This window comes from Urocitellus parryii, chromosome 1, assembly GCF_045843805.1.
Source record: "Urocitellus parryii isolate mUroPar1 chromosome 1, mUroPar1.hap1, whole genome shotgun sequence".
In the NCBI taxonomy this organism is placed as follows: domain Eukaryota; kingdom Metazoa; phylum Chordata; class Mammalia; order Rodentia; family Sciuridae; genus Urocitellus; species Urocitellus parryii.
Genome location: NC_135531.1, coordinates 71,826,839 through 71,898,927, shown reverse-complemented (window position 1 = coordinate 71,898,927; position 72,089 = coordinate 71,826,839). Strand labels below are relative to the sequence as shown.

Here is a 72,089-nt window from a genome sequence, read left to right as displayed (position 1 = left end):
ATAGATTGAAAGTGCTAAAAAAAGGAATATGGGAAATATGATTACAGTGGTAAAAATTTTTCAGAAATCTTTTAAACTGATAATAAGTAGAAGTTCATATTTTATAGGACACATTGTTTAAGAGAAGGTATAATTATATAAGACAAAAAATAGAGTGTCAGGCTATTGTGATTAAATATAGCTGGACAGAGAGAGGGAAGAGTGATCTCAAACAGAAAAATATTTGAGATTTTGTAGGTATTTTTAAATACTCTTTAACATTTATTCTGGAAATAACTAGGAGTTTCAAAAATGTAGAGGTATGCCTGGTTAATATACTATTAATAATCCTTTGAATGCAACTAGAATGTCCAAGAACTAGTGTATATAAAGAACTCAAAGAGTTAAACTCCAAAAAAACCAAATAACCCAATCAATAAATGGGCCAACGAACAGAACAGACACTTCTCAGAAGGTGATGTACAATCAACAAATATACGAAAAAATGTTCATCATCTCTAGCAATTGGAGAAATGAAATTCAAAACTACTCTAAAATTTTATCTCACTCCAGTCAGAATGGCAACTGTTAAGAATACAAACAACATTGAATCATCCTGATTCAATTTGGGCAAATCATATGACTGTAGAAATTTGTCAGTGCCTTCAGTATTTTCTATGTTATTGGAGTACAAGTTTTCAAAATAATTTCTAATTATCTTCTTTATTTCTGTAGTGTCTGTTGTAATATTTCCTTTTTAATCACAGATGTTAGTAATTTGAGTTTTCTCCTTCTCTTTGTTAGTATGGCTAAGGGTTTGTCAATTTTTTTCAAAGAACAAACTTATTGTTTTGTCACGTTTTTTAATTGTTTCTTTTATTTCAATTTCATTGATTTCAGCTTTGATTTTAATTATTTCCTGTCTTCTACTGCTTTTGGTGTTGATTTGTTCTTCTAACAAGTATCTTATATCCAGCAAAAATTAAGCTTTTAGGGCTTAATTTCTAGGGCTTTGAGATATAATGTAAAGTCATTTATTTGTTGACTTTTTCTTATTTTAAAGAATGAACTTTCCTCCTAACACTGCCTTCATAATGTCCCAGAGATTTCAATATGTTGTATCTGTGTTCTTATTCACCTCTAAGAATTTTTTCACTGCTCCTTGATGTCTTTTGCAACCCATTGTTCATTTAGTAGCATATTATTTAGTCTCCAGGTGTTGGAGTCGTTTCCATTTTTTATTCTATCATTGATTTCTAATTTCATTCCATTATGATCTGATAGAATGCAGCGTAGTAGCTCTACATTTTTATATTTGCTAAGAGTTGCTTTGTGGCATAATATATGGTCTATTTTAGAGAAGGATCCATGTGCTGCTGAGAAGAAAGTGTATTCACTCATTGAAGGATGAAACATTCTATATATGTCAGTTGAGTCTAAGTTATTGATTGTATTATTGAGTTCTATTTTTTTTCTTTGTTCAGCTTTTGTTTGGAAGATCTATCCAGTGGTGAAAAACGTGTATTAAAGTCACCCAGAATTACTGTGTTGTGGTCTATTTGACTCTTGAACTTGAGAAGAGTTTGTTTGATGAATGTAGATGCTTCATTGTTTGGGGCACATAAATTTATTATTGTTATCTCTTGTTGATGAATGGTTCCCTTAAGCAGTATGAAATATCCTTCTCTATTCCTTTTTATTAACTTTGGATTGAAGTATATTTTATTTGATATGAGGATGGAAACCCTTTCTTGCTTCTGCAGTCCATGTGCATGGTATTATTTTTCCCAACTTTTCGCCTTTAGTCTATCGATATCTTTTCCTATGAGATGAGTCTCTTGATGGCAGCATATTATTGGGTCTTTTTAAATCCAATCTGACAGTGTGTTTCTTTTGATTGGTAAGTTTAGGTGGTTAACATTTAGGGGTATTATTGAGATATGATTTGTATTCCCAGCAATTTTTATTTATCTTTTGTATTTAACTTGACTCAGTTTCTCTTTGATTACTTTTTTCTTTAGTGTAATATCTCCCTTTGCTGATTTTCATTGTTTTTCATTTCCTCATCATGGAATATTTTGCAGAGGGTGTTCTGTGGTTTAGGCTTTCAAGTTGTAAATTCTTTTAACTTTTGTTTATTATGGCAGGGTTTTATTTCATTGTCAAATCTAAAGCTTAATTTTGCTGGATATAAGATTCTTGGTTGGCATCCATTTTTTTTTCAGAGCTTGATATATGTTGTTCCTGGATCTTATAGCTTTCAGGATCTGGGTTGAAAAATCTACACATAATCTAATTGTTTTCCCCCTATATTTAGTCTGATTCTGGTTTTAATATTCTCTCCTTATTCTTCATGTTAGGCATATTCATTATAATATGACTTGCTGTGGATCTAGTGTGATTTTGTACATTTGGCATCCTGTAAGCCTCTTGAATTTGGTTTTCCAATTCATTCTTCATGCATGGAAATTTTCTTATATTATTTCATTGAATATATTATTAATTCCTTTGGTTTGGAACTCTATGCCTTTCTCTATCCCAATCACTCTTAAATTTGGTCTTTTAATGCTATCTCATATTTCTTGAATGTTCTGCTCATGGTTTCTTACCATCTTCCCTGTGTGGTTTACATTCTTTTTTAGATTATATATTTTGTCTTCTTTGTCTGAGTTCCTGTCTTCCAAGTGGTCTAATCTGTTGTTGATGCTATCAGTGAACTTTTAAATTGTTCCTTTCATTTCAAGAATTTCTGTTTGTTTGTTTTTAGAACCTCAATCTCCATATTAAAGTAATCTTTTGATTCCTACATTTATTTATGTAGCTTTTTGTCAAAATGATCTTTAGCTGCATGCATTTGCTCTCTTATATCATGCTTTAATTCACAGAACATTTTAATCATGTACATCCTGAACTCCTTCTTTGTACTTTCTTCTGCTGTGCTGGCCATGGATTCTAATAATGTGGTATCTTGATTTGTTTAGGGTGCTTTGTTCCCTTGGCGTTCATATTTCTTGTGTGTCTTTCCTTCTAGAACTATGGATCCTAAACATTACCATTTTTACCCTATAGGCTTAGAGTGACTCTGTAGGGATCCAATACCTCTCCTTTGAAGTGAAGGACAATGTTAACAGATTCCAGTATAAACAATATACACCCTAAAAACAAATGTTTGCTATTAAGATGTTTATAGTTGGGTCACAATGTACAGAAATGGTTACTTCAATTATTATCTACAATATACTCAGTAGGTTTGTAAAAAGGTTCGGATGGTGGACAAAGAACCAAGGATGAAGTGTAGAATGATATGCTGAGAAGGTAGGATGTGAGGCTATAGAGTTATTATATTTTAGGAAGTGTGAAAGAGAAATCTAAACAGGAAAATTAATACCAAGAGAAGGAAAAGGAAGTAATTTGGGGTAGACAAGTAAGTGAAAAGACAGTAGAGTACATAAAACAAACACACATACATTTAAGAAATTAAAAAATTAAATGGTAGAAATCGGTGGGCAAATAAAAAAGAATGTACAACACAACTGTAATATAATATTCAGTCCTCAAAAATCCTAATTCATGCAAAGTACTTGGTTTTACATATGTTGGGGATATGAGGGCGGGCAAATAGAGAGGAAGAGGGAAAAAATTCTTGAAGGTTGAAACAGGTTTGTTTTGGTTGGAAATTCGTGTCTTTCCTGCTTCCCTTCTCATCCAATAAGTGGGGTAGTCTGTTGCTAGCTGGTATGTCTGTCCTCAGGATGGTGAAGGTAATCAGGGTGTCATTGTGCCAGGGTAGTAGCTGCTTGGGAAAAGGGGGAGTTAGGAACTGATTGTCTGGCCAGCTAGAGTTTCAAATTGGGAGTTGCCCCCACTAAAGATGATGATGGTGACCCAAGGTGGAGGCGTCTGCTTTCAGAGAGGTCTTAGAAGGTGGCCAAGGAACTATTACACAAGGCTATCCATGTTTTCCTAAAGAGCTTAAGGAGCACAGAAGATATTCAGGTGGAGTAGTTGTATGTTAGATATATTTTCCAAACAGCTTGGGAGTAGGAAATGGAGCAAGATTGGCAGCAGGGGTTAAAAAATGAAATCAAGACATACTGAGGCCAGACATGACTATAGTTCCAGTAACTAGGGAGGCTGAGGCAGGAAGATTAGAAGTCCAGGGCCAATCTCAGCAATTTAGTGAGACCATGTTGCAAATTAAAAAAATAAAAAAGGCTGTGGATATAGCTCAGTGTTTAAGCAGCCGTGGGTTCAATCCTGGTACAAAAAAAGAAAAAAAAAAGACATACTGAAGGATGATAATGGTGATTAATTACATAGAGAAAAAGTGGTTTTCCATTTTCCTCATATGGACCAGGAAATCAGAGAATCAGAGGATCAGAACTGGGGAAGTACATAAATAATAATTGTTTAAAATTGTAGTTGTAGTTAAATTTAAATATAAAATATGGAAGAATATAGAAAAAGTGTATCATTATGGAAAAAATTGAATGAAGATTTCTGTTTTTTCCTTTACCAGATTAGATATCACAGAATTTTTTCCTATTCTTTTACAAACAGTTTACCATTAAATCATTTAACATATTTAACAATGTACGGGGTTTTGCTAGCTTTTGCCTCTAACGATATAAGGACCATAGACTATCATTAATGTAATCTTCTTTCTACCTTCCATGTTATCATTGACCAGGATTTTAGTTTAAATATTTTAAAGCCCACACAGTTAGTTATAATTACTATTAATTCTTTTCAGTTTTTATTTGCATGTACAAATATGGTTATTTTTCACTTTATTCAAAGTGTTTTTCTTATACCTTATACCTACCTTCTAGATTCATCCTTCTTGAAGCATTTCTTCTACTTATTTAAAAAATTCTTTCCAAGATATAGGTTTTCTTATTTTTAATCCTCTGTAATTAGGATGAGTCTTAAAATTGATAACATAGCATAGTTCAACAGAACTTTTCTTTTACTGATGCATCACACAATATATAGCATCTTACTTCCAGTGAACTCTGGTAGCTCTCTTGTGAAGGTCTATGTACAGAACAACTTTCAGACTTTGTATGTATAAAAGTGTCACTATTTCATTTTCACTCACTATTTCTGAGTATGGAAGCTTAATTTGACAATCATTTTCCCCTAGCACTTTGAAAACACTATTCCACTTGTTTCTGGAGTCTATTGATGCTGTCAGTTTAATTGTCATTTCTTTGCAGGTAATTTATTCTTTTTCATGTCTTTTAAGATTGTTAAGACATATGGAGTTCTGATTTCTCCACATACTTTCTTTCTTTCTGTATCTTGAAGACTTTCCTGAGGAAGTAATAGAAATTATTTTTTTTAAGATTTCTGAAGTCAGCAGTTCTGAAGATAACTATGTCTAAGATATGACTCTGGTGAGGTTGGCTGAACTGCTGTATAACTAAGGACTAAGTGATCATGAAGAGGTTAGGGAGATCCAAGATGGCAGGCGAAAGGTAGGCAGCATTCTGTGTTGCTCCATGACCTGGGACTCAAGTAGTGAGAATACTACTTCTCTGCAAGTGATAGTCCTGCTCCCACCTGGGAATTATGGCCACTGTGCCCATTCAGGACTCTAGGCCTTAACATCAGAGTAGGTCTCCCAACTACTTGCCCATGCAGGACTACCAGGCACCTGCACAGAAATTTCGGTCACCCACCAGAGCAGAAATCACAGCCGCTCCTCCCATGCAGGCAACACCATGGCTTGGCTCTGCCCTCCCATATTGACACCCCATAGATAAGGAAGATGGGTAGGAGGGAAAGGAAGGGGTCATGGGGTTATTAATGATGGTGAAATGTGACGATCATAATTATACAAAGTACATGTATGAAGACACAAATTTGTATGAATATACTGTGTATTCAACAAGGAATATGAAAAATTGTGCTCTATATATGTAATAAGAATTTTAATGCATTCCACTGTTATAAATAAATAAATACATGAATAAATAAATAATTCTTGGATTGTCTCATTCATGAGCATTTGGTTTACATCTCATATCTAAACCATAACAGGACACATACTTCTATTGACTAAGAATACCTGGGTTTGAAACCAAGCTCCATCACTCAGTAACAATGTGGAATAACATGTATTTTCTAAGTTATCTGAGCAGTTAGGTACTCACATAGAAAGTGAGGTTTCTTCTGTGTATTATTTGGTATATTGAATAAAAATAATCCAGTAAATAATTTTGCATGGAGCTTGACTGATAACAGGAATTCATAAATGGTAGCTGTTGCAAGGATGTTGGTAAATAGCTGTAATCTCAGCTACTCAAGAGGCTGAGGCAGGAAGATTTGCTAGTTGGAGGTCAGCCTCAGAAATTTAGTGAGATCTTGTCTCAAAATAGAAAATGAGAATGGTTGGGGTTGTATCTCAATGGTAGAACACTCCTGGGTTCACTCCCAGTACTACAATAAATAAGTAATGAATAAATAAATTAATAAATTAATAAATAAATAAGAATAAATGTTTTGCTAGTTGTAATTATTATAGAGTTTCTTTCCTTAAGTATGATAGCATCTAGGGAAGTTAGAAAATTCTATAATTCAGTTATGTTGGGTTAAATTTCGGCAGTAGCAGTAAGTGGGGACACATAAAGAATGCAATAAAGACTTGACAGGAATAAGGATGCTTTCCTGGGAAGATAACATCAGAAGTGAGTCCTGAAAGAATAGTTGGGATCTATCTGATAGTGTGGAGGGGACCAGTGGGAAGACAGGAAGACTCAGGGATGATATGAAGCAAACACACCTTGGTAGAGTTTGTCTATTTGTCCCATGCCCCGACTTCCTATCCCACTATGGAATCAGCCTCTCTCTCTCTCTAATATATATATATATATATATATATATATATATATATATATATATATATATATAATCGGCATTTGGTTTTGTGGAATTGGCTAACTTCACTTAGCATTACCTTTTCTAATTTCATCCACTTACCTGCAAATTCCATGATTTTATTCTCTTTTATTGCTGAGTAATATTCCATTGTATATACATGCCACATTTTTTATCCATTTATCTATTGAAGGTCATCTAGGTTGGTTCCACAGTTAAGCTATTGTGAATTGTGCTTCTATAAACATTGATGTGGCTGTGTCCCTGTAGTATGCTATTTTTAATCCTTTGGGTATAGACCAAGGAGAAGGATAGCTGGATCAAATGGTGGTTTCATTCCCAATTTCCCAAGAAATGTCCATACTGCTTTCCATACTAGCTGCACCAATTTGCAGTTCCACCAACAGTTTATGAGTGTACCTTTTTCCTCACTTCCTTGCCAACACTTACTGTTGTTTGTCTTCATAATATCTGCCATTCTGACTGGAGTGAGATGAAATCTTAGAGTGGTTTTGATTTGCATTTCTCTAATTGCTAGTGATGATGAACATTTTTTCATGTATTTGTTGATTGATTGTACATCATCTTCTGAAAAGTGTCTGTTCAGGTCTTTGGCCCTTTATTTACTGGGTTATTTGGGTTTTTTGGGTGCTTAGTTTTTTGAGTTCTTTATATACCCTACAGATTAGTACTCTATCTGATGTGTGAGGGGTAAAGATTTGCTCCCAAGATGTAGGCTCTCTATTCACCTCACGGATTGTTTCTTTTGCTGAGAAGAAACTTTTTAGTTTGAGTCCATCCCATTTATTGATTCTTGATTTTAATTCTTGCAGAGTCTTATTAAGAAAGTTGGAGCCTAATCCCACATGATGTCGATTAGGGCCTACTTTTTCTTCTGTTAGACACAGGGTCTCTGGTTGTATTCCTAAGTCCTTGACCCATTTTGAGTTGAGTGAGAGATAATGGTTTAATTTCATTTTGTTGCATATGAATTTTCAGTTTTCCTAGCACCATTTGTTGAATTCACAAGAGGTGAACTGATCAGTCTATGTGAGCTGTGATCTAATTTGTGAATTATTCCACCAATGGACTACCGGATGGCAACTATAGTGGATAGGTGAGGCTGGAGGAGAAAAATCACTAGGGACATGACTTTGGGATTTATATTTTCTCCCTGGTGAGCAGACCTCTCTCTCTTTTTCTCTCTCTAGTTCCTGATTGCCTTATCTTTCCACCATGATGTTCTGCCTCATATTAGGCCTAGAATTATAGAGCTGGCAGAGCATGAACTAAATCCCTGAAATCATAAGCCAATATAAACATTTCCTCCTTTAGAAGTGCTCTTTTCAGGTCTTTTGTTCACAACAATACAAAAGCTAACTAAAATGTTTGTGTTACCACTATCTCCGACCATTCATTCCAAACTCCTGTATAATATAGTACCTCATAATGTGCATGCATTCAATGAACACATTTTAAGGAAGGAAATGAGGAAGTAGAAGGGTTGAAAAGGCTGAGGGGTAAACGAAAGAATTTGGGATGCAGTAAGACAAGAAAAGGAGTTATGAAGCCAATTCAGAAGGTTTGATGGGTCCATTTCCAAATAAATGGGGCAAATTTATGATAAAGAAAAGACAATGTGAAAGGAGGTAAAGTGAGTCACACTTGTACCCTTTAGAAAAAATATATCCAGAACCAACTAAGGTATTTGCCATCTCTAGACAATCAGTTTGATGTGTGTTGTTTACATATTCTGGTGTAAAGTTATCTGGATGGTTATTTTGGATTTTCATCAGCCAAGATTATTAAGGTTTCCTAAAAGGTTTTAGTCTTATAAAAATGCACAAGGTGGGTGAGTAAGAAGGGAATAGTGTAGGTTGATCACTTATGTAATATTGTGAAGATCCAAATATAAATTTCTAGTGGTTTCTCATTATGGAAATGACAATCCCATTGAAATATGAGTCAATGACTTAGCTTAGAATATTATATATAACTTACTTGACTGTGATTCTTCCTATGTGCGGATTCTGACTATGCTGAATCAGGGGAGAAAATAGGATTGTTTTCTTTTGTTTTGTTTTCACTATTTCTAATACTAGTTAATCAGTGACAAACAAAATACACAGTGTCTTTTTTGCTTTTTTGTCTTTTTTTGGAGTATGTGATATTTAATTTGACTTTTAAATAATAATGCATTTCTCTTTTAGAACAACCTAACAGTGAGATGATTTGGGAATGGAGAATAAAATAGGTCTTATCCTAACTCTCTCTCCACTTTAAATTTTTAGTGTATCAAGGATTTTACTTTTCTTAATCTGGGCTTTTAAGTATGGAATGCACGTCGTAAATACCAGAGTAAGTAGGGAAACCTTTAGAAGGAAATAAGTAACTCTGGGATTTTTCTTTCCTCCACTACCCATGTGAGAACCATGATTTTTCTAGGTAGTGACAAAAATCCAAATGTTTTTAATTTATATCTCACTGGCCATTTATTAACTTCCTCGAGAGAAGATAAACTGATTAAGTAAAAAACTATGGTCTAAATACACAGTGCCCATCTAATCAGTTCTACCATTGTGCTTTACAGGGGAATATTAAATTGTAATTATCTGTACATCAATAAATTAAGCAATATGCAACTTACTTGAGATTGACAGGGTAGTTCAATGCAGGGACACATTTGAGTATTTCCCAAACCTGGGGTACTTACATAGGTGATCTTAGGTATATATGTGAAGTATAGAGACATGAAAAATATTAAATTGCATTGTCAAAATGTCAACCTTTTAAAATGATCTTTCAATTTCTTTTTTTTAATAAAAAGAGAGAAGGCCTGAAATCCAGAAACTTTGGTGGATAATAGTGTCAACTTAAAATTAAACATTATTTTGCTTTGATAATATTTATTTTAAATTTATTTCAGTAATCCTAGAAGTTATCTATTATGAACAAGATTGCTTACATAAAAACAGAAAGTCTATTTCAAGAAAAATATTACACAATTGTACACCTTTTTTCTTTTTGATAAGGCAAAAGTCTTAAGTTTGATAAAACAATGTCTGAATTCTGGTACAAGTTTGAGGAAAGTCTTATGGATGTGATATGGCAATGATTTAATTATATAGAGTAAATTCCTTCTATGTTAGAGGACTGAAATGAAGAATTGTAACTTATCAGTCTAATGATACTCTGAACACTTCAGTCTGAATTCCTGTGTAATTTCATACAGCTGTATGTGTGTGTGTGTGTGTGTGTGCCCACACACATACATGAATGCACATTAGCTGCTGGTGTTGAGTAGTTGCTTCAGGTCTCCAACTTTCCTGTGACCCATAGTATCCTCTGCTTGTACTCACTGAGCAGTAGAAAGTATGTGTTAATATATTATCTTGAAAGATGAGCATAAACACCTTCACAGCACATGTGCAAAACCCATAGGAAGCATCAATGATTATAAAAAAGTGCATGGAGGAACAATTTGCAGTGGTAATAAGAATTCCCTCTTTTCCTATTTAAAAAAGGACTCTGGTGTTGAATTTGTACTTTCATTGCTTGCTGGTTTCATTTAAAATACCCATATGTTTTTGGAATCTGAAACTCAGAGTAAGGTCAAACAGCATGCTGTAATTAGGGTGTTCATCTTTGGGAATGGAGAAGGATTTGTGTAAGTTTTGAAAAGTATTATGAATGATGAAGTAACCACAAGCCCGTTAAGTTGGTTGTTACTATAACCTCTGGACCGAACAATTCATAACAGCCTTAGTTCAGAACCATAGCAAAATTCAGAATTATTCAAGATTTCTACATAACAGGAACTTAGCCTGCTCCAATGATAAACAGACACACATGAAGGAAAATTCCACTGACCCTGCATTCACCTTCACCTCAGAGGCCTAATTGCTTAAGAAGTAGTACTAAAACAAAGTAAATATCTTTAGTCTCTGTAGCTGGGAATGAATATTTTGATAGGGTTAAACAGTTTTCAGAATAATGAGCCAAATGTTCTAAGACTTTGCAGAGATAAATTAACATCCTTCTGTATGCACAAAAATTAAACATAAGCCTTGGTGGGGCAATGAATAGTTACTTTTGTTCATTTTAAATATGGTCAAGGGAATCACTTTCATAGTAGTAAATAGAGTAGTAAATAGATAAGTAGAGATATAGATAGTCATTTACAAATATAAAGAGAGTGATAAGGTAGGTAGGTCAATAGAAAGTTTTAGTTAGTGGGGTTATACAAACTAAAAGTATTATTTACCTTGTTTAGGATATTTAGCAATTTACATCAGGACTTAAATTGCAGGCATCTTGGGGTTGGAGTTGTAGCTCAGTGGTAGAGTGCTTGCCTAGAATATGTGAGGCACTGGATTCTATCCTGAGCAACACATAAAAATAAATAAATAAATAAAGGTATTGTATCTATCTATAATTTTTGAAAATGCAAATATTATCTAGCTTAATTATCTAAAATGTGAAATTTAAATTTTTGTACTTGATTATACCACAGAAATATTGATTATGGTATTGTTTATAATAACAAAGAACAACTACAAAAATCCTGAGAACAACTAGATATCCATGCACACTGGCTAAACAAGCTAAGGTATAACTATGTTCTTGAATAATATGCAACTATAAAAACAAACAAACAAATAAATATCCAGTAAGTATATAGATAAGCATGTGAAAAAAATCAAGGATATATTCCATAATGCTAAAAAAAAGATTGTGATTATCAAGCAAGAAACAAGGTATGCATACACACACAGACATATATATCAATGAGTTTATTTTGGAAGATTGATAATATTTTGTAAGTATTAAATTAGTTGGAATGTTATTCACCAAATAATTAACATCAGTTGAGGGTCACTCTACAGGGACTTCATAGGAACAGCAGTACACAGGAGAGTGGCAACAGAGAGAAGTGGCAGAATTATTGGTAGACCTTGGGAGATTGTCCTTGTGAACTCCCAGACTTTGCTAGAGTTTGGAAATCCTACATTAACACAATATGGAGGAATGGGTTGGGAATGCTCAAATCATAAAGCTGCAAAAGATGTAACAATTTTAGGAAATCTGAGTTTGATTTCTGTTATGGTTTGGATATGAGGTGTCCAAACAAAAGCTCATGCGTGAGACAATGCAAGAAGGTTTAGAGGAGAAATGATTGGGTTATGAGAGTCTTGAACCAATCAGTGAATCAATCTCCTGATAGGATTAACTGGATGGTAACTCAAGGTGGGTAGGGTATGGCTGGAAGAGGTGAGTAATTGGGGTCATGCATGCCTTTGGGTATATATTTTTTATCTGGTGATTGGAGTATCTCTCTCTCTGCCTCCATATCATCATGTGTGCCACTTCCCTCCCCCACACTCTTCTGCCATGATATTCTGCCTCGCTTCAAGCCCCAGCCTTCAATGGATTGGTAACTTTGAGTCCCTAAACTTGCTTTTATCCTTCTATAATTGTTCTTAACAGGTCTTGTAGTCACAGTTGTGAAAAAGCTGACTAAAACAATTTCATTATTTAAAAATTGTCATGTGGGGGCTGGGATTGTGGCTCAGTGGTAGAGTGCTTGCCTAGCACTGGTGGGACCCGGATTCGATCCTCAGCACCACATAAAAAATAAAGGCATTGTATTGTGTCCATCTACACCTAAAAATATATATATATTTTTTTTAAAAATTGTCATTTAGATGATTGATACCAAATAATGGACTTAAGAATTATATGGAACCATCTGTAGAAAAGAGAAGTTTAAAGGGGAACATTCATTCACAGGACACTAGAATGTTATAACTTGAGCAGATAATGAGCATTTGAATCAAGCTTAATAATTCTCAAACTGTGATCCTGTAACAATGTCTTGTTCATGGTCAGGTGTCTTGAAATTAAATAATACATCTACTTTGTTAGAGGAATCAATAATGAGTGAAAAATAGGGACTTTTTCATTCATCAATAATGAGTGAAAAATGAAGATGTAGCTTAGTACATGTAGCTTAGCGTGCTTGCCTAGCCACAGATCCCGGGTTTGTAGTGGATTGTAATGAGTTAACCGTAAGACTATTTCATGGATTAACCTCAAGAAGGAATGATTTCATTAGGATTTAAAGGGAAATTAATGAATTCATAAGAGATTTCTGACCTGTTATTTTAAAAGATGCAAAGCAGGGTAACACAAAAGCCCTCCAATGAACAGTAAATCAATGTTTTTCTTTCTAAGGTCCATATGTCTGAATTAATCCTATCTTTTTATGAATTAAAAAAATATGTCATTCCAGCAAGGCACCATAATGCACACCTGTAATCACAGTGACTATGGAGGATGAGGCAGGGGAATTACAAGTTTGAGGCTGGCTTCAGCAACTTAGCAAGGCCTTAAGCAACTTGGTGAGAACTTATCTCAAAACAAAAATTAAAAAAAATAAAAATAAAAAAAAATAAAAATAAATAAAGTTACCATGTGACTCCATGGTAAAGTACCCCTGGGTTTTTATCCCCAGTGCCAAAAATAAAATAGAAAATAAAATAAAAGTGTTATTCCAAATGTGAGCTAGGGTTTTTCTACATTAATCGGGGAAACTCTACCTTTCAGAGTATAAAATTCCTATGGAGAAAATGGTAAATGATGACCCAGTGAAGATTTCAAATTAGCATTTCATGTCTGAATGAGATATCTGAAAACAGAAGTCATCAAGGAGGAAGTAGAAGAGACAGAGGAAAATAGGTGGGAGGATGTTTTCAAAAATATCAAAAAAATTTCAATATATATTGTAAATGTTTATTTCAAATTGAAATTCACACAGGAAGGAAGAACTCATTCTGGGGAAGAGCTGATTCAACTCATGAGTTTCCTATGTCTACCAAAAAGAATCTTCTTTCTTTCATTTCTTTCCTTTTATTTCTTTCTTTCATCTTCCTTTCATACAATGTTATTTTAGGAGTACTCTTCCCTTTTTTAAAACAGAAATTAAAACCAATACATTTTAGAAACTACTGACCTCTTAAGCCATAGAAATTCTCTTAGGGGGACAGGGTGCTCTATAACTGGTATCTGTTCAATATTTGTTACTTAAGGAAAAGAGCAGCAATAAAAACAAAAGGAAAACTGATTGTAATTTTAGTAAAATGCTTTTAGCAAAATGAGTTCCATCCCTATCCAAGTAATAACAAAAATCTGACAATTTAAATATATTCTAGCTAAGGAGTAGTTGTTCTACCTAATTAACTGAAGAAGGAAAATAACAAATTTAGTACAAATTTTAAACCAGCTGATGACCTGGTTATCTTGTTACAGTGGATTTTTGGTGGGTATATAAATTATTTTGTAGAATAGTAGTAAATGGTATATTAAAAGTTATTGTAAATGGGCCTTTGGTGCCTAGAAATAGCTTTTCTGAATATAAAATGTAAATTTGCAAAAACACAAAACAAAACCTTGATTTGTATCTCTGACTTTTATGATTCCATAATGTGTTGCTAGTGTGACTATTTTTTCAAATATGAACAGAGAGATTGAGAGAAGCCCTCACAGTCACTTGCACTGATATTTAATTGATTCATTGATGGCCTATTACATGATCTAAATATCAGTTACAATACCTCCTAGGAATTTGTAGCAATGGAATCATTTAAGTTTAAATATCCACCATTTTTCATTTAAATATGTAGTAATAATATATTTTTTCCTTGTGAGGGAAGGTTTGGATAAAATAAAGAATTATATTGAAATTGTTAAATATAGTGATTGTTTTACAAAATTAATATACAATTTGTTTTACGAAATTAATCAAACCTTCTTGAGGTTAATTAATTACCTGTGGGTCCATGACTTGAAACATTCCAATATGTTTCTTCAATACCACCAATTAATGAAAGAAGGGGTTTAAAAGATTTGTTTAAGAAATGTGCTTGTGAGTCTTAAAAAATAGACCATATATTTATGCTGATTTTGTCAACCAATTTTCTTGAATGGAATAGGTGCAAGGAAGATGAAAAATTGGCAAGCCATAGACAACACTGTATTTTTATCAACAAAGCAAGAAGCAGACAGATTAGAGTATCCTGATGTGCAGGTATATCATGTACTCTGACATGGTGTGATTCCATATGACATAAATAGAGACATGACCAAAATATGATCAATGCCCAGAAGAGGAACACTTAACCTGACATCAAAAGTATAAATATATCTAGTTAAAGTCTGGGTTTTCTTTTTCAATAAAAATCTAAGCTGAATCCTGAAGAATAAGTTGAAGAAATCCAGGTATACAAAGTAGAGATGTTATTTAAGGACTAGAAGTATGAAACTATAATATACACTCGGGGAACTATAAATTATTTTATTTTTGTAGGAAACATATTTAAAAGCTGAGTAGGTGAGACTAAATAGATAACAAATGCCACATTATAAAGGGCCACCTTTGCTGAGCTAAAAGCATTATTTCATTTTGAAAACTAGGAAGACTGTCAAAGAGATTTAGAGTCCTAACATGAAGAGATACAGATTGCATGGAATGCACTATGGCCAGAGTGTGTAGTCCAGCACAAAACTATGATAAGCAACAGGAAAATTAGTTAGAGGACTCTTTGCTGTGATCTAGATTTGGAATCCACCAGCAACACCAAGAAAAGAGCAAGGGATAAAACCGAGATACTTATGTAGGCTACACACAGAGGTTTAATAATGAATTAAAGACTGAGGGAAAACTGTGAAAAGCGGGGAAGGTCATATCTAGGCTCCTCTCTTGGAAGACTGGGTGTAAGCATTATTGTTCTGCATTGCTTGAAATCATGATATGTTTATCTTTAGCACTACTCCTTCTTCCACTTATTCCTTTAACATCATATTCCCTTTGCCCTCAACAATGAACAACTAGAAAATTAAGGTGCCCTGAACTATTTTACTCCATTCCATGCAAGCACATGATTATAATTAATACTTTGCTGGCTCTTATTTTAAGGGACCTTCTACTTACCTCTCCTTAAATACAAAAGTTTCTAGGAAAGAAATTTGTTTGTGAAACCAACATCTGCACTTCCATGTCTACAGCAACACCATTCACTATATCCAAAATACAGAATTAACACAGGTGTCCATTGACAGATGAATGGATTAAGAAAATGTGGTGTACAAAAAGAATGAAATGCTGCCATGAATAGCAAAATTATGAGACTATAGGACATTATGTTAAGGGAAATAAGTCATTCCTACAAAGACAATTGACACAAGCTCTCACTTATATGTTTAAGCTAAAATGTTGATCTTATGGAAGTAAAGAATAGATAGTTATTACCCAAGCCTAGGAAAGGTGTGATGAAGAGAGATGGAGAGAAAATGGTTAACAGGTATAGGGGTGCCCTTGGATAGGAGGAAAAACTTCTAATGGTTTATAGCACAGTAGGATAACCATGGCTGACAATTATTAATTATACATCTCAAAATAGCTAGTAGAGAAGATTTTGAATGTTTTTAACACAAAGAAATGGTAAATGTTTGAGGTGATGGATTTGCCAATTACCCTAATCTGATCATTATACATTGTATATATGTATTGAAGTGTCACACAGTACCCCATAAATACATGCAATTATTTTGTCAATTAAAAATAAAAATATATTAAAAAAGACAAACCAACCAGTGACAAATTATGATTCATGAATCCTTCACTGTTGAAAGACTTATTAAGGCTTAATAATTTATATAATAGAGTACTAAGATATTAAATTAGGTTGTGCAATTTTATTTTTGGAAATTCCAAGTAAACAGATGTAGATAACTAACTAAAATTTTCATTCCTCATCTAGAAAACTGCAAATATCAGATACATTACCAGTATGGATTAGGCACATATTTCTGACATTCTTTATTAATGTTGAATATTTCACAAAAAGATAGTTATTTAAGGCTGTGTACCAAGGAAAATTATTATGCCTGTTACAAATGAGAAAAAGCAATATTTTTTTCAGTAGAACTTAATTTGACTTCTTATTAAACTATTTTACCTAACAGTCTCCTACATGTTATGCAATTATATTATGCTACATTATGCAATTATATCATGTTATGTTATACTTATTGTATTTGTATCACATTAGCTTACCTAAGCCAGTTAGAATATGGTTATTGTAACAAAGGTTGCTGATCTCCCACATTTTTCATTCTCTCTTCTTTTCTTTTATAATGTAACCTGCCTTCATGGTCACCCAGTAACCCTTCTAGCTACCTGAATCTTATAACTAAGTTATTATTAGTGGAACATGGGTGAACATGTACATCTCTAACATCTTAAAGATTATTTTGTTTGGTCACCCCCTTTTCTCTTCTCCTTTTCCTATGGATTGACAAAAGTCAAAAATAGAAAACTTTCTTGGATGCATAGATATATTAAATTATATTATGTTAAAACTTTTAAAGACAGTAGTGTCAATCCACCAGCTTCGCTCCATGAACCCTTTCCAGGCTTCCCTCAGTGACCATTTTCTTCTGAAGAGTTATATAAGAGACAGAAATACACATCTACTTTTGTGAAGGCTCTGTATTTTCTGGTCTCTGTTAAAGAAGCTTAGGCTATATTCAGACACAGACTAGTGATAACAAAGGCATGGTTTTCAATCCCAGTGTAAGCCAGTGTTCTTCACATTCCTGAACAACTCTCTCCAACACACATCATAAAAGGAAAAACTTTTACAAAGGAACTGAGCAGAGTTAGAGGGATGAGGGAACACATAAATCAGCAAAATTCTCACCAGGACTGGGAAGATGATGAATAATAACATGAACTGTTCAACTTCCCTTTCTTCTACCCTCTTTTCCAACTTTTCAATAACTTCTGAGTTCAACAATTGGGAATCAAATCTGTGAAAGATGGATCATCAAAACAATATCTGACGGAAACTTGGGACTCTTAGAGACATTGATAATGATCCATAGAGTTATCAGAAGGTAAGCACTAAACCATCATGACTGATAAACGACCAAGTGTGTATCTTTCAACAAACACTAAATTGACATGCCTTTATCACACTGAGAGCTCACAGCTGGTTAGTGCCTTAGTCATTTGGAATTTTATTCTGAAAAAAGAAAAAAAATTCTCATTTTCACTTCTTGCCTCCAACAAACTATATTTGGATTTTATACTTTAGACAATGACATCTTTCTTCTAAAAACTAAATTGTAAAGGTTTAAGGGTATTGTTCATCAGCTTGTTTAAAATGCATTTAAACTCATATTTATAGTATAATGAAAACATAAATATCTTGAAGTAAGAATAAACACTATGTCTAAAAGTGTTTCATTCCAAGAGTCTGTGGAAATCTTTATAAATGGGCAGTGGAAATATCACACTGCCTAATTCAATTTATGATCTACCTCTGGTAGACCAGAAAATTTGTACTTTTCTTCAGAAGTCAGCTTTACCTGGGAACAGGACAGGGTGTGAAACTGAGAGTAAAGCCTCAAAGTAATGTGGTTGACAGTGAAATGCACATTAGTGTAATTTAGGTTATTTCTGCCCCTGCTCACAGAGCATTCAGAGTTACCAAAACACTCATAATAGAATTCCTTCCAAAAATAAGATTGATCTTTTATCTACTGCATTCAGAGCTGGTTTTCATGACTCCAAGGTGTTTTATAAGGGCTACTAATGCCAAAGATTTATCTTTCAGTAATAAAACAAGGACCCATAAGAGGTTGAACTGTCTCCTAACCATTTAGACTTTGATACATTCAAAGTGTTAGTCATAGTTGAATAGAAGTGTTCCTTGAGAAGTTAATGTTGGCTTTAACAAAGAAACTGGTTAAATACAACTGAATACAGTTGAGTAAAGCAGAATGAGTTAATATATCTGGGGTTTTGATCATTGTTTTCTGATGTTAAAATAACATGAGAAAAAATAAAACTTTTCATAAGGGAAAGAAGTAATTGCTGGTAGCTCTTTAAGGACACTTACCTATCAATTTGCAAATAAATACACAAGTTAGCCTCCCCCCAAATATTCTTGTATCATTTAATCAGATTTATTTGAAGTAAACTTTAGTTTCTGTAGTATTATTATCATTCTATTTTGGAATGACTTTTTTTCAAAATCAATTTTCTATTGGGTAAATTTCTTAAAATTCAGAATTTTTGTAAAATTAAAATTTCAAAATTTAGTCTTCTATAATTTTTTGCAATGTAAATGGGGTAAAGAAATAAAAATAAATGTATAGATGATTACTATATTTGTTAAACTTCTTTTTCAGAATAAGTATATGTACTATAAGGTCAAAACATGAAATTGTATGGAAAGAGTTATAGTGTTAAACATAGAAGTTACTAGTAGGTACAGTTTTATTGGCCTAAAATGACTTTGTTGCTTTGAGAAACAATTTACTTTTATCTAGTTTGAGCAGAGTATCAGGAATGAGAGACAAATAAAACTATTTGGCAAGAAGGACAAATAGAATATATTAATATACCCGAAGACTGAGTGATTAAAACTCTTTTTTGCCATGATAACACATCTTTTTTTCACTAAAAAAATCTAAGAATGTCCATATTGATTCTTAAAAACTCTTTCATCTAAATGGCAGCAAGTAAGCCCAAACTAAGTAGAACATAATTTATGTATCTTAGTTTCCAAAATGTTGTTAATATTTTTACATATAATCATTATTTGTTGGTAGGCAGCAAAAGACAGGAAAGAAAGAAGCAAGTTATAACACAATTATCAAATAATCTGAAATAGGCAAATTTTCTCTCATTTGAAATTTTTTGAAATCTGCTAATTTATCAATATCAAATGCAAGAATAAAATATTCTTAGAACTTACTAAATACTAAATAAAGTCCACACAAGTCATCTTTCCAGTAGACCAGAGGAAAAATTAGGAAAGACACATATTTTTCCTCTAAAAAATAAATAACATGGCTCCATTACCTCCCCTGCTTGATCCATGGGTACATCCATAATATGGTATTTCAACAGCTTTACAAACATCTCAATATTGGAGACATATACTGCTATATATATTAACCAAATTCTCACATATTCCAGTTGCTATGTCAAAGAGTAACAGTAGATTATTTGATCCAAGTACAGATTATTATAAGAATACTGCCTCAGCTCCACAGGCTGCTACGTGGGATAATTCTGTCTCACCCAGAATATGAAGATCTTGAAGACCATGAAGCCAAAAAGGTGCTTACACACAGTATTCCGTGAAACAGGTGTGTGGTATATATTCACATGGTTCATGATGGACATGTCCAGGTTCCAGTGTATTGGTTAACCCCAGTTCAACCTTAGGTCTATGTGGTCCCAGTCATACCATGGATCCCTCTCATGCTGTGAGCAATCAGGGAACTTTGGATGGTCATCATACCCCATGCCATCATCCAGGGAAAGTTCTCCTAGTCTTCCACATGCATACTATACTTCTTGGTGGTGGCTGCTGGCTCTTCTGGGGTCTTAGAATGAGGCCCTGACAGCATGTCCTTGGTAATATGGGAGGCTGTCCATGGCCCCTAGCAGCTCAATGTTCTGAACAGCCCTTCACAGCCACCAAACTCCCAGGGGCCCTGAGCCGGCTGCTAACATATTCACATTCCTTGGGCTTCCAGACTTTTTATCAATATTTTCATAACTTGTGTCTTTGCCTCCAATATCCTTCTCTTCTATATATTGTTGCCAAATTAACTTCCTGAATTATAATTTCCTATTATACCACTTGTATGTTTCATAACTTTTTATTCTAGCCTTGAAACCAAGGCTTCTTAACTGTGTGATATTGGATGCATATCACTCTCTGATCTGTTTCATATGTAAAAATACAAGTGTTAGACTAGACAATCTAACATCCACTTTACCGTATTTTCTCTATTCACATTATCCCCCCAAATTTATGGACTTCCCTTACTTTATACAAGGAATCTTGGCCAGATGTTGATCCTCTGTCTAGCATATTTTCTATGTGTCTCCTTCAGTACATCCTTCTTCCTTCTCTACCTCTTCCATGTGCTGGAGAAAAACATCTCCTTAGCATACCACCCGGGCTCCCTCACCCACCAGCTTCTCTTAGCATTCAGCAAATGGGAGCTACTGACTAAAGTCAGGTGGTGCAAGGAGAGAAGCCTGTGTCTTTTTTTTTTTTTTTTCCCTGAATCTTTCTTTATTCAGGGATCATGTCCCTGGCAGTTGTTGTTCCCTTTGTGACCATAGCTCCTGCCAGAAGGCCTAATGGATTCCAGAACTTACTGATGTCTGCCTACCTTCTCCTTAAAACTAGTTTTGTTGAATAACCTTGCTCACACTTTTGTGTTTAGTCTCTCAATTAGGCTCTTCATTTAAATCACTTGATGGGAACCTGACTCAATGTGTCTGAAAAAAATAAAATAAAATTTTTAAATACCAATGTTTGTTGAGGAACAGGATGAAGACTAGGGGAGAGAGGAGAGGGTAGGGAATATAATGGGGAAGAATATTGATCAAATTATGATTTTAGGAAAAAATATGTTTTTATCTATGTACAAATATGTTATTATGAAATATTTCTGTATAATTGATATGCTCTAATAATTTTTAAAAAAGCTCAGGTAGAATACTGTATAAAAGCTTCTCATCTCAGAGGCTGGGGCTGTAGCTCAGTGGCAGAGTGCTTATCTAGCCTGCGTGAGATACTGAATTTGATTCTTAGCACCACATAAAAATAAACAAATAAAAGAAAGGCATGTTGTCCATACACAACTACCAACAAAAATTAAAAATAAAAAATCTCCTCATCTCTTGGCAAATTAGAAATTTTTAACACTTCACATTATCACTGGAGGCCAGATATGAACCAACTAATCTTTTCATTCCAGCAGAAATTACAGAAAAAAAAATTCTTACCACAAAATTTAGTCACTTAATAATTTTTTCCAATAGACTAAGGACACATAAGAAAGAAATATGAACAAGAGCAGGCATTACATAAAGTAAAACCACTGCCTACTTGCTGAAAAATGCCCCCAAATAGAGCAATAACCCAAATTCAGAGGAAGTATTGTAAGACTTTTGAAAACAGGTGCTCTGGAGTTAATGAAACATACTAGAAAGAGGAGATCTTTCAAAGTATCCTTAGGCATCCACTATACCTTCCAATTACAAGTAATCTCAAAGCACCATTTACACAATTTTCCATCAGGCATCTATCTCTTATCATTGGACTACTTACTGAAAAGTCTCACATTGGACTGTTACATATTCTTTCCCTTGTGTTGATTACCATTTGTGTAAGTGCTAACCAGAGAAATAGGCTAATAAGTCAATAGCCAAGATGAAAAGAAGAGATGCCAGCAATATTCAATTGTATAGAAACCATGATATTCAGTGTGGACACATGGTGGTTAGTGACTTTCACTATTTATAAAGCTAGGTTTATAGGATGCTTTCAAGTCTTGATTATCTATCTGATATGTTCTTCCCTTGCACCTGTCACAAAGAACTGTTTCGATTCCTCAGATCTCAGCTGGAAGGATACTGTTGACCACTATTGGAAGCAGTTTCAAATAAGCAAGTCAACCAACTCTTGAAGATAGAATCATTTGTTCAATAATTAGAACACCAACCTCAAGAAAATAGGGCTGCATAAATTTGATGTCTGGAACTGGTCATTAAAATGGGTTTACTAGATATGATATTTAGTTTTGATTCAGTAGTGTCACTGGTAAAATGCAATAATAAGTGTGCTTTTTTTAAACAGCTGTGTCATTTATTTGCTCCACAGTTATATAGAGGATTGAATATGGAGGACTGCATAAATGCTTGATTACAATTTTCTCTGACACCACTGTGTCTGTCTGTGTTGGTTAAGGGTGGAAGCAAGAGAATATGATAGCAATGATACCTATGAGCAATTTTACTGGATCTCATCAACTAGTATCACAGTTGGTTTTTATTGTTCTCAAATACAAAATACTTTAATTGGAGAGTTCTGTTACTTTAACTTTAAAACTTAAAAAAATAGGTGACAACATATTAGTTTTAATTATCGTATTTTATCAGAATTAAATTATTTTAGTAGTGGGATATTTTCCAAGATCAGATATTACATAGAGGAAAACAAGAAGGTAATATTTGATTAGTTATGTCTGAAATTTTTAACTTTAGACAATTTGTTCAAGTGTAACAATGCAAAAAACTTAGTGAGAAAATTTATTTTAATTCATAAAGAATCACTCCTCCAAAATGAGGGCTGCATACAGCAGGCCCTGCGTTCATCCCCAGCACTACAAAGGGGAAGGAGAAGGGGGAAAAAAAAAAAAAAAAACTTCCAAAATGAAACTTGTAGTTTTATATTTACTAGGACATATCAACTTCTTATCAATTAGGGCCCCATGGGATTTGGCCAGAGACATCAAAGTGACTAAAATGTCACTATTTGATGATTTTGGTTTCCCTGGCTTTATCCAGATGTGAAGAAAACTCTGTTGTCTGGCTAAGCAGTTCCAAGGTTCAAACTATTAGTATTTAAGTAAGGTAGTATCCTCTGGAAAGCTACTTCTTCATGCTAGACTTACTCTTTGATAGACATGCAGACTGCAAAATGGTGTAAATGAACATTGAAAAAAAAAAATAAATAAGGCCTTCTGGGCCAGCCAGAACGTATGTTTATACTACAATCAAGAAACCAGGGCTGCCTTGGAATGAAACAAAATCTCTGCAGGTATTGTGGGTCTTGGAAGGGATTGTGTGACTATGTCACTAGAAACCCATATATTTTTTCTTTTCCACTCTTTGAATTCTTTAACAACAACAACAACAAAAAAAAAACCCTGACTTTTGGCAGAAAGAAGAAGAGTATGTCTTCTAAACACTAAAAAATTCTCTTAGAGGCCTTTCCAAGATGTTTTGGACAGCTCTGCCTCTCGCTCCCTGGCAGCCCACTCTTCCATCAGTGTTTGCAGGTCAATAAGCCCTGCACAGGCAAGTGCTGTGGAGTGCATGTGTGAGAAGACCTGCTGTTGTTGCGGTAAATGCAGTGTCCACAAATTCATTAGGAATGCATTTGTTCCTGGAAGTGCTAGCTATTCCGGTAACTGGCTGCCGCCAATGTTTTTAACCATATTCTCCACTTTTGTGCAGACATTACTGGCCAGAAAACCAGTCCTCTGTTCTCACTGCCTGCATCAGTTTGTAGTTTGTTACTTGATCAGCTCATTTTACCTTTCCTCTTGTGTAAAAGGGCAGCCTGGGACACTGCAGTTATGTCTGGGGCTTTCTTATTAGACTTTATGATGAAAAGAAGCTCTCTAGGGTAAGGAAAATTCTCAATCCACTTATTTGGTTCTAGAGATAATCATGGACATCAGGAAGAACTAAAAGATTATAGGTAGGATGCAAATTGAAGGAAAATAGTTTCTACATTCCAGATTTTCTCATACAAAACAATAGAAATATTTTATGTTCTGATTCTGCTAAAATGAGAAGAGTTATTTCACTGAGCAATGTTTCATTTCTGATTTGAAGTAAGTTTTTAAAGTTTCATTCTTTCTGAGCAACACATTTATAAGCTAACATTTCTGAATGTCAATAATACTATTACTTGGAATTTATAAGGAGAAATTGTAAAAAGTAAAAGGAAGCTATGTGCTAAAAGAACCAATATTTTATAAGCATACACACCAAACCAAACACTGCTACTTTTAGCCTGATCTGACCGCCAAGTTGAGAGGGAAAAACACTAAACAAAAATGGAATCACTGCCTTTTTCTCACAAGACAACTCTGGTCTGGTTTTCTTGAAGTAATGTCACCTTAAGAGGGTGACAAGGGTGAGCTTCCTGTGATAACAGTAGCTGACAAAACATGGCCTCAGCTTACTTGTAGTTGGCATGTTAAATCTCGTGAGAAGTGCAAGGCCTTTCTATCACAAATGGAACACATCTGTCCAGGAAATACACTTCACTGTGCCAAAATGCTTTTAGTGGATCTGCCCCCTGAGTGCCCTATCAAGCTACAATTCCCTGTCAGCAAGTACCTTGTAATTCCTTTCCTTTTATGTTGATGAAAGTCTTGATCTATTATGCCAATATTGCATATTTTCTACAGTCTCCCAGAAACTATTACTCAGTAATGTGCATAGGAGATCATACTCAGTTACTTAGACAACCAACCTCAGATAAGAGGTTTTGGCCCTTGCAGAAAAACAGTAGCTAGATGGCCAGACTGTGCAATATGGCTCAAGTTCCACTTTGTGGGGAAAAAAAAAGAAAAAGAAAAAAGAAAAAAGACCATTGGCGAGATTAGAAAGCAGAGAAGATAATGCACTGCTTTTAGTAGGAGTGGAGAGGAGTGAGTCAAGCAGGGATGTGACTTGCTTCATTCTTCAGCCTGGTGGGTTCTGACCATATCCAGTGAGTTAGAGGCGGGTTGAGTCAAACCTGAAAGTCCCCTAGGGTTCTACTCATATTAGAAGTAGCCACAGAGCCTCAGAATGAAGCCAAGCAGCCTCTACCACCTTTCTTGAGAAAAATCACAGGATCCCAGGTGGTCTCTATGTAGGTTTTAAGCTTCTCAGACGTTCTGAAGTCTATCACATTCACAGACTCAGAGTAACAAACTGAATTCTTGAGTTCTGGAGTTTTGGGTGTAGCACAATCAGAAAAGAGTCACAGGAAGGGACCAGGTTAGAACAATTCTAAGCTGCCCTGATGTTCACCCAGACCACAGGATGAGACAAAAAAAAAAAAAAAAATCTAGATTTAGAAGTGTAGTGAACTGAAAATCATTTGACACACCAAATTGATTTTTTTTTTTTTTTGGTACTGTGAATTGAACTCAGGACTGCTCTACTACTGAGCTACATCCCTAGCCCAGCCTTTTTTATTTATATTGAGAGGCAGGGTCTCTGTAAGTTTTTCAGACTGACCTCACATTTGCCATCCTTCTGCCTCCGTCTTCTGAGTCACTGGGATTACAGGCATGCAACACCACACTCAGTCACAATTGATTTTTTTAATAGTTCCCAGATGAATCAAAATGTACTGAGAGTCATTGAGCTTTTATTGAGTCCTAATAGGAGCCAGCCACCATGTTGGGTGCTAAAGCTACAGCTCAAGTAACAACAAAACACATCTGATACTGTTTCATTTGTGCCAGGAAGTATTCTAAACTGTTTTCAAAATACTAACTCATTCAGTCCTCACAACAACCTCAAGAGGGAGGTGTTCCTATTATACCAGTTTTATAGGTGAGTAAACTGATTCAGAAAGGTTCAATAGCTTGCTCCAAACTTGTTCTTAGATGGCAGAGCAGTGACTCCAACCAGGCAGCATGGCTCAGAGTTCATGCTCTTAGCCATTGCAATCTCACATTCCATGATCATTAAACACAAACAGAAGCACTGTTAGCTAAATGATTTCTGATATCATAGTCCATCAGTAACAAAATCAAGCAGACAAGTCACCCACTTTTGAATACCCGGCCACTTGTGATTAGTTCTCTGAAACATCGCTGCCATGGTCCACTGATCTTGTACAGCACACGGTATGCTGGATAAACTCCCTCCCTTTGGATGTGACTTCTTTTAAGGTAGTTAATCATTTGTTCTTGAACTTTTCAATAGAAACAAAACAAACCTTCAAATTCCAAATTTTCAAAAATTGAAATCTTAAACCCTAAATTATACATTCCAAATTCACCCAAATAAATGATAACTTTGAAGACAGCAGCAACATTTCCTTAGCATTTTTTTTTTTTGATAAGATGGTACACTTGAAGAAAGCTGCTTTGCCATGAAAGTCCTCAACAGTTGCAAAAGTTCCAAGTCATAATCCTCTGTGTATGTTTTCCAATGAATAATACAGGATTCGTAAAAGACCTTTTAGCCTCCATATCCCAAGCATCTTGAGAGGAGGATAATAAATCCCATGGCTCAGATATAATTCAGATTTTCAACTCCATATTCATATGATTGTTTAATATTTATTGACAAGCACTATTTGTTGGAGACCCAAGTCAGCCAAACATTTAAAGTAATTTCCCCCAGCAGAAAATCCAGTTTATAAAAATAACTTGGCAAATAATTTGTAAGTGATGTTCTTAAGTAATCAGCATGCCATCTAAGGAAATGTTGAAGTTGGTGTGCTATTTTAGAGAAGGAGCATACAAAAGTTTCCAATACAATTTATTACAAGACAAAGTCGTAGGTGGAAGAAGTCTTAGTATTATTCTTCGGGTAGATACAGCAGATAGAAAAGCACTCCATTTAAAACATGTCATTGTGGGAATGATTTAATTACTCATTTTGGCTTTTGAATTGTGTTCAATTTTATAACCTTTTGGTTAAAAAAGAACTGCCATTTACATTATAGGTTGGGACTATTCTCAATAAAAATTTTAAGAAAGTCCATATGAAGAATTAAGTCACTACCTCTATCATAAACGAAAACATGATCCAATTTCTTTTTGATGTGACTCTAATTCTTTCATTTATTTAGTTCAATATTTATGAATCCATATGTAGTTATTTATTTAGATAGACCGTTATGTAATTTGTAACTGTACAGATCAACTACTATATCCAGAGTAGTATTTCAAGCACTACAAAGTGAATATGCCATAGTACCATACCTTAAGAAATGTATAGCTTAGTTGAAAAATATGATTTCTGTAAGAATACCTCTTATAAAACACATATGTGACAATTAGCAGTCAATAATGTCAACTACGTATTTGAAGATTTAAAAAGAAAGAATCATCACAACTTTTTTGACACTAAAATTCTTTATGGAGGATATATATCTGAGAAAGAATCTGGGTCTCTGGCTTATAAACAGGAACAGACCTGGAAGGAGGTCCCAGGGAGAAGGAGAATGTGTATGAGAAGCAACCCAAGGGCAACAATGATGTATGGCATTAGTAGGAAAAGCACTCAAGAGACCGACTGAAGAGGAGTATGGAGTGCCTTAGAAGATTAAGGTGCACAAAAATAAAGAGCTAACTTGAATTTCATCTCATAAAATAAGACCTTGAGAAGAGAGTAATTGTGTAAACAGAGTTGCCATTTATGCAAATATGCCAGTTAATGGATAAGCAAGCCTAAGGAAATACTAGAGATACCAAAGCCCAGCTGGGATTATTTCATGTTTGGGGTCAACCAAGTTAGGGGAATAACCCCCAGGTACTAGAAAGACAACAAAGAAATGGAATAGGAGAGAGGATTTGAGATTCACTGTTGATGATAAATTTATATAATCTGTCATCTAATTAGACTTTAAAACTGGGCAAATTTTCATGACTTGATAGTAGGAGAATATCCCAAAGAGAAGAATTTTGCTGTTGAGGGTTCCACCCCCATCCCCAGCATCCTCACAAAAGTAGATAAACATCTTGAACTAAGGAGAGCAAATGCATTCCCTATGACCAGGACTATTACTAAAAATATTCTTTAGGTTTTTGTCCCAGTTGAAAGCACTACTTGGGTAAATATGAGCTTTCAAGTTGAAGGTGCCGCTATTCTTACTTAGACATGTTCTTCTTATTTGAGAGTGATACTTCCTCTGAGTGAGTGTTTCTCTGATAACAACAGCACATTTTGATAGTCCCTCCCACAAATTGGAAGGAAGAGTCTTGTAGTGGAAGTTGACAAGGCTCTTGGCTTTCAAATTAAGGTCAGAGAGAGTGCAGCCTTTTGTGGTCCCACTCTCACCAACAGCTTCAACACAGTTAACTATGATGGCCACTTACTGCCATCACTTCTCAGTAATTGACAGTTACATTGTTCAGTTCTACACTCTGAATCCAGTTCAGTGTAGTGGAAAGTGCAGACAATTTTTTTTATCCTAGAGGTATAGTCTCTAATTTCATTTAAGTCAGGTTCATCACAAACTCATTTAATCTAAGGCAAAATAATATAAGTTTCATCAGTTCCATCATAGGTAGTGGTTTAACTGCACAAATGACAATTTGACATTTTGTTTGTCTCAATTTTTAGTTGATAAATAAAAATCATGCATATTTATGGTAAATAGCAGTAAATGTTAATATATTTAAACATGGAGGGACAGCTAAATCAAACTATTTAACATATACGTTTACCTCACATACTTATTTTTGTGTAGTAAGAACATTTGAAATATACTTTTAATTCTTCTAAAATATAAAATATGCTGTTGTGTATTTTGATAGCCTTTAGCCAAACTTATAGTCACCATTATGTATAATAAACCTCTTTAACCTATTCTTCCAGTCTATCTGAAATTTTGTGTCCTCTGACCAACATCTCCCTAGTCTTCCACCTTCCCAGCCTCTGGTAACCACTATTTTTCTGTTTCTGTGAATACAGTCCTTAGTATCAACATGGATGAACCTAAAGGAAGTTATGTTAAATGAAATAAGACACACAGCAAGAAACACAAATTTTGTATGATCCCACTTATAGGTATAATACAAAAGTTTAACTGAATTTTTCACAACTGCAAAAATGACATTCAAGCGGTCATTTTAATTCAGAAGTAGATATACATCATTATTTCTCTTCTCTCTTAATAAATAATAGTAATTAATTTCTCACAACATATAATTTTGCTAATAGATTTGAGGATTCCATTGATTATTTAAAAATGTAATTGGGTACCTTTCACATGAGAAGCAATGTGGTAGGCTTCAAGGACTCATAATCAATAAAGAGATAGATTTATTCTCAACTGATTTGTTGTCTACAGTAAGAATAGACTGGGCATGGCAGCCCTCACCTGCAATCCCAGCAATTTAGGAGTCTGATGCAGGAAGATCTCAAGTTTGATCCTAGCTTCAGCAACTTAGTGAGACCCTATCTTAAAATAAAAAAATAAATAAAGAAAGAAAGACTGGGGATGTGCTTAGTGGCAAAGCCTACCTGGGCTCAAACTCCAGTACCAAAAACATAAAAATGAAAAATATAGAATGCAAATGTATATCTTTTCGGAGAATATGTTTTTGTCTCCAGATTCGAGAAGATATTGCACTAGGTTTCCAATGAAGTCTGAAGACAATGTAGCTGATAGCATAAACTCATACATGAATTTTCTAAACATTGCTTTTTTCTGAACTTTTTTTTGATAGCCTTTAGCCAAACTTATAAAGCTTTAATTTCTTCACTCTCAAAATCCCCACAAAATGGAAGCAATCAGTTTTTGGACTGCTGTTTCTGTTTTTTTTTTTTTTTTTTTTTTTCTGTTCCCATGAAAGTGCAGAGGAGAAAAACAGTAAACACAAGGATGGTCAAAGCTGACCAGATGTCAGGTGTCTGAGGCAGACACTGTACTTGGAATATGCAATGAATTAATAGTACGATCTCAATCTCTTGTTAGTTTATTAGATTACAAACACTAGGCTTCTTCTTCAGGAGTAAAAATTTCTTTTCAGAACTGAAATAGTTATGGTAATCCACCAGCTCAGTTTTAAAGGATGGAAATTATTCTCTCTCTGAGACCAAAAGTGAAAGGAATTGGACCTCTGCCCTGAGACAGTCTGCCTTCTGAAGCTTGTTCTCTAGCATTTCTGTCTACATTTAAAGACCCTGAAGTTGTTACACTAAAAGATTGTATTTTTATCTTTAATTTTTTATCTGTAATTGATTGTCTTCTAGTCAGTGGATTTAATTTAAAGTAACTATAAAATACTCTTTTTCTTCCCTGTTTTACCAAGAATTAGAGCTGAGATTATTAAATGGTTCTGAGGTACAATCAGGACAAGACTATATGCTTCTCCTGTCATTGCCTTTTCATATACTATGATAGATCCACTTTGTCTACTCCTTGGTAACAAACTTAGATTCCAACCACTTTCAGTCGTAACATTCACATGAGATGATGGTGATGGTAATGATGATGGTGATGGTGATGACAGAAAAATGTATACACACATACTGGATTTTTAAAAATCTATTCATTATTGAATAAAATTGTCAAGCTTAAATCCAATTCAGGGATCTTTTCCTCACTCCCACAAGAACATTTTTTTTTTGGTAGATAATAAACTGTACACTTCTGAGTCCTGAACCATCAAGGGCCCCTTCTAAACCTTATACCTAATATTGAGTATGTAGTTTTGTATTCAGGGGTATCACCGACCTATAGTTCCAGCCTTTTTTATTTTTCAAAAAAAAACCTCTATTGTTTTAAAATACATTTTTCTAGTTGTCCATGAGCCTTTATCTATTTATATGTGGTGCTGAGAATCGAACCCAGTGCCTCACACATGATAGGCAAACACTTTACCACTGAGCTACAATCCCAGCCCTTGTTTTTCATTTTGAAACAGGGCATCTGCTTAGTAGCCCACTTTGGCCTCAAATTTGAGATACTTGCCTCAGGCTCTGAAGTAGCTGGGACTACAGGAACGCACCACTCCTCTTAGCTTGTATTCTACTTTTTGAAGAGCATTCTCCAAATTGCATAAGGACTCACAAAATTTAAAGTCAGATTCTATCCCAGCAAACTGAGACTGATGAGTGACTAGAAGGACATATGTGAAAGAACAGGGATGCTGATCTTCTCTTTGATTCTTCTTCCCTCTCTTTCATTTCTACCTTCCACTCCTGAGCTGGAGCAGAAGAAGGAGACTTGTTTCTTTCCTTAACAACAACTGCTCATGAATACTTCTTGACTATAGATAGCCCTTCTGAGACAAACACCTAAGTGCTGGCTCACTCAGGTAGTTTCCCATGACATTAGTAATGCCCTATCTAGAGGACCTCAGATGGCCACTTACAAATAGTCCCTGCCCTGTTCTCTGGCCCCTAAAATTTATACCACAGCCTTTAGAATAGTACACAAATAGTATAGTCCATTTGATTATTGAAAAGATGCTTTATTAAAAATTTTCTCTGCACCAGGTTCTGTGCTAGGTAGTGCTTTTATATTATTTCTTAATAGTGATTTAAAATATTTGTGATTAAAGCGTGCACAGACACACACACACACACACACACACACACACACACACACACACACAGTTTCTTTAAACAAACACCAAACAATACACTTCAAGTATCAATCATAGGTGCAAAGAGCAGAACTGGACAAGTACCTACCTACTCACACTGTTTTGTGAGTATAGCATTAGGAAATTTGGACAGCATAATGAACCCCAAATGTTCCAGACTGTTCTATCACTGTGATAATTATGATGAGAGGATCATCTGAACTTCATCCAATGCCAAATATTTTCTCCAAAAAATTTGTTGAGAATCCACTCAGTAAATTAGACATTAATTTTTGAAGTTTTGTAACACAATACAAATAATTCTATCAAAATGCTCTCAACATAGCTCACTCCTCTATTTCTAGTTTTATAATGCTTATGACATATAATGGTGCTCATTAAATATTTGTTAATTAAGTAAATGGGCAAATTAATTAATGAATGAAGAAATGTTATCTTCCCCTAATCAAATCCCCATGGCAAACTTGAGTTTACAGTGGTAAAGTAGGCAGGGAAGAACCTTATCATCTCCTGCCAAGTATATTTATTTGTTACCATGCTTTCCACTGTGCTCAGGATTTACATACATATTTCATCCAGCTCTCAGCTTCCTCTGAGGTTTGTGACTTTATGTGGCAATCATATTCACCTTCTCACCAAAGACTAATAACATTCTTGCAAAAGGTGCCAGCCCAAAGAAAACACTTAATTTATACTCTATCCTAATGAGAATGAGTCCCTTTCAACAAGAAGGAACCTATCCCTAACTATAATTATCTGTGTTTTCCAATCTTCTGCCCAATGTATCATGCCTGTACACATATATCAGCAATAATTTCATTAAAAATCCAAAATTTGGAATATCCATAACTCTTTCTGGAAATTAATTTTAGACTTAAACTTAGCTCTTGCTTCTATCAGGAAATTAATTATCCATTTGCTTTTAAAACATAATAAAACTAAGTGATGCTGCTTTTCTTGAGGGATGGAATGAAGCAAGACAAAAAGAAAATCATGATAAGGATGAATTTTTTTTTGTACTGAGGATTAATCTCCAAAGTATGCTGCATCAGAGCTAATCCTCCATCCTTTTATTTATTTATGTATTTATTTTTAGTTTTTTAAGACCTGCTATATTGCTCAGGCTAGACTTGAACTTGTGATCCTCTTGCTTCAGTCTCCTGAATTACTCGGATTACAGGGGTATGCCACTACACCCAGGTATAAATTTTTAATCCTTCAGTGTGTGATATTTTTGTAAGCTGTTCTTAATTTTTTAATGCATTATGAAAATTATAGTTCTTTTAAATGGAATTCTTTGAAAATATATCTCTAATGTTACATATGTAATGTTTGTGCTATAATATTTTACATTTTTAAATAAATTCATTATTTTATTATCTCCAACATGGAGATGGGATGGGGGAAAATAAACATGTGTTCATTTCTCTAGAGGAAACATGTAGCTGCCTTTTTATGAATATTAAAGGTTAAAGTCTTCTGCTCTTTCTATACTTCTTTTCTCCTCATGAGTTGATGAATTTGCTCCCCAAAAGTCATATTACTACCAGGGTGATCCTTTGGCATTGAATGACTCAAATCACTGCTCAGGCCCCCTGCCTTAAATGAAGATGGAAAGCAAGAGATTCCTCTCCTCATCCCACAATGACTTCCCAACACTCACGACCTCAAAAAGTTGCAGAAGAGGATCCCAGGTACTAGCCACTTATGCAAATTACATTATCTTTAATCTCATAAACATCTTGACTACTGCTAATTTCCTTGAAACTATACTAGCATCCAGAATTTTTTTAAGTGACCCCATTGTGTTTTTTTTTTTTTTTTGTCTTTCTCTTCATTGAGGTTGCATTCAAGCTATTACCTATTTAATTCAAGTATAAAACAAAACCCATTGAATAGTCAAGGTGAAAGTATTAAGTGTATTTTTGATTCATTTTTTTAAAGAGAGAGAGAGAGAATTTGTTTTTAATATTTATTTTTTTTAGTTTTCGGCGGACATAACGTCTTTGTTTGTATGTGGTGCTGAGGATCGAACCTGGGCCGCACACATGCCAGGCGAGCACTGCTACCACTTGATCCACATCCCCAGCCTCATTCTTTTTTTAACCTCAATTAAATTGCTAAATGTATGAATTCTCCATTTCACTTAGCTTTTGCTAAACTAGAGGAGAGAAGAGAATCCCAAGAGGGTTTTTATGGGGCCAGAAAGAATATATTGGCAAAGTGAGATCTTGTAGGTGATTGAATTTACCTTTGATGACTATAGTGAAAACATCAAAGCTTAAGATGCCAAGAAAATTTTTTAAAGAACCAGAGGAATAAACACTTTTGCAAATACACAGGAGTGATGTAGATTTTGTTATTAGTAAAGCATTTGAGGCTATGCTTTTCAGATTTTCCATGTTTGAACCAGGACTTTGCCCATGAATAGGACCTGATCACTGTCTCCAGATAACCGAACACATTAAACTTTCTAATGGCATGAGTAGGATTTACCTCACCATGACAAGTATGATTTTGAAACCAAGAAACTTTAGTTTGCCCTTCAAGAAAAGTGATTTATAGGGGATGGCTTGGGAAGGGATAGCTGAGAAACCATGCTCTACCCAAAAAGATGATGAGAACCTTGCCCAAGGCATCCTTTTGAGATTGCCAGTGTCAGAGGATTGTGAAATCCTGAGTGTTTTTGTGGTGATGTCTGAAAGTACCGGTTACTGTACTGATGTCTTGCAGTCATGCATGTCTATTTCCGGATCTACTTCCTTATAATGGCTAATGAAACAGGGCCCTGAGCATAGCAGTGGGTAGGTCTCCATTTCAGTTCTTCTGTTGTTTTCACTGATAGGTGGCTTCTTCTGAAAGTTTCTAAATAATTCCCTTCAACTTGAAAAAGAAAATATAAAATTCTGTCATTTTCTCATTAGATACATGTACTAATTTTTAAAGGCTGTTTAAATTTCTGTTCTGTAAGCTGTCAATGTCTTTATTTCTCTTACCTCAAGCATCCATTTAAAACAATTTCAACCATTAACGTGCATTCTGCAAATAATGAACTGGCTAAATCACAGTAACTAAGGAAAATCAGGACAAGCCTGATAGTCACCAAGCTCTAAATAGGACTTTAAAATAAAAATAGAAAATGTGACTCAGAATACAGTACTAGTTCTTCATCTTACAGATGTTCCCAGCCATCAGAGTCAGCGTGGGCTATGACACTGGTAAGTGTGAGCTAAATGGATAAAAATTAGGAGAGGATGATAGGATTTTTTTCCCCCAGACTGTCTTCTGGACTGTTACTTCACATTACTTCATGTTTTACAGAATGTATAGAAAACTCTGCCTACTCATTTCTTAGTTGCTTTAATAGCAAGCCTTCAGCAGGCCTTAAATTAGTAATAGAATTGCCTCCCCTTTCTAATAACACTTTAGGTATACATAACACAACTTAGGAAATAAATATCTGGCCTTTCTATTTATTGGCTGAGTGATCACCTCATTAAACAAAATTCACCAAGGATTTCTGTCATGACACCCCATTCATAGGCCAACCAGACTGAAAAGACTGCATCTCGGACCATGGAAGGGACACTGAAGAAACACTGTCATGATATTTATATCCCACCTACTCAGAGGACCAATTGAGAAACTCCATATGGACTCCAGTTTGCCACTAGCCCACAGAATTGAAGTTTCTTAGCTGGCTTAAATTAAGAATTTTGGGTAAGTATAAAACTTTGCAGATATTTATTTTCATAATCCTAAGCAGTTTATTTTCATAAATGTCTTTTTGTGCTGCCCAATTATCTATAGGTTGACACATTAGGCAAAGGAAATACTTTCTTAGAAAGCTTATAAGAAGAGACAGCCAGGTATAATGGAAAAAGCAAAACAGGATGATTGAAGAGCTATAAGGTGTACAAATGAGAGAAAGGTAGCTATGTCTAGTTTAAACCAAAAAAGGAAGAGAAGTTTTCCTAAGTAGAAGTAGAATAGGTGATTTGAATTATCTTAGAGGAGTGAAACCCCTTCCTCTCATGCCTCAAACTTGGACAAATGACAGGTGGTACAAGTCCAGTTCCTCAGTAAGTTCCTGTAAACAAAACTGTTTATTTATAGACAGCTTCTCAGTACTGTTTTCAGGAGTTCAGTCAGAATGCAACTCAGAGCCACCTATCAACTATAAAGAAAAACAAAGACATAAAACCCTATCTTCAAAATTTTACTTTACAACTGGAATCAGGTAATTTGATACTGTATCTATTTGAAGGACCCTCAGAATTGTGACTGATAAGTAGTTTGAAGAAACATAGAAATAAGCCAAGTACCTCCTGCTTTAGAAAAAAAAAAAAGAAAAAGAAAAAGAAAATTGGGCTGACATCATGGAAATCTACCAGCAGACCTAAGCAAAATTTGATGTATCTACTTCTCCTTTCTGTTCTTTCTACTTTCTGTTGGGCATTCATGGGAATCAGCATTGATGGAAGAAAAAAATGAGCCTCCACATAGACAACACTATGAGGTGAAGAACAGAGTTGTTGAGATATTGATGCTCTACCCTCATTTTTCCTTTTTTATTTATATAAAATATAAATAAAAGCAAGGCAAAATAAATTTACAGTAATACTAGTACTAACTAATGTCTCCCCTAAAATACATATATTTAAATGTATTTCATTTATTCTCATACTTATTCTTACAATTCTCCTCATGATGTGTGCAGATTAATTCAGCATAAATTTCAGAGGGTAAATTCTTCAATTGTTTTAATATAGTTGCTTTAAAACATAAACTACATGGTACCTTTCAATGTAACATTTTATAAATTCAGAATTACTATATATATCAATGGCTAAATACATTCACCAATTTTTATTCAGCAGCTTTTAAATTCAGGAAACTTTTTTCCCTAAAATTTATACAATTTCAGAGGTGTGTAAATATAATATTTCTTTCAGAAACTAAATTTCACCTGAGATAAAATGAAAATTCATTAAAGGAGAGACACAGTTCTTATTGCACACAATATGCACCTGTTAAATATTTACTGAATGGAAATATAAAACTTAAGATTGACTAATCCCAATATATTACAGGATAAAAATCACAAAAATGATGAAATGCAAGGAGATTTTAAAGGACGACAGAGGGAATCACTTTTAGCTGAATGATCAGCAAAGAACTCATATGGTTATATAAACTGATATGGATTTCAATTAGGTAATAGTTCAAAACAGGGCATTGTTTGGTAGATAGAAATAAGAGGAAGTACCAGGCAGCGAAAACAAAAACAAGATAATATATAGAAGTTGAGTACAAAGTAGGGTGCAAATTATTGACACCCAGGAGATAAATTCAGCTTGAGTAGGTGGAAAACTAATGAGAGAAAATGGATTACAGCTAGATAACAAAAGCCTTGGTTGTTTCTATGAGGACTCTGGGCCTTTTTCTGTGGACCTGTGGTCACAAGGTCTGGTGTTCTCCTCTCTTGCTGAATTATTTGAACACTTACCACAATATATGTGTTAGAATTTACATGCATATTTTATGAGACAGAAACACATATATGTATACATATAATGAATGGATATCTCCAGTCTTGGAATTATTAGTAACACATTCCATATTGAGAGAGAGAGAGAGAGAGAGAGAGAGAGAGAGAGAGAGAGAGAGAAAGAGAGAGAGAGAGAATAAGACTAGAGGGTGGGGCTGGGGGTGTGGCTCAGCAGCAGAGTGCTAGCCTAGCATGCATGAGGCACTGGGTTTGATCCTCAGCACCATATAAAAATAAAAAATAAAGATATTGAGTTCACTTAAAAATAAATAAATAAATTTTTAAAAAAGACTAGAACATCTTAAAGTATGTTATGGTGTAGCTATAAGGTGTCCCCCAAATGCTCATGTGTGAGATAATACAAGATTACTCAGAGATGCAATAATTACATTATGAGGGTTATAATCCAATCAGTGGATTAATCCACTGATAAGGATTAACTGGGTGGTAACTGAAGGCAGGTAGTGTGTGGCTGGAGAAGGTAGATCACTGGGTGTATGACTTTGAGATGACCCCAGCGCGCGCTCTCTCTCTCTCTCTCTCTCTCTCTCTCTCTCTCTCTCTCTCTCTCTCTCCTTCCTTATTGTCATGTTCTGAGCCTGCTTTTCTCTACCATGCCCTTCTGCCATGATATCCTGCCTCACTTCAAGCCCTGAGCTTTAGAGTTGCCTGGTTATACACTGAGATCTCTGAAACCAAAATAATGAGCCAAAATAAACTTTTTCTCTTCTAATTGTTCTTGTCAGGTCTTTTTGGCCATAGCTATGCAAAAGCTGACTAAAACAAAGTATACCACTGAAGCTTACATTTTTACAGCTTTATTGAGGTAGCATTGATATATAGTAAACTGCACATATGTAATGTGTATGATGTGGTGAGTGTACAGACGCATAGACCCATGAAGTCATCATCATATTAAGGCAATAGACATACCCATCACCTACAAAAGTTCCCTCATGCATCTGTGCTTCTTTTATTGTTGGTGGTGGTTTTAGTAAAAACACCAAAACTTTCTTAATGTATTATCTGTTTCTACAAATTACAGAAATAGCTGGCATTTTTTCCCACTAATAATCAAAGGATTAAGAATTCTACTTATGATTTCTTTATATAAAATGAAGTTTCCCAAACGTTTCTTGGAGCTAAGATGTTCCTCAGAGATCTTCTTTAACTTGATAAGGTGAGTACTAAAAGAGAAAGTTTGAGTGGAGAAAGTTCTTCAATCAGTTATCTGTAATTTTATCTTTTAATATAGGTACTTTTTTTAAAAGCTGTTGAGGGAAAAGGATTTAGAAAATAAAACAATTTTTAAAACCATGAATTTAAATTCATTTAATCCTGCAAAAATTCAATAGAGATGATTAGTAACTATGTAAAACCGTAAGATTTAATAGTTTTGTCACATGGTTTTATGTTTTAGTACAATGCACTTCAATCTATGGCCTTGCTGCCTTGCAGTTGAATTCAGAGTAAAAAGAAGTACAACTAACATCATAATCAGAGACTAGTTTTACTCTCATACATTTTTGGTGCTTATCTTTTGTTTTCCTTCCAAGGTTCTTCTTTTTCCATCTATTTTCTATGTGTCACCCAGACTCCCTGGCCACTTGCACTCTGGTTTGGGTCAGCTAATGGGAGGCACAGGAGTGACATCAGAGTGTGGGAAAAGAGACAAGTCAAGATGCATTCCCCACCATCTGACTGGATTAGCATTACATTTCTGGCATTAGCATGTCCCTCCTAGGGTCACACACTGGCAAAAACTTTTCCATAATTCTAGTTCTTCTGGGGCAATAGTAACACTTTTTTCTTTCATTCGCCTTGGGGATAACAACTTCCCACTACTGCTAGTGCCTGTGCCCTTACTATTACTTTGCCTTTTGCCACTCTTACATTTCTATAACTAATCTCTTACCTATTCACTTAAGGTATGTAATCAATTATGTTTCCTATGTGACCCTTACTGATACAAAGTTTACAATTACTAAAATAACAAAAATTAAAATACAGAATGTAAAGATGCTGGTCATTCAACTGTTTAATATTAACTTTGCCTTATTTACCATATTTCCAAAGTATCATACCATAACTTTTGTCAAAGTGGTATCCATCCTGTTCTTATAAACTATGGCTCAATTAAAAAAACTATAGAATTTATAGTATTTATAGTTAATTTAATGTTATATTAATGAATTTCTAGGCAAAACCTAAATTCTCCATAGTATGCTTACATGCAAGCCAGAAGCAGACAAAACCATATACCTCATTTCACAAAGCCAGACAAGACTTGGGAAATGGTCCTGAAAATGTTCAAAGAGTAACACTTATAGATGTGCATATGGGTTCATTTTATACACAAAAGCAGAGTATTTTATCATCAGAGCCAAGTCAATAACTACTAGTAAAATACTTTTATTCAGGTATAAGTGTCAATGACCACCCAAAAATACAGCTGGCAAGCACATCACTACTAACAAGCATTTACTCTAAAAAAAGGATTGTCTTAAGAAACCCTAAGGAAAAAAAATTATGACATGAACATGAAGAAATTTTAACAAGACTAAATAAATAAAGAACATCATTGTATGTTTTGAACATATTCTTGAAAAGAAATCACAGAGAGAAAGTTTCCATAGAGCTTCTTTGAAAACATTGACTGGCTATTTTTACATAGCTGTAAAAAATTTTAGTATGCTTCTTTGTAAAGGAATAAAGAGAAATTTCTTGTGATGAATTTTTTAAGAAAATTTTCTTTTGAGAAAAATGTTCAACGATCTACTCTATTACTTTAGCCACCTTAAAGTAATACCACAAAAAGAAATACATATTAAAAACAAAAGCAACCGTTGAATATGTACCAGGAGTTCAATAATTATGCTATAACTGTCTCTGAAAATAAGAAAGAGGTCTCATATAGATTCATCACTAGTGAATATGTGGGACATGTTCTCAGATCAAAGGATGGAAGAAAAGTAGATTAGTGACTTCTATCTCCCTTGAATCCTCAGAATCTGTAGCAAAAAAAAAAAAAAAAAAATCCAGAACAAAACAAAAGGATATGCTAGATAATTAGGCCAATTTTTATCTCTGTCAAGAAGAATCACAGCACTGAAATAACAGAATGTCCTTGTGGTTTCCTCAGTGATAGAGTGAAAGATGACTATGATTACAACAAATTTATGAGAAATGATCATATCTTCTTACTGTCTGCCCACACCAGAGAGAAATGTTGGGAGACAGAGATGAACTTGCTTTTTCTACCTTTTTGTGGCACAATGGCTAGGACCATCATGATACTATGGGAACATGATATCTTACCCCACAGATATCTCCAAATTCAAGTCATATTTGTGATCTAGAGCACCTAAAAGATTGAGGAGAAAAACAGTTTCTACATGAGGAAGAAAATATTTGTTAATGTATTTTACACAGAAACAAATATCATGAGCTATTGAAACCATTGAGTCATTTTTCAAATAGATGTACCTATGCTCTGCCAATCTTACAGTAATAATTTTTCCTTATATATAAGGTCGTTTTTTTGTTTGTTTGTTTTGTTTTGTTTTATCAGAAGACATTTAAATTACACAGCAAATAAATTCTCCTGAATCAGAAACTTTCTTTCTTACATATAGGGTAGCCCTGAAAGATTTGTTCAGATACTTTTCATGGGAGACTTAGCTATTGGCTTATTTGGCTTTCTTTTTACACATTCAGCACACAAAATATTGTCCTAAATTACTTTTTCTGTAAGTCCAATGGTCATCAGCTACAAAATTTGCATACATACTTTGAAAGGTACCATGGGTACCTGCACTGTCCCTCTATTATTTACCTTTTAATATGTTTCTTGAGGTTTTTCTATTTCCTTGATATCCTGAGTTCTAATTCCTGAATGACACCCCTGCATATGTGTTGTTGTGTGAAATGTTATGTTATTATTACTGGTCATGAAGACATGAGTTCATGTGAGCTGTGGAGATTTACTAAGTTCAGAGAGGGAACAAGACAGTGGACAAGAACATTGTCCCTGACACATTTGATGTAGAGACATTAAACACTAACAGCTCATATAAATTCTTATATGGATAAATATTAGCAGCTATTTAAGAAAAATTATCAAAGAAAATATTGAATTAGGAAAAGTTACTGTTTTTTCATAGTGATTATAAAAATATTAACTTTAGCAGTAAAACGTATGATTCAAATAAAACTTTCTAAAAAAGTGCTTGAACACTTCTATACCGTTTCACAGAGTGATAAATACATAGAATATAAGAGATGAAAAAGGGCATATATTATTTATTCTCATCCTTTAACTTTACAGATATGAAAAATGAAGGTTGCATAATTTGGGTGAATGTCCAGGTTATAAAACCAAATGAAACAGAACCAGGACTCCAGACTATGGCTGTTCACCAAAATTTCCCCCCCATCAACAGTCTCTTCTGCATTTTTTCATATGAATTTTGTTTTAAAAGTCATCCTTGAAATATGAAAGGATTTTTCAAGTTTCGTAATTAAAATGTTGATGTTCTGAATTATCATTCATAGATATTTGATTGACTATCTTTTTGTAGTCCTTATCCAAATGTTCCAATGTATTTTGTTCAAAAAATATATTTTGCTCAGTAATGATCTTTAAAATTCAGTGACTTGAAATTTGTTCAGAGTTCACCAGAAATTACTTAAACAAAACTCTTTTAATAGATTTGAATTCAACATTTGAACAGATAATTCATTGAGCTACTATATGCCCTACTTGCTAACAAGTAAATATTTGGAATTCAAGAGGCAATAATTTAAGTGGGAATTATAAATGTATTTCAGAAAATCTGATTTTTTGAGATTTTGGTATCCATTAATTTTCGCCATTTTTGTGTATTTCAAATACCCAGAGTTTAATGGTGGTATTCACAAACTTATTTACTTGCAATTCTGCCTGTCCTTGAGGCATTTCTAAGTGCCCAAAACTATTAATAAGGATGAATAAATAGATACAAATGAGCTTCTTTTCAGTCATTTACAATTTAGTCTTTTCTATGTGCTAATCCTGTGTCCTCCGTTAATCAACCCCAAAACACAAGTCTCCCATTGTGCTCCATAGAGATGAGGCATATGTGGTGGAATTCAGTCAAAATATTAATTTAGACATTTGGGAGCCATCACCTTCTTGAGAAAACTATCAGGTAAAATACATTCATTTTCAGCCAAGCTAAATTCCCATGTCCATGGATTGCACAACCCTGTTAAAGTCAGTAAGTGTCAAAGTCTTGAGCTATGGACTAGACAACATTGCCCAATAACCACAATTAGGGTTTCCAGCATCTGCTGTTCCTCTTTTGCAAATCTGAATTCTTCTTCCTATGCTATCTCTCATATACATTATTCATGCTGATGTTGAAATAGTGACAATTTATGAGGAGAGTTCAGTAGTTTCATGTAGCACTGGAAATCACTGCCCAAATAACAGAAGGAAAACCTACCCCAGGAAACTATCTCATAAACGTTCTTAAAACCCCATTTTCCTATGGTATGTTCTAAATGTGTGTGTGTGTTTGTGTGTGTGTGTGTGTGTGTGTGTGTGTGCGCGCGCGCACGTGTATACATACATGCACACTGTTTACACACATATATATTTAACTATATACATTTTTCTTCAAATCTTTTGCTTGTCACGAACACTAAGATTTTCACCCTCCATTTCAAATTCCTTTCATTGACTAGTCCTGATTTTACTTCTCTTTGCCCCTCCACTCCCATATTTGTCCTTTTATCAGTCAAGCCTACCTTTCAATCATCTCCTTTGCTCCTGGCTTCCATTGTCACTTACACTTTAAATCTTTTACTAGTAATCAGCATCCTCTCTTCTTTTTAATCCAGAGCTTCCTTAAGACACTTCAGTCTACTTTAATTGATATTTAAATGTGTTGATTTTGTTCGCTAATCTATTCTATATTCTTAAGGAAATTTAATTCATTTTCCTCTTTGGTCTCTATAAGGAGAAAGAGAAAGGAAAGCCCACATGTAAATCATCCATAAAAATTGGTCCTAAGCCTGAAAGAAATAAAAGAACACATAAGTAAGATTAAAACATGAAATTGAAACAAAAATTTTAATATATTTCTACTTATTAAAATATGTGTTTGTTTTTTACAAAATTTGAGTTTTTAAGGAACTTTAAATATTGCTGTTTTATGCAAAACTCTTTTCTCTGAAACAGAAATCAATCAAGTTTGTGAATTTCTCAAAAAAATTAAATGTAGGAAAGACCAATTTTGCAATGCAAATTGAAGTTTATAGCAAAATATATTTTGAAAATAAGAAAACATAATATAATTATTTGTTTTATTATGCATTCAATTGCTATTTTCAAACATGCAACAAATATTTAGAAAAGATGGGAATCCATGTATAAATTCTCATTTTTCACTAAATACTGAGTATACATCTCCTATCACTCTTAATAAATAACAAATTTTATGGGTTACCCAGAATCTATAGCTGAACTAAAAAAAAAAAAAAAAAATCTCCATCATGCGTTTTCCTGTCATTTGTAAAAATGAACTTTGGGTTTAAGGAAGACATTGACTTGTGTACTCAGTGACTTTCATCTTAAACTCACCTCCCAGAAAATCTTCAAGAAGTATTTCTAACATAAAGTTAGCAAAGTTTAGAAGGCATTCTAACATTTTCATCCACTTCTTCTATGCAGACCACATTTGTTTTCTGAATAATCCTTTCCCCCTCTGACAACAGCTGTAGCACCATTTAGCGCCCATTAGTCTAATGCTATTCTTAACTAACACTTCTGAATTGCCTCTAAAAGAAGCACTAGAGGGGGCCAAAGAGCAACTCAAGGTGGGGTGTTCCATTAGCCTACCCAACATCTTATCCCCTATGCATTTGATAAATCACATACTTAATCAATCAGATCATCAACCAACCTAATAGCTTCACAATCTCCTACATGCAAGTCATTGTAGTTGACGATTTTTGAGAATACAAAGAAATACGTTACTGACAGGATTTAACTTTGCTACATTGACTACCCTCAAGCAAGGGTTCATGACATGTAGCAATTTGTAATTTTGCTGAGGCATGAAATTGAATTACATGTGGCAAGCGGCTGGTCTCTAGTAGAAATCCCTTAGCTGGAGTGTGCCTAGATGACTAGCCCACATACCTTCTCACAGTGGTTTAGATATTCTCTGCTTGTGGTCACGTTACTATGTAGTAATTCTCATAACTTGATAAAAAAAAAAAACTATTTTCTTTGTGAATACTTTTCTTGCAAATAAAGTCAGTTGCTAGTTCTGGTGATGAAAGTAGAGTGGAAGCAAAGCTATCCAAGAAAGTGATGTTTCTAATCCAGAAATAGAAGCTTTATGGAGATAATTACACGCTAAACTGATATTTGTGAATTTGGGACTGTGGTATCCCTCATGAATATTGAGGGTCTGCCATCTGAAATAAAGTTCTTATCTTCAAGGAACACTTAGAAAACATAAAAATTGCTTTGTTGTATTTACCTCTTACAACCTACTTTGTCTTTAGGCATTACAGAGATGGGTGTCATTTTAACTGCATTTTATGGTCAGGACTATCATGCTATTTATACTCTGTGAAATACTGTATACAAAGTCTCCATAGTATGCACCCTTCTGCCATGCAAGATTTGAGATACTGACCAAAACTGTAGGTCTTTTATTTTTAATTTCTTTTTTTCTAGCTTTAGGTACTAATAGAACTTAGATTAAAAGGAAGCTAAGAATCATAGAAACATTTCAATTAATTATGGCAATACATAGAATAGACCTAGGCTAAAACAAACCCAAAGGCAAGTGGGATTTGATACATTTTTCTCAAGTTGGCTTAAATATTTTCTCTAGACAGAAAACTTAGAAATACTTTTTGAAACCTAGAACACTGTGACAATATATATAATGTGGCACAATGGGACATATATGGCATATTTTGGCCACCTGTCCTCTGTGAAGATAAAGGCCCTTCATTTTAGTTTATGGCAGCTGCTGTTTTCCATCTTTTCTTCAAGCTGCTGATGGTTGTGTATCCTGCTGCCCAGGATCTCCTGCCTAACCTTAGGCTACTGCTGTTTGTGATGCTTGGCTATGCTGTTTTCTCTTTATGTGGACTATTCGGTCCTTTCTTAAACTTACAAACCTACTGTTCTCTAATAAAGATTGAAAATCCAATGCTTGACTTCTTGAATATAAACTTTCCGTTTTTCCTGGACAAGCACATAGCAGAATAGAGGTACAGCTGGGGATAAAGGAAGCAGGAAAGAAACACGTCACTTATCTCTTAAAGTTTGCAAAGTACTTTTGAAAATGAGAATTCTTTGTATTTTTAAAATCCTCTCCACCCATTAGCCTCAGCACTACATTGCTGCTATACTTACACCTCGCTCGTTATGTATTTACTTTTTATATAACTAAGCAGCACCCTGTCATAAATGAAATATTCATGCAAAAAAAAAACCTGCTCAAAATGCATTTATAAAAAGAACATATAAAATCTACCATCTGCTCCCACTCCTAGCAAGCCCTTAGATACCCAAGTGTAAGCCCTCTGATTCTACAGAGAGGTAAAGCAACATTGTGTCCATGATGTATTCCTGAAAGCCAAAACTTCAGACTTTGTTTTAAGATGGATCTATGAGCGCTAGCCATCAAAATGCTTAGATCAACATTGATGGGCTTAGATATTGCACATAATGAATTCACATGCTAGCATATTGTAATGGGTAGTCTTACTTGGTCGTATTGTGCTGAAATGAGCTGAAACTCTTCTGGGAAGTTGTGAAAGCATTTTGTAGTCAATTGATACCATCCTACTATATAATAAGCCTTTCTTTAAAGAAAGTTGTCTGGACATTCCAGAAGTATAGGCACTTGGATACGTTATTGTTTTATATTCAGCTAAGAGCAAGAATGCTTCTAACAGAGTTTATTTTTCTCTTCACATAGGAATTATCACTATTGCTACCCATAAGAAGATACATCTAATTTTCTCAGTATTAGAGTATCTCCCAAGGGAAAATTGCACTTTTACAAGTTCTATGAATACTTCAATGAAATTTTCCCCTTTCTGCATCATTCCTTTGCTATACAGACATCACCCTTGGTGTTTAGTGCTTTCCATTCTCAACTCTGTATAATCAGACCTGAACAGTTGTGTATTCAACCAACCATGGACTGTACTGAATCTTTACTGAATAGACACAGACTTTTTTTCTTGTCATTGTTCCCTAAGCAATATGCTATAACAACTGTTTACATAGCACTTAATTGGTCTTGATATTATAAATAATTGAGAGATTATTTAAACAAGGTGGGAGGATGTGCTGGGCAATATGCAAATACTATTTCATCTTATATAAGGGACTTGACCATCCAAAGATTTTGGTAATCTGAAACCAAGACTCATTTTGGTTCTGAAACCAAGACTCATTGGTACCAAGGGATGACTGAACATGGAATTTTCATGCTTTCTTCCTGAGTAAATTAGTATTATGTCTGCCTAGAAGTAAACAAAAGGCAAAATAGCAATGGTATAAACAGGAGAAGAGTTTATTTTTCTCTCCTTGTACATACATCCAGAGGCAAGCAGTGTAGAAGCAATGGTTCCAGGATCACCAGGAAACTGGCATCCCTTCATCCTCCATGTACTGATTTATAGTTGAAGATGACTTTTTCCATTATAATTTTTCATTGTATTCCAGATAACAAGGAGAAGAAAGTCATGTTCCCTCCTTTTTGGAAAAGACTTCCAAAGAGTACCACACAGTTCTGAACACATTATTTGAATGTAACTTAGTTGAAAATCTTGTTGCAAATTACTCTGGGAAATGCAGTGTTGAGCTTGACTCATTGCCACACCAAATGGGTTCATATCCTTATATTAAGAAGGAGGATGTTAGACCAGTCAACTCAGCCTCTGTTTTGCTTCAGCAGATTTCATCATGGCCCACTGTTACATATTATTTGCTTAAGTTTATATTTCTAATTGTCGGCATTAGTTAAACAATCCCAATGTTCATAGTTCAGTAATCAAATAGTAGATAAAGTGAAGATGAAAATGGGTAGAGAAGTGTGCTGGGGAATTGCAGTGAGGCCCTTAGCTCCTGTTTTCCTCTGTTTATATGTAAAGGATGCTCTGAAACTACCTTCTAATAAGTGACCACACTTAATTACTAAAAGAATATATAATTAAGGCTCCAAATCTATGACCCAAAGCTTTTGATGCTTTTTCCAACAATATAGTGACCACATAGCTTGTGAACTAAGTCAGAACACTTCTAAGAGTATGACAGGGAGGTTACCAACAATATCATCGAAAATCAAAAGTGAATCAGGGCAGGCAGTGCCACTCAGTCCCTAGGTGCTGGTTTAGCATGCAGGAGACCTTGGAATTCTTCCCTAGCACTGTAAAAGATGAAGGAGGAGATGGAGGAGGAAAAAGGAGTGGAAAGAAGAGGAGGGAGGAAGGGGAAGGGAAAGGAGATCAGGATTATTTGGGGAAAACTGGGTCATATGATCACCCAATTCATTCTTTGTGCTGAACCTTTTGACATGCCAGGTCTTATATGGGTGTCCATTTAATCGTATTAATTTGCCGACCATTTTTCACTTGAACTATATTGAGAAATGAAGGAAACATAGTAGAATTGCACTATAATCGCACACATTTCTCTTAGTCTATTCAGGGTACTAGAACAAAACACATTAGTTTGGGTAATTTATAAACAAGAGAAGTATATTTCAGTTTTGGAGACAAGTAAGACCAAGATCAAAGCACCAGGAGATTCAATTTTGATAAGTGTACATTCTTCATATATGGTGCCTTTTATGTGTTCTGATATGATAGAAGGCAAAGGGGCAAATGAGCTCCCTCAAGTCTCTCTTATCAGGGCACTAATCCCATTCACAAGGGCTCTATCTTTATGACCTAATGACCCCCAAAGCCCCTAATACCAACACACTGGGGATTTGCTTTCAACATATGAATTTTGTAGGGATGCAATTATTCAAACCATAGCAACAATGTGTCTCTCAGTTGGGTATAGAAGGGCAGAGGTGCACGTCAATGGTTCTAGATGAACTAAGAAAGAACTTTAAAGAGCAACTTCCAGTTGTTCATGTTACTGTGAAGTCAAAATTATTCCAAGAAATGGGTACGAGAGATGGAAATATACCTTTGTGCTCAGAATCTAGATATAAAATGTTCTGCTTAGATACTCTGAGTTTGTAGTATTTTTATCCACAATTCTGAGCAGTTTGTCACTTTAATCTGTAACCTGTGACAGTTGACAACTGTCAGTTGGGGGGGATTTGCTCTGGCTAAAGGCCAACCATAAAGAACAAGGCTGGGTTTGAGAGCCCAAACTGACAAACTATTTTGGCTTTCTTCACGAAGCACTAACATGTTATTATATTTGAAAATCTGGTGTTAAGGTCCTGTCTATGACAGGACCTTAACACCAGATCCCACCTTTTCCTTCATTCCCATATAATTTTGTATAATTTTTCTGAAATATATTCCTGCCTGAAGAAAAATTACTAACTTAGTCCATTTCTGTTGCTATAATAGAATACCACAGATTGGGTAATTTACAATGAAAAGAACGTATTTCTCACAGCTTTGGAAGCTGGATTATCAAGAGGGTAGCATTTAGTAAGCGCCTTCTTGCTATATCATAACAAGGTGAGAATGGAGAGCAAAGAGAGCTTACTTTTAAAAGAGCCCCTCCTGCTCCTATGGAGCTTCATTGACCTAAATCAGTGGAGCTCTTATGACCTCTAATCACTTCTTAAAGGTACAACATCCCACCACCATCACAGTGGCAATAAATTTCAACATGGGTCTTAGAGGTGACATTCAAAACATAGCAATCACTATCTACTAAACAGCATCTTATTGGTGGGGAAGCTTTTAAAGGTTCAGAATGCTCTACTTAGGAGAAATTAAAGCACTAGAAGAATTTGGATTCATAACAATTACTAGAAATATTCCTGACCATATGCAATGTTAGTTTCTGAAATTTTCTTTTCCTAAGTGAGTTTAGAAGAACCAGGATACCATGCAAGTTCAAAATGAGGATTATTGTGTCAGAATTTCTGAGTTAAAATCCTAGTTCTGCCACTCCTTAGCTGAGTAACTTTTAACATGTCAGCTCTCTGTAACCAAAGATAATATTAGTTATTATCTCAAGGGTGCTTGAATATTTATTGAGCCAATATATTTAAAGTGCTTAGAGTAGTGCCTGGCATATAGTGAGAACTTTTTGAGTGTTTTCTATTTTCAATATAAAAAGTGGACACAAGATATAAAACTTGTGTCTGTATATAAAGGCAAGAAAACTCAAAAGAGTTCAAAATGAACTCATTTTATATTTTAACTTATGCCTCTTCATAGCATTCCAACCTTTGTTAAATATACCTCTTATTCTATACACTGAAACTCTAAATCTTAGTTTTAGTTCTTTCTTACCTTTCTCTTTCCCTCACACCCAAACTTCTTATGATATAGCTATGAGTTGTTCCCCAAAAGCTCATATGTGGGACAATGCAAGAAAATTTAGAGATGAAATGATTGGGTTATGAGAGCTTTAACCTAATCAGTGCTTTAATTTACTGATAGGGATTAACTAGGTGGTGACTGTGTCGGCAGGTAGGGTGTGGCTGGAGAAGATGGGTCACTGGAAGTGTGCCATTGGGGCTCGTATTTTGTCCTTTTCAAACAGAGTGCCCCTCCCGCTCCTTCCTGGTATCATGTCCTGAGCTGCTTTCCTCTTTGCCAAGGTGTTCTTCCTCATCCTGGGCCAAAGCAATAAAGCCAGCCATTTATGGAATAAAACCTCTGAAACTGTAAACCCCAAATAAACCTTTCCTCCTCTACATTGTTCCTGTCAGGTCTTTTGGTCATAGTGGCAAAAAAAAAAAAAAAAAAAAAAAAAATTAAAACAGTACTTATCTTGTTTCAGAATCTATTACCTCTTTTATTTTCCCACTGCCATTCCACTAACTCAGACCCCTTCTTCATTCCAAATAATTCCAATAACTCTTCTAACTTCTCTTTCTACCTCAAGGATCTCATCCTTGTTAGATTTCTACTGTCAAAAATAATATAAACTATCCATTGGGTTTTTGGTAATGTGACAATTTTTCCAATCAATCTTTCTGTTCTCATTTTCCTCTACTCTAGATAAACCAGATAATTGGCTTTTTGAGTTGACACCTTAGTATTTTTGTCCATGCTCTTCCATCAAAATGGAATGTTCTTAGGTTCTCCCCTTCCTAAATATCAAAGCTATCCCAGTTTATTCTCTGTCATCTAAAACTGGCTATGTCACCACAGAGATGGAGCCTGTTCTTATCATTACAGCCCAGAGGGGCTGCCCCTCATTCTTTGACTCTTTCCAAGAGGAAAGCTCTGCACCCTGTATAAGGAGCACCTTTTTCTAATTCACACACAGTTACAGCTTTGGTTAGCAGTGAGGGACACATAATGGGATCTTAAAATTAATTAAATCAATATCATCACAGGCTCATAACAGAAAGGTGTAAATGAACATGTGGTAGAAAACTCATACCTCTGGATCCTAGCTCCTCTATCACATATAGCCTTCTTTACCCATAAACAACAGAGAATAGTGATGATTAACAAGAATGTGATGTGATCACTTAAATGACTACATCTCATGACTGTAAGATGTCTGAATTAGTTAGAACAATATAGGCCACAGAAGCAGACAGATGGAAGACTATATAATGGCTCAAACATAAATTAAGTTTATCTCTTGCTTGCATAATATTCCTAAGAGAATGTTTTTGGTTTGCACACAAATCTTCTTCACATAGTAATTCAGTGACACAGTATTCTTTGATCTCAGTACCCCATCACTCCCTCATCAAAGTCTGATAATCAACTGTGTTAGATGAAAAAACAAAGAAGAAAAAGAATGGAGAGAGCATATCTTCCTCCTAAAAGCCTTGGCCTAGAAATGACACATATCATTTTACTCATAATCTACCAGTGAATATTATTCCAATTGTACTTCATTGAAAAGGAGAGAAGGTATAGTCCAGTTCAAAGAAGAAAAACATTGGGTTTGGAGCTAAACATGTATGATCATGTTGTTTATAGACGTCATTTCTACCTGCCAGGTAGAGATCATTCCCCCTTTTAATTTTGGACATATGATAAAGCTGGGATTCAGAGATGGTAAATGACATATTGAGAATAACAGAGCTAGTTAGTGAAGAATCACAAACTTAAACCTCTAATTTCAACTTCTAATTTTTAACTGTTCTTACTGAAGCATCTTGATAAGACAATTTAACAGAGAATCCTCAAAGCATTGTTTAGTGACTTGACTTGAAAACTTCATAGATCCTTCCAGTATTAAATTCCTAACAATCAAGTTGCATTTTAATATTTGATTAAATATGGCTAATTTTTATTGTTTGGCAAGGATAGAACAAGGACCACATCACTCATAACTTTCTAACTCTTTTCTTTTTTCTTCCTTTCTTTGTTTCTTTCTTTCTTTCTTTCTTTCTTTCTTTGTTTCTTTCTTTCTTTCTTTCTTTCTTTTAAGTAGAAACTGCTTGACAAAGAGGTTTATGTCAATGCTTAATGTATGAGAGAAGCAACAGATACTTTAACCAGGGCAGTGGTATTTCTCTCCAAGTCTCTTTCATCTCCTGCACCCAAGAAGATAATAACTGATCTTCATAGAACATTAGGTTCCTGAGGAACTCATTTTACTGCATTAGATAACTGTCCACTTACCAGTAATAATTGGCAAACAAATTCAGTATGTAAGGATGTGTATGTTTTAGTCAGCTTTCTCACTGCTGTGACAAAAAGACCTGATAAGGACAATTTTAGAGAAAACGTTTATTTTGGTACTTAGAGTTTTATAATTCTCAGCTCTTAGACAAAGCATAAAACCCAAAGGCATGCCACCAGTGACCCACCTCCTCCAGCCACACCCTATGCTGCATATCCATCAGTGGATTAACCCACTGATGAGGTTACAAGTCTCATAATTTAATTGTTTCACTTCTAGATATTCTTACATTTTTCTCACACACAAGCTTTTGAAGGACACCATACATCCAGCCCATAATACCACATGTTCATTAATTCTACAAATAATTATCAAGAGCAATACCAGGCACTGTGTCAGATGCTGATGATGCAAAGTGGAGCCTAAGGGGTGTGACCCTTGGATACATTACTATGTAAAAAGAGGGATTTGAATTCAGTGCATTGTAAGAAAAATTATATAATAGAGAAATATGCCATGTGTTTTGAATATGCAGGGCACAGGACAAGGTTTAAGGATGTAGGACTTTAAGCAAAAAATTAAAGAATGAATTTGCAAGGTCAATAATTAAAGCATATCTTTATATAAAGGATTAGAGAAATGATAGCAACTTTAGACAATTATAATTTTTTCTGGCTAGTGTAAAGAAAGCATGGTGATATGAAAGGTGAGGCAAGCATAATAGGTAAGGCCCCAAATGTAAACCTATTTGCAAGTCCCATAAATAATTGGACTTTGTCCTGCAAGTGATAGGAAGCCACAGGAGTTTGGGGTTTAGTTTGTTGTTGTCATTACTGTCTATTGTATGTTTTTTTAAAATTGAATGGTTAATATCACCTGATTTGAAACATTTGAAAAACAGTGTGTAAGTTGATATGGATTGCTGTGAACAGAGAGGCAGAGCCACCAAGAAGAAGGCAAACATGGTATTTCAGAAAAAAAAAAAAATGATAGGAGCTTAAAATAAGGCAATGCTTGTGATGGAGAGGACGAGAAAAAGAGCAATTTAGGAAGCAGAGTAGAGGAGGCTTGGTGATTATTTAAATTCAAGGGATTAGAAAGAAGCAGTTGAGCATGCCCCAGCTTTCTAGCTGAATTGAAGTCTGTGTCTGTGCCAACAAAAATCAAAAGTTATTCGCTTCTATTTTGCCTCTGAATTTACTTGTGCTACCTAATAAGATTGTTTACTCTGGTCACTAGTGAACAAATTGAATAAGAAAAAATGAACTTTCTGGTATTAATCCTCCAGAGGCCATGGTGATAAGATCCTTCAAGGTGGAATGTAAGAATCCATTATATTGTCATAATAAAATTTGCAGGATTCCAGGATCCTTGTTGGTTAAATAGGCAAGTTTCTGCCAAGAACTGATGGAAACATTTCAATGGTGTCTGCTGGACCTAAACAGAACAACAACAACAAAAAACACCTGCTTGGGTCTCAAAGTGCAATTAGCTCTGTCTATTCTGAAGATTCTGAAGTTACTATTCAATAGTGATTATGTTACTTTATTTTAAAAACGAACTCGAGTCTTTAAATGTGTAGTCCTCAATAAAAATCAACATGTATTTGAAGATTACTTGCTCTGTATGGTTTTGAGTACTACAAAGTTAGAAGCAATTATGGAGACTTGTGCTTACTGCTCTATTTCCCCAGCAGTGTGAAAAAGGCAGACTGGCCTCTTGAATCTGTCTCCCAGGGATTAAAGCAAACTGGAAGTGGTTTTGACTCTTCACTGACTTGCCATATTGAGGCTGGCTGAAGATGGCACTCCAAGTGAATTGGCACAGTCCTGCAGCATTGGAATGGTATTTCTTGTCAGCGTTGGATGGCATATGTAGTTTTGTGTATTGTTCTGGTGCTTCTTAAATCAAATTGCCCAATTTAAGCCAAGCAACTGTTCTATTCTCTACTTTCCTTTCAAATCACATCAATCCTTTTCTTGGTCCGGTCATACCCTTCAAGTGCACTTTGCAAATTTCCCATGGTGCTTAGGAAGGGTTTTCATTATCATAGACATGAAAAAAAAATGATAACTTATGTATGCTTTAAAATTTTAATCACATCATTTCGATAGAATGAATAAAAGTTTGTGAATCTGTACAAAATCACAGTCTGTAATTGAAAACCAAAGTGGCTCCCTGATCTTAGTTTCTTGATTGTTCTATGATTGAAGACAACTTACCTGTACTTAGTTGTGTCCAACATTCAGCCAGAGAATGTTTAATTCAGTGGTGAGACTTTATCCAAGAGAAGAGAGGCTGACTTGAAGGGTATATAAGGTGTTGCTCATTTCCTCCAACATGATGAGAAGGTAAGCCTTCAAAATACTGCTTTGTTTGTTCTTTCTTGAAGTCAGATTTCTCAAATTATTATGTTTCTGTTTGCTCCTAATTTTAATCTTTTAGTTTAATTTGTAAAGATACTCTAACATCATCAGTACCAGTAGAGGTCATTTTTAAGCTTTTCTGCCCACCACAGGTCCACAGTCCTGGTTATAACTTCCTGGGTTTGTGAATCTGAGTCCCCAAATCTAGCTAGGCAAATTGTTGTCAGAATTGAGCTGAGAGTTCTCATTGAGTGACACCATGCACTTCAATAATGACAGAGTGGCTTCTGTGTTGCTGACCTCTTGAAAATCACACCAGTTGTGTGGCATCCAAGAGTACATGAATTCATGCAGGAAGGCAAGGCACATATCATGTGAAGAACACCTGGGACTATAACAAATCCTGATGGGTAGTCCAGATGCCTGTATAATTTCAAAATGAGAAGCACTAAAGATCTAACCAAAGAATTAAAACAACAAAATGAATAGAGATGGCTTTAGAACAGGGGAACTCTATGGAATACCCTGACTGGATAGCCAAAGCCATTTACTTTCCTATGATGATCTGTGAGATTTCTATCATAAAGCCCACACCTTGAACTTTTTCCCTTCCTCATATTTCCTCTGGGGACCCTCCAGGCTGTGCAATGCTACTACTGCATGGTCACAATTTCTCCCATGCAATTGCGTAGCAGACCTTTAGCCTCTGGGAGGATATGATAAACCCCGATATAGCCCTGTCTCCTCTCATCCTAACACTTGTTACTGCTTTCTGGCCTCCAGCACTTTGCTTCAGGTAATTCTTGATGTCATTTTCTTTTGCCAAGTCTCTCATTCAGTCCTGACCCAGGGACTGTTTGGAGAACATTAGCCTCCTTCCACCCTGTTTTAATATGAGCACTTTTAGGTCACCAAGAGGCATAGATGGGGAAAGGAAGTGGCTTGTTTGTTTTTCCTTGCAGGCCCCAGGTCTGTCCCCTTTGGAAACAGATGAATAAGCCTTACCATCACTGCATAAGCCAGTTTTGCCTCAGATAAACCTTCCTGGATCTGAGAAATAAGCCTTTTATTCATTTTTTTAGAGTTTAGTTTTCTTTTCTGTGGTCAGTGGTATTTAGCTTCATTTTCTTCTCCTTATTCCTCTCTTTGCTTTTATTTCTTCTCTTTAGTATTCCTGCCAGCCCCTGCCAAGTTTCTTTGTCATCTGTCTCTATAGCCAGCTTAACTTTTGAGCCAATAGTGTCAAAGCAGAGTGCATATGGGTACTGTCAATCTCACATGGTACAACTTGGAATTAATTTCTTGTGTTATTCAACCCATAAGCAGAGTAAAACTTGTGTGGCCTTGCAATCTCTAAGTTAAAATGTTCCCTCCCTAATTTTCCATTCCCTCTCTTCTTCTTTTAGCTCAAACAGAAAGTCTTGGGTTCTATCTTGAGGCAGGGCACACTTTCTGATTTGTATGGGTCTTTAACCTAGCTTTCTTCTACAGCTCGGGCCCATCCCTGAACCCCAGCCTCAATTGTTAATGGTCCTGCCAAGTTCTCACTGTTCCCCCACTTCCTATCCCCTTAATCACTGACTATTCTTCTAGTCCCACACTAAATGAAACAGATATCTTCAAACACAAAGGCAGCAGCATCAGAACATTCTCTGCATGCCTTGGGCATACCCCGAAACCTCATCACCACCATTAACCAGTATTTGATGGAACCTAACCTGAGCTTGGACAATTTCCTCTAGGCACTTTGCTTTCACCCTAGCCAGACATTCAAGCATTCTGTCCCTAGTGAATGAAATTCTGTGGTTTAGGCTCTCCCTCTAAGATGACCCCATTTTAATGTTTTGAGCCAAAGCCAAGGTCAGAAAATGGCCTCCAATTTGAATGCTACACATTTTCCCTACTGGATTTCCTTTTCTCAAGATAGTGGCTGGAACACTGCTTAGTTCTTCTTTACTTTCAACCTCCCTTTTAATTAAATACACTCTCCTCAGCTTCTTTTACCATCCAATACAATCTAACTCAATAGGGATCTTATTTTAAAAAGGTCTATTTCATTTTTATTGAATATTCTTTGACAGAATACACCTACGTTCACTATGACTTTGGAAGATGAAACCCCCTTTTGTTTTGTGCACTCAGAGTTCAAACCTGACTTTAGTATAGTTAATATTTGATGACGACTCACTGTTTTCTCGTCACTGCTAATAGTGTAGTATTGTTTCCTAATTCTCACAATGTCCATATTAGGGAGATATAATTTTAGGCCCATTTTTCTGCAAAAGCATTAAATGTGGGCAGATGAAATTATTTGCCTATGGGCAGTGAAATAGTGACAGAGAAAAGATTTGAATATAGAGTTCTTATTTTTATCACAGTGCTCCACTTGATATTGCAAGTACTAAAAGGAGTTTTCCTTATCCTTTACAGCATTTTAAGACCCATTTAGGTATGAGTTTCCTTGGAGATAATCATATTACTCTTCATCAAAATTTTCTCAGCACTTACTAAATACCAATTGTTGTCATAAGCTTTGGGGACAGATGCATTGACTAAACAGGTAGGGGCCACTCAGAACAAGCTGTACTTAGACATATATTCAGCTTTCCTGGAAAAGGATCTTATAAGAAAAGAGGTATTCAATGCCCCAAAAAGGTGAAATTACTCTGCTGCAAACCCTACAGTACAAATAGATGTGTCACTGTCCTAGGTGGCTGAGCTTTTGCCATAAATTTTACCATTGGTCATGAATGGACATTTTATTTTTTAATTAATTTTTTATTTATATATGACAGTGGAATGCATTACAATTCTTATTACACATATAAAGCACAATTTTCATATCTCTGGTTGTCTACAAAATATATTCACACCAATTCATGTCTTCATACCTATACTTTGGATAATAATGTCCTTTACATTCCACCATAATTTCTAACCCCATGCCCTCTCCCTTCTCCTCCCACCCCTCTGCCCTATCTAGAGTTTGTCTATTCCTCCCATGCTTCCCCTCCCTACCCCACTATGAATCAGCCTCCTATATCAGAGAAAACATTTGGCACTTGGATTTTTGGAATTGGCTAACTTCACTTAGCATTATCTTCTTTAACTCCATCCTTTTACCTGCAATACCATGATTTTATTCTCTTTTATTGCTGAGTAATATTCAATTATGTATATATGCCACATTTTTTGTCTATTCATCTATTGAAGGGTACCTAAGTTGGTTCCACAGTTTAGCTATTGTGAATTGTGCTGCTATAAACACTGATGTGGCTATGTCTCTGTAGTATGCTGTTTTTAAGTCCTTTGGGTATAGGCTGAGGAGAAGGATAGCTGGGAAAAATGGTGATTCCATCCTCAATTTTCCAAGAAATCTCCATACTGCTTTCCATATTGGCTGCACCAATTTGCAATCCCACCAGCAGTGTATGAATGTACCTTTTTCCCCAATTCCTCACCAATACATCTTGGTGTTTGTCTTCATAATAACTGCCATTCTGACTGGAGTGAGATGAAATCTTAGAGTGATTTTGATTTGCATTTCTCTGATTGCTAGAGATGATGAACATTTTTTCATATATTTGTTGATTGATTGTACATCATCTTCTGATAAGTGGCTGTTCAGGTCCTTGGCCCATTTATTGATTGGGTTATTTGTTTTGGGGGTGCTTAGCTTTTTGAGTTCTTTATATGCACTAGAGATTAGTGCTCTATCTGATGTGTGAGGGGTAAAGATTTGCTCCCAAGATGTAGGCTCTCTATTCACCTCATGGATTCTTTCTTTTGCTGAGAAGAAACTTTTTAGTTTGAGTCCATCCCATTTATTGATTCTTGATTTTTAATTCTTGCAGAGTCTTATTAATAAAGTTGGAGCCTAATCCCACATGGATTAGGGCCTACTTTTTAGAGCCTACTTTTTCTTCTATTAGATGTAGGGTCTCTAGTTGTATTCCTAAGTCCTTGATTCATTTTGAGTTGAGTTTTGTGCATGGTGAGAGATGGATTTAATTTCATTTTGTTGCATATGGATTTCCAGTTTTCCCAGCACCATTTGTTGAAGAGGCTATCTTTTCTCCAATGCATTTTTTGGCATCTTTGTCTAATATAAGATAATTGTAATTTTATGGGTTAGTCTTGGTGTCCTCTATTCTGTACCATTGTTCTACCAGTCTGTTTTGGTGCCAATACCATGCTGTTTTTGTTACTATTTCTCTGTAATGTAGTTTCAGGTCTGGTATAATGATGCCACCTGCTTCACTCTACCTGATAAGGATTGCTTTTTTTCAGCTATTGTGGGTCTCTTATTTTTCCAGATGAATGTCATGACTGCTTTTTCTATTTCCATGAGGAATGTCATTGGGATTTTGATTGAAATTGCATTAAATCTGTATAGTGCTTTTGGTAGTATGGTCATTTCGATAATGTTAATTCTGCCTAATGAATGGCTCATTTTAAAGTAATCTACTAGAAAGCTAGAATATCCAAATGAGAAAGAACAACTGACATCATTTGATTTAATCATCTCATTGTAGAAATGAAATAATAATAATAATAATCTGCTCAAAATTTAACATTTTCAAAATTATATTTGTAGTGAAAAACTCACTCCTTCAGTAAACTTGTCCCAATTCCTCATCTAGGGCTTCCATTAATACATAACACTATCTCCTGGGGAATGATATGGTACATATTGAAACCAACATATTCATGGTCTTAGGTAAAGCTTTCATGACCTTGGATCACTGTCTCATAACAAAACTTCATTTAAGTCATTGCTCATTGTGTAAGCTTTTGATTGCTGTGACAAATAACTGAGAAAAACACCTTAAAGGAGGAAAGATTTATTTTAATTCACAGTTACAGAGGTTTTGGTCGGCCATTGCTGGTCAGCTCTATTGCTTTGGACTTAAGGCAAGGCAGAACATCACTGCAAAGGACCATGGCAGAGTAAAACTTCTCTGCTCATGGCAGCTGGGAAGCAGAGAAAAAGAGAGAAAGATGTGGTCATGGACCAGAAATACCCTTCCAAAGCAGACCCTCAGTGACCTACTTCCTCTAACCATGCCCCAACTCCTACAGTCTCCACCATCTCAGAGTAGTCCCTGCTTATTAATCAATATCATCACAGATTCCTTTATCCTTCTAAGACCCTCCATGTACACTCACTTACACAGCATTCCTGGATTTTCCTTGCCACTGAAGACAGGAGCATGGCTGAGTTTCCCATAGTCACCACATATCCTCTTACCAGCTTACCACTTTTGCTATTTATCCTGGTACTAAAAGATACAATCACATCCTCGCCTCCCCATCCCACCCTTGCAGTGTGAAGCTGGTTGCTTTGTTTTTTTCCCTTCTAACACACTTGCTTTGTGCTATATTTAACTGTTGTACATTAGCATTAATATCCAGCCGCACAAGGGAAGTTGCCGCTGTGCATTACTTCCACCAGGTACGGTGGGGGTTTGGTCTGCTAATGTCTTCTGGAGATAGGGAAACAGATGCACAAATAATAAGAAAAGAGCTGAACCTCCTCCCCATGGTAATTTGAATACAAATCTTCATAAGGTTTTTATGTGCATGATTTTATTCTTTTGCTTTTTAGCTACTTTTAGCTTTTGGTTTCGGGTGACACTCAGCTACTCATGAAAAGGGAGGCTGACAATATAAAAGAATGTTCTCCTGAAAAGAAGGTGCTTTAAACATGAAACTAAATGCAGGCAATCACCAGCATAAATTATTCACACAAGATTCTCATCTGGGGGTTTAGCTCAGTGGTAGAGGATTTTGCCTGGCTCTGGGTTTGATTGCCACCCAAAAAAAAGAAAAGGAAAAGATTCTCAACTGCCTAGAACAAGACCTAGTATGTAGTGGGTCCTCAAAAAAGCAGAAAGATGTATAATAAATAAAACCAGATGTGATTTCTCCCTTTCTGGCTAGTTTTTTTTTTTTTTTTAAATGTATTGGAATTCCATCTATGTCTAGAAGAGAAAGACTGTGGACCAAAAGGAGGGTGTAGTCATTATAGGACACTTGTTTATTTGTCTAGGTTTTCTTTTTTCTTTTTATTTGCTTATTTTTACTTTTTATATTTTTTATCTGTAAAGTCATCTCCTCCTGTTCCTCCTCCTCTACTTCCTCCTCCGTCATCACCACCTTCTCTCTCTCTTCCCTTTCTTTTTAATATCAGGCAATCATTAGAAAAACAACAAAAAAAATGGATCTATTTAAGGTTTTTTTAAAAAAAATATCTTTATTGTATTTATTTATTTTTATATGGTGCTGGGGATTGAACCCAGTGCCTCACATGGGCTAGGCAAGTGCTCTACCACTAAGCTACAATCCCAACCCATGTTTTGTTTTTTAATCCAAGTAAGAAGCAACCATTTTTTTTTTTTTTTTTTGGTCTTGGTGTAACTTTGTGTTTACAAGAAAAATAATTGCAAAAATAACATTAAATTTATCCTGAGGTTCTAAAATGTATTTAGTGAACACGATAGATAGATTATAATTGTGGTAAGGAGATGAACATGACTTGTAGGGGAAGAGAAAGAGGGAGGAAGGAGGGTAGAAAGCATTGGAAGAGACAGAAACACTCATACACAGCAGAAAAGTGTCTACGAGAGAGAAAGAAAGAAGAGCAGGTAGAAAGTAGTCATGAAACAGAAATTCAGCAGGAAAGCTAAGGGCCTAAAAGGAAGAACTACCTACATGTATGTTCCAAGGTCTTTATATAGGACCTTCACAGGGAGAAGAGGGAAAATGTCCAAGGGTGGTGTTCCTCTCTGAGTCTATCCACCTGAAGTGCTGGCAGGTCTAGGCCCCTTTCATAAACCTTGCTTCCATCCTCACGTTCCTTCAGCTGCCTCAGAGAGGAAGCCCACTGGAGATGGAGGAGGCTTCCAGAATCCCATCCAAAGTAACAGAACTCCATGCAGAAGCTGTTCTGCCTGGTTGCACTCTAAACTCAGCAGACTTACAAGTAATGGAAAAGCTACCTGCCATCACCAAGCAATGTGCTAAACAATGGGCAATAAGATTTATCTGGTAGCCCAATCAGAAGAACTTGCAAACTATTCTTAGAAAATTGCATTGTGTTTTGTTTTCTAATAGAAATAAGGAGCCAAAGGAAAGCTAAAAGGGGGAGTTACATAGTCAGATCTCTGCTCAGAAACATCGGTCTGACAGCTCAAAGTAAAGATGAGTCAAATTGCTGTTATAACAGTGTAAGCAAGAAATAATGGCCACTTTAACCAGAATTGCAATGAAGAAACTTGTTGAAAGATACTAATAAATGTAAACAGCAAGTCCTGGGGACCCTCTCAGAGTTGGGTGTTGGAAGGGAAATGGGGATGCAATGATTTTCAGATTCCTGGGCTGGACACATGAGATGGATAGGATGACTTCCAAAGGAGAAATCTTGTTAGGTGAGAGATGGGCACATGCCCAGAAGGAGAATTACAGCCAGCTAAAGAGAGAACATGGAGAAACCACCAATGGAAAGGAAGTCTGGAGAGGATCTGCAACAGAGGAAGCCGAGCAAGGCGCTCAGAGATCAGGAAGATCTGGTCAGTGCAGTGAAGGTTTTCTTGTGTTTCCAAGTGAAGACTGAGCACAGACTTTTTTTTTTTTTAAGACCTTGAAATAGGAGCCCACATGATAGAGCAGCAAGTGGGCAGGACTGGAGTCCCACTGATATGAAATTAAAACAGCTGTCACTTGTTATAAGATCTTGGGAAAGTTACTCAAAAATGATTTCAGTTTAATTTTGTTTTGTTAACTCTACAAAATGAAGATGACATCATATACACAGCATTGTTCTGAGTGTCAAAGTTCATAATGTTTGTAGTCCCTCGCTACTTTTCCCCCTTTAACTTAACCCTCTTCCAGGTCATCAACTTCTGAGCTCACTTTTAAAAACAGGCCAGATTAGCCCAGACCTCTCCATATCATCCCTTAGGATTTGCCTTTACATGTAGGATGGGGCCACAGGTATTCCTTCAGGTCTAAGCCCTGCTTACTTTGTTAGCTACATCTCTCACCACTTTGACATCTCACTCCAGTGCTAACATGTGAAATATATATATACATCATACTCTTTTATACCTTCAAATCTTTGAACAAATTACTACTTCTTCACAGATTCTTTGGATTCATAATTCTTCATTAAACTTTTGAGACTGAAGTGCAAAAACCTATTCCCATGTACATGTCTTTATCTTGACTCAAACTCTGCACTAACCCCTATCTTCCACACAACAAAACCCTTCTCACCTGCTGTCATGTTTTTGAGATTCAACTAGTCACACTGAAGCAACATTTTAACTATTTATGTGTTTAAATTCTCCCTCAACCAGTTGATTTTTTTCTCTTTATTTCTGATTCATTATTATATCCAAAAAAGTAAATAGTTCCCCATTGTATCCTCAGTAACTTTAGATGAAATGCATGCTTTCAGTATAAGGCCATGAGTCTTACAGGATCAGAATATACCACATTAAAATTTATAAGGCCATATAAACAAAGGATGAATTAGGACTGTTTTTTCTTAGGAGGTTTCTGGTCAGTTGTCTACCCTGAGGCTAGATTAGATTTGAGGTTTGGCAAATCATTATTGCACTGGCAAAAGCCAGGACCCCAAATTATATAACTTTTAAGATTTGTTCTCAGCCCTGATTTCTGATCCAGTCTGGGACTGACTGATCAGTAGTTTGAGAAAGAGGCAGCACCTTGACTAGTTAAACATATATGCTGGAGTGGGACTACCTAGCCTCAATTTCCTTTTTCTGGTCATTGTAAATGTATGATTACAGGCTACAGAATTCATCTATCCCTCATTCACCTTATTCATTGATAGAATGGTGCAGGTAATAACAGAATATGCCTCTTTAAGATGTCATGACAATTGAGTCAATAGATATAAGGGGAGGAGAACAGTGTCTGAAATATAATACTTCTTTGCTTCTATTACTTGTGACTTCTTTTAAAGATATTAGTAGCTGCAGTATCCACATAACACTCTGTGCATGTACATGGTTCTCAAGATAAGTACCATGTGTCAGCAGGAAGCAATTTCATGAAAGCCCCAAGGGAGATTCAGATCCTTTACTGGCCCTGTAATCTACAGGTCCTCCTTGTCATCCTTTCTTCCCAGTTTCCTTCTCCACTATCTAGTCCTTTCAGAACAAAGTTCTTTTGGGAAGAATGAAAACCAGGGTAGGGCACTGTGGGATGAGACTTGAGTTTGAAACAAGGAATATGAGATGAATGGATACTAGTGATGACAAATGGCAAATACCCCTTAAATAACTGCTTTGCTTGAGGCACTGTTATAGGTACAATGGAGTCAATCCATCTTATCATTTTTTTTATCTTAGAGGAATCCTGTACTAGGAAAAGGAATAATATTTCCACTGCCTCATGCTTTTTTTTCTTCTAAAATAGAATTCTTATCAGTGTGTGTAGGTACTATGGTGATAGCTGCTATATAAATACAAGAAGAGAGAACAAGAGAGGAGGAGGAGGTAATTAACTCAATTGTAAAAGGCTTCCTTTAAGAAGCAGAAAAAAAGTTTCTCCGTAATTTCATCCCTGTCTCCAGAGAGGCAGAGAAAGGTGTTCAGCAGACATCCTCCCGAGCATCCCAAGTGCACGATGCTGACTCCAAGGCAGAGTCAGCACACCCAGTTTTTCCACCTGAATGTGCACAGCAAGCCACTTTCTCCTACTGCTTTCCCCCTCTATGTAAATAACCTCTTTATAAATGGGAAAATGGAGAGCAATCCTTTCAAACAGTTGTCATAAATTAGAATAAATTGCATTAATTCAAAATGTAAAACTTGGAGAGCCAGGAGAACATGCAACATATTTTCCCCAAATAACACTGTGAACAAGCACGAGTGTATACTTTGGGCATATGTATATCTTTCTTCTGACTGACAGCCTGAAGGATAGTCCATGTGATTTTTGTGTTGCTGAGGTGAAAACAATCTTTATTTGGATTGAATAGCAGAGTAAACAGGAATGAATAAGAGACACAAAAGTTTACAGTACAGATGGTTTTCCAATTCTTTTTAAAAAATTGTCTGTCTTATCAATTAAAGGTACACTTGCCTTTTGTTCCAGTCAACTGTTATGTAGTCTTTTCACAGTTGTACATGTGAAAAACCATACAGGATCAGCTAACTATGTCCTGAGTTTAACAATGCCACATAGGTGAAATGTAGCAATGAAAGTTTAATCTTCCCTACCTTTTAACTGTAACAATGAAGATGTGTCTTTTAGTATGGCTATGTAAGTCAATAAGGAAACTATAAACCTTTGTAATGACAACCAAGATATAAAAAATAAAATGAGAAAGCAATATGTATGTGTGTGTGAGTGTGTGTGTGTGCATGTGGATGTAAGTGTGTGAGCATGCACATGGGTGTGTATGTACACACACCCATGCTTAAGGAGGGAATGGGTAAAAGATTTTGATGATTCAAGAAAAATAAGAAAAGGTATGCCAAAAATGTTCTCCACAGACACACAGAATTTGATGAAACTATAATTACGCCTACCCAGAAGCAGCACACACCTGTGCACCTAGAAGCTTCCTTCCTAGAGTTGGAAGAACGATGTCCTTCCCACACCCATGTCTGGCTTTGTCATCTGAATGAACTGATTCAGGTAGTACAAGGGAGGGATAATAGCCACCCACTTTCTACCAATAAGGCCCCCACACCCATTCAGGGAGGCAAATGTCTATTTTGATTGAATTATCCAGTTTTAGATGAAGGTCAAATTTTAAAATAACATAGCACTGCCTAAATATTTGCCCACCATTTTTCAAATTCGGTATGATTATACATCGAATCATGATGTATCGCTTAATCTGTGTCAAATAACGCCTTTATCCCCCAACATTTTTTTTGACCACAAAATCTATGGCAGTTGAAAGGTCTCATTGAGAGGCACTTGAGGGGTCAGTGGACAAACATGTAGGTCTGACTTGTAGACTCGTCCTTGCTCCTGCAGACTCTTCTGCCTGCCTTGAAAAGACCAGTTATGGCTCTCAAGAGAGCTCTTATCTGGAACAATTCCCACCAAACAATCAATGGCATATCATCATTTCTTTCCTTTTCCAAAAGAACAGGATGCACAGAAAATAATGCACATGTAGTAAAGAGCTGAAAGCCTAATGCACATAAGAGGTGGGCCCCTCCGATTCAGCACATCAGGCCACCAGATATCAGTCTCCGTGGGAGTTAGTCATCATTTTCTCACACGAGCCATGCTTTTTCTCCAGGGATTTATGCATCTTCTTCCTCTCTCCATAAAGAATTAGCTGAATATAGTAAAAATAAGAGGACTCTGGGACTGCAGATGGCTGACCAGCTGTTTCTGGGTGACACCCCATGAATCAGTGCCTCATCCAGCTTTAGTGCTTCCATGTTTTGGGGGCAAAATATTCTGCATTTTGGAAAACTAGTTCATGGAAAATAATACAGCAAACTAACATTTATAGAAAACCACAGTAATCTTCTAACAAATGTCCTAAATTATGTACTCAAAAGCAGATCCAATTTTACCCAAGGTTCTCGTCTACAGAGCCTGTGGGACCCTCTCTTCTTGTTTATAATGGCAGTTCCTCCCAGCCCCCAACCCAAGTGCCTCTCCCCACCACCTCCTTATGATATATCACTTTTTATACTGCACCACACAGAAGACAAAATTTCAGCTAGGAGAAGATGCTGGGAAGAGTGAGAGATGTATAGTATTTAAAGAACTTCATTTTTATGTCCCCTTTGGAGATTCTGCTTATACATTTGCATTAATAGTTTGATGTTAAGATTAATGCCGCTTTTAAAGCCTCTTGTTTCCATTTAAACAATATCCATTCCTCAGTGCTTAAGTGCAATGCTGGGGGTGTGGGCAAAATAAAAGTCGAATGGAAATTTATATTCCAACTTCTTCCTCTCTCTTTCAAGGAGGAAGTTTCTGGCAAGGCAAGAGTTTAACTGAAGCCTTTTCCTGGTTGTCCTCTTGAATTTTAGATGATTGTTTGATGTGAATATCTCTGAGAGGATATATTTTAATACACAGAAGAGTAGAGACAGCTCCAACTGCCTACAATCAGGAAAAGGGCATTGTGGCAGAATAAGAAACCTCTGTGATCTTTCTTATTCAATGAAAGCCATTCCTTTGGGTGGGAGAGTCAAATGCTAGTAGCCACACATGCTGCCTGCATACCACACAAGCCAGAGGAATGCAGATTTCTGTATCTGAGAGCAGCTGCTAAGCGAAATGGAGCATCCAACAGATGGCTGCATTGTCATTGTTGGGGGAGGAGGCGAGGGGAGCTATTTTGGTTTTTCTGTTGAATGTACGTGTATGTTTGTTCATGCATATGTCTGTTTAATAGAATATTGTTCACTACCTGTGTTCTCCACTACCTGGATCTCTTGATGCTATCAAAGGCTTGTGTTCACTTTGAATCTTAGAGTTAAAACAGACGTTAGAGGTCATTTGGTCATTCAACTTTTAATAGAGAAGAAGAAAGACCAAGGACACAGCTTGTTAGAGCGAAGACCAGAACTCTTTCATTAGGCCATACTACAAAGAAGTCCTACACCCTATTTACTTGAGTATTAGAACTGAGCACCAAGAAAGAGCAAACAGTATAGCAGTTGCAGTTTCACAGTCTGAAAACAAATATGTGTTTTCTTTTAAAATCTTACTTTGGAGTTGCTTTGCAATCCTCATGTTGGAGGAAAGGACTAAGACACTTTATAAACAGACATACATCAGGACTTCATTATACATTTATAATATGTTTGGAACAGTCTGATCCATACTACAGAATATTATAATTCTTTTGCATTTCATATTCCAGAATACAAAGAGTTAAACTTGAAACTCAAAGCTATCAAAAGCCACCCATAAGAGGCAAACAGAAGAGTGTCAAGGTCCCAAAATGACCTGACTACAAAGGTCTCCATACCCTCTTGGATGGTAGCTTTGGGTCAGTTGTACAATCACATGGCTCACCCATTGGTTCATTTTTTTCCCCCTCCAGAAATAGAATCAATAGAGAACAGACAAACCCACAGTTGCCAGTTTGTACAGTCTTGTGGTTTCTGTCAGGGGCTACAGACTCGAGCAGGTCTACCAGATAATGAAGGCAAACTATTTCAGTTCCTGTGGGTCCAGAGCTCCTCAGCAGAGTTCTGGTTTCAAACAAATGAATAACAAATTAAAAGGCACAGTAAAATAAGGGGGTGGTTAAAATATATTAACTAAAATCAATGTAGGAGAAACATAGTTAAAACCCCTGCATTCTCAGCAATAGCCTGTGATGTATTTGGTTAATCTCTTAAAATTTATGTTAAAAGCCTTTTAACAGAAAGTCAATATATTTGGGTGGTAGAGCAAGTATATCATCCTGTACTGGTTGCATTAAATACTAGGCTCCACTGTCTGCAGGAAGTGAGCAAGGGTACATCCGACGGAGTCCCATCTCAAGGAGACCAGACACTGTTTCCAAAAGGCCTGTAGAGCCAGACTGAGTATTGTGTTCTCCTCTGCCTAGGTTCCCCACTGACGTCAACGAAAGTCCTGGAAATGAAGCAGGATCGGAATACCAAAAGCATAGCCTAATAATAGTGCAAAAATGGAGAGCAGATGGAAAATAAAGCTTTTCGGATAAAGTGTGACCTAATGTTATAAATTTGTTGGGAGAAAGAAAATAACAACAGCAGCAAAGTATAAAGGGCTGTAAGCAGACCTACTGGTGCTAAAATTATGGAATATGGCTGACTAGAAAAACACCTAGCTCTTTAGAAGCCTTTCAGAAAGGGACTTTAAAATGAACAGAATAATAAGCAAAATCAATTTTTGAATAGTTTGAAACACTACTCCCTAAATGTGTCTGGGGAAAATAAATACACAAAAACAGAAGCAGAAAACTCCAGATACAGATTGTTAGCAAGTTCCTCTCCCCTGGACTTATGCATTCTTTTATCCAATATATTTTCATCTGGTCCAATCTGCTTGTCTGTGCAGGGATACAGGCACACACTTGGAGCCTAGAGTGAAAACGAGATGAAATACCGGGCCCAAAGCAAGGGTCTTTGAAAAGTGGACTGGCCACACCCTGCTCCTAAGGAGAGCTCTCAACATTTGGCCCAGCATCTCCCATGTTCATGTGTAATCAAAGCCATCAGAAATTCCTTTTCTTTCCTATTGTGACTATGATATAGTCAAACACTCTGCAGATTTTTCTGGATTAAACAGCAAAGCTTTGATAAACCTCTTATGAGTCTTTACAAACTGTGTGTACATTCTGACATAACAGAGATTTCTAGTTCTACTTGGACTTATACACATATATTTATTTTTTATATGGACATAAAAAGCCCAATGAGGAGTTATAAAGAAAATCTTCATTTCAGTCTCTAAATTTTTCTGTCTGGCACTCATCAAAACATTCTACTTGATGGACACTTCTCATTCTCTTTGAAAAGTAGGCTATGGGTTCGGAAAACTGATAATGTGAAGTTTTAGATCAGGATTATATTTACTCTTTATTTTCACTATTTAACTAATAGGATTAACACCAAAAAGGAGACAGTTCTTTAAGAGGTTTTCTTCTTTGAGCTCACCACTCTAACGGTTTTTGGGCTCTGCCTCAACCACCCTATAAAAAGAAACCTCATTTCTTGAGGGAAACCTTCTACGTTCGGTTATTAACCTCTTTCCTCTATCTAGCCAACACTGAATTTTGATTTTGATTTTTGCTTTGCTTAATCCTCTGAACTTAATAATACAGACCCTGTTTCTCTTCCAAGAGAGCTCCCTCATATGGAACTTTAATCTCTGCTCCTCACCCAGTGACAAAATAAGCCCAATACACCTCCTGCCAGGTTTCTAGAAGCCTCAGGCCTTTTGCCACCACCGGTCACTCCTAGAAGAAGATAGTTGTCTCTGCTAGGTTGGCTTTTGGTCAAACAGATTACAGGAAAATATCCTAAAATGTGAAGCCCAGTGTCAATGCAAAGAATTTTAGACCAAGATTTCTAGAGATATTTCATTTTTAGTAGAAAAAAATCAGTACTCAAACCTGGTTGATAATCTAAGGTTCCTGTGAAAAGAGATGATGTATATAAAATATATTATAAACTCTATAGCACTGTACTGTGTGCACACACACACAAAAATCTCAGTGTTTTTTTTTTTTTTTTCTGGGTAGTGTGTTTGAGAGTTATTCCAGAGATGCTGCCATTACTCAAAATGTTTTAAATCTCTTCTTTAAAATTGTCATTTGAGGCAGTTAAGATTGTCACTGTATAGTCACATCTTGTTCTTATCAGTAAAGGCATTATCCAGAGCTCAGACATTCAGCTCAGATTTGATCTTAAATGTCTTTGAAGGCAGAAACCATGTCTGTCTTGATCCTTGCTCCTGGTATACTGCCTGCCACTTATTAAGTACCTAATAATTATTTGTTCAATGAATTGTTTAAAAAAGCTCAAACCCACCCTCAGAGAATGACGACTTGCTCTGATTGATAGGCAAAGGTTCCAAAGGCATTTTCCAAAAACGTTTCCCAAATAAAATTATTTTTGAGCTATTACGCTGTTTTTGGAACAGGTTCAAGGTTATTAATTAGAAGGGGACAACATTCATTGTATTTACACATCTGTGTTCTAGCTGACCTGTTTACATTATTGAATTTTATTTATATCTCACCTTTCAAAAAATCAGACAGATTGAAACAACAACTACAACAAAAAGAAACCCATAATAACAATAATGTTAATAAAAAGCACATTACTATAATCATGTGTCACATATGCACAGCAAAAAAAGCAGCCCACAGGGTGCGTTCCTTATGTGTGGTTAGCTAAGGAGTGACAGTAAGTAACAAGAAATAGAGAACAAATGAGACTCACCCAGTCTCAAGCACATGTCTGCATGCCATCTGGCCCTTGTTCCCTGTTGAGCGAAAGAGTTACATATAGCTAGTAAGAATGCAGTCATAAGAAAACATTCTGGGGTGACTGGGGTGACATGATAACCAGACTGATGATGAGCACACAGGAAGAAAGGCATTATCAGGTGTCATGATAACCATAGTATCCCTATTGTTAGCAATAACAGGTAAAGTTGGTTTCCAGGGTACCAATTGCCACATAAAAGTGAGAACAGTCCCTCTCCAGTGGACTGATATTTTACTTTAGAGAGGAAAGAAGGAGCAGATCACCTAGGAGAAGGCATGGTAACAACAAGGCAAAGTTTCCTACTATTTCACAAGTGAGTTATTTTCAGGAGAGCCTGAGAGTAATGATTATATAATAGTTTCAGCATGCATTAGGTACACAAACACAAAATCCAATTCATACCACAGAAACAGGAACTTTCTCCTATATTTCAACTGCTTCTAATTTAAAGTACCCTGGCCAGATCAGGGTGAGTTTCTCTATTTTACAAATCCTGTTGGGCTCAGGGATTACATTAGTAATTACTCAGGCATGTTTACTTGTTGTTGTTATTGTTGTTGTTTCATTTCTCCCTGAAATATCAGATTAAGTAAATTCAAGTATATTCAGCTAACATTTTAGCAAAATGTGGTGCTTCATAGAAATGAAACTGAGGAGTGTTCAGAAAAAGAGGTAGTAAATGTAGTGAATGCTGGATTTCCCACCAGGCCACCAGCTCACTCTTTCAGGACTATTCTAGTTTTGATGAGGTCCACTGCATGGGTGTCACCCATGAAGAATGGCATTCCCAAAGGCAACACTCTTTTTTTTTTTTTTTTAGGAATAAGAGCTTTGAGTGCTATGACCAAAAGAAGAAAGAATTACTTGAATTCTGAAGTGGTTGAAAATTTAAGCTGAGTCCTATAGCTAAGAAGGTAGTGGAAAAGGCAGTGTTCATGACTCCTCTTCTGTAATAACTCATAAGGAATTTATGGCCCAGCAAGGCTCCCTGAAATTCCATTCCAAGCCCTAAAACTGGGTTCTAGTACAATCTCTACAGTATGCAAGAGTAATTTTCTGAACTGAAAACTTGATCCTATAAGTACCCAAATAAAATTTATTTTGTATCATTCATGTTCTTTGTAAACTAAAATCTAATTTCTAGCTAAAGATTTTTAAAGAACTGCCTTTTGTTTATCCAAACTTATCTCCTACAGCTCTTCTGCTTATATTCTGAGCTCCAACTAAACCAAATTAGTTAAAGTCTTCAGAATCCAGGATTCCAGCATGTTTGCCTATATCATAGTTCTCTCTGAAGAAATGCACAGTCTTCCATCTTGTTAACTAAGAAATTACTGTTCATTGTGTAAGACAGAGACTCATCTCTTTGAAGTCTTTTTTAAAAAAGATACTCTCACTCTTATTTCATACCTATGCAGACACAGGTACAGTTTTACACAATTTTATAAACTATAGAATGTTTGAACCATTTGACTCTGTTGTCTTGATTTTTAGGATATTTTCACTCCACTGATATGACACTCTTGAGATTTAATACCAAAAGGACA

At 35.6% G+C, this 72,089-nt stretch overlaps 1 long non-coding RNA gene and 1 pseudogene across 2 annotated transcripts; one reads left to right on the top strand and one right to left on the bottom strand.

The window, feature by feature from the left end:
- Window positions 1–17,167: 17,167 nt before the first annotated feature.
- LOC113196725 (NADH dehydrogenase [ubiquinone] 1 beta subcomplex subunit 8, mitochondrial-like) lies at window positions 17,168–20,452 on the bottom strand (annotated as a pseudogene).
- A 14,552-nt stretch (window positions 20,453–35,004) lies between these two features.
- Window positions 35,005–68,249, top strand: LOC113196724 (uncharacterized). 2 transcript variants are annotated; one of them, XR_003302594.1, is made up of 4 exons: window positions 35,005–35,039; window positions 35,365–35,541; window positions 38,418–38,552; window positions 68,133–68,249. It is a non-coding gene; the product is annotated as an uncharacterized LOC113196724 (long non-coding RNA). The 2 variants fall into 2 exon arrangements; XR_003302593.2 differs by lacking the exon at window positions 68,133–68,249 and adding an exon at window positions 41,700–41,904.
- Window positions 68,250–72,089: the final 3,840 nt, after the last annotated feature.